Raw genomic sequence first — 72,089 nt, 5'->3', positions numbered from 1 at the left:
GAACGAACGTCTCTCCACTTGCTCAGTTCTGAGAGATAAGTGTGTGTGAAAGCCGTCCTTCACCAAGCTTGTTGGGAACACAAAGTTTCTTTTCAGTTGCAAACTCCATTCCATACATATATACGGGGAGGTAGAAGCCCCAACTCGGTTTTTCAGTGAAAACTGCAGGAACTTCAAAACGGCACTTAATAAACAGACTGAGAAAGCAGAGAAAAAGTATCTCCTGCAACCCGTTCCCTTGGTGCTAGATGAACGAACGTCTCTCCACTTGCTCAGTTCTGAGAGATAAGTGTGTGTGAAAGCCGTCCTTCACCTAGCTTGTTGGGAACACAAAGTTTCTTTTCAGTTGCAAACTCCATTCCTTACATATATATTGGGAGGTACTAGCTCCAACTCGGTTTTACAGTGAAAACTGCAGGAACTTCAAACCGGCACTAGGAAACAGACTGAGAATGCAGAGAAATAGTTTCCCCTACAACCCGTTCCCTTGGTCCTAGATGAACGAACGTCTCTCCACTTGCTCAGTTCTGAGAGATAAGTGTGTGTGAAAGCCGTCCTTCACCTAGCTTGTTGGTGACACAAAGTTTCTTTTCAGTTGCAAACTCCATTCCACACATATATATGGGGAGGTACTAGCTCCAACTCGGTTTTACAGTGAAAACTGCAGGAACTTCAAACCGGCACTAGGAAACAGACTGAGAAAGCAGAGAAAAAGTGTCTCCTGCAACCCGTTCCCTTGGTGCTAGATGAACGAAAGTTTCTCCAATTGCTTAGTTCTGAGAGATAAGTGTGTGTGAAAGCCGTCCTTCACCTAGCTTGTTGGGAACACAAAGTTTCTTTTCAGTTGCAAACTCCATTCCATACATATATATGGGGAGGTAGAAGTTCCAACTCGGTTTTACAGTGAAAACTGCAGGAACTTCATACCGGCACTAGGAAACAGACTGAGAAAGCAGAGAAAAATGTCTCCTGCAACCCGTTCCTTTGGTGCTAGATGAACGAACGTCTCTCCACTTGCTCAGTTCTGAGAGATAAGTGTGTGTGAAAGCCGTACTTCACCTAGCTTGTTGGGAACACAAAGTTTCTTTCCAGTTGCAAACTCCATTCCTTACATATATATGGGGAGGTACTAGCTCCAACTCGGTTTTATAGTGAAAACTGCAGGAACTTCAAACCGGCACTAGGAAACAGACTGAGAAAGCAGAGAAAAAGTATCTCCTGCAACCCGTTCCCTTGGTGCTAGATGAACGAACGTCTCTCCATTTGCTCAGTTCTGAGAGATAAGTGTGTGTTAAAGCCGTCCTTCACCTAGCTTGTTGGGAACACAAAGTTTCTTTTCAGTTGCAAACTCCATCCCATACATATATATGGGGAGGTACTAGCTCCAACTCGGTTTTACAGTGAAAACTGCAGGAACTTCAAACCGGCACTAGGAAACAGACTGAGAAAGCAGAGAAAAAGTGTCTCCTGCAACCCGTTCCCTTGGTGCTAGATGAACGAACGTCTATCCACTTGCTCAGTTCTGAGAGATAAGTGTGTGTGAAAGCCGTCCTTCACCTAGCTTGTTGGGAACACAAAGTTTCTTTTCAGTTGCAAACTCCATTCCATACATATATATGGGGAGATACTAGCTCCAACTCGGTTTTACAGTGAAAACTGCAGGAATTTCAAACCGGCACTAGGAAACAGACTGAGAAAGCAGAGAAAAAGTATCTCCTGCAACCCGTTTCCTTGGTGCTAGATGAACGAACGTCTCTCCATTTGCTCAGTTCTGAGAGATAAGTGTGTGTGAAAGCCGTCCTTCAACTAGCTTGTTGGGAACACAAAGTTTCTTTTCAGTTGCAAACTCCATTCCTTACATATATATTGGGAGGTACTAGCTCCAACTCGGTTTTACAGTGAAAACGGCAGGAACTTCAAACCGGCACTAGGAAACAGACTGTGAATGCAGAGAAAAAGTGTCTCCTACAACCCGTTCCATTGGTGCTAGATGAACGAACGTCTCTCCACTTGCTCAGTTCTGAGAGATAAGTGTGTGTGAAAGCCGTCCTTCACCTAGCTTGTTGGGAACACAAAGTTTCTTTTCAGTTGCAAACTCCATTCCATACATATATATGGGGAGGTACTAGCTCCAACTCGGTTTTACAGTGAAAACTGCAGGAACTTCAAACCGGCACTAGGAAACAGACTGAGAAAGCAGAGAAAAAGTGTCTCCTGCAACCCGTTCCTTTGGTTCTAGATGAACGAACGTCTCTCCACTTGCTCAGTTCAGAGAGATAAGTGTGTGTGAAAGCCATCCTTCACCTAGCTTGTTGGGAACACAAAGTTTCTTTTCAGTTGCAAACTCCATTCCATACATATATATGGGGAGATACTAGCTCCAACTCGGTTTTACAGTGAAAACTGCAGGAACTTAAAACCGGCACTAGGAAACAGACTGAGAAAGCAGAGAAAAAGTGTCTCCTGCAACCCGTTCCCTTGGTGCTAGATGAACGAACGTCTCTCCACTTGCTCAGTTCTGAGAGATAAGTGTGTGTGAAAGCCGTCCTTCACCTAGCTTGTGGGGAACACAAAGTTTCTTTTCAGTTGCAAACTCCATCCCATACATATATATGGGGAGGTACTAGCTCCAACTCGGTTTTACAGTGAAAACTGCAGGAACTTCAAACCGGCACTAGGAAACAGACTGACAAAGCAGAGAAAAAGTGTCTCCTGCAACCCGTTCCCTTGGTGCTAGATGAACGAACGTCTCTCCACTTGCTCAGTTCTGAGAGATAAGTGTGTGTGAAAGCCGTCCTTCACCTAGCTTGTTGGGAACACAAAGTTTCTTTTAAGTTGCAAACTCCATTCCTTACATATATATGGGGAGGTACTAGCTCCAACTCGGTTTTATAGTGAAAACTGCAGGAACTTCAAACCGGCACTAGGAAACAGACTGAGAAAGCAGAGAAAAAGTATCTCCTGCAACCCGTTCCCTTGGTGCTAGAAGAACGAACGTCTCTCCATTTGCTCAGTTCTGAGAGATAAGTGTGTGTGAAAGCCGTCCTTCACCTAGCTTGTTGGGAACACAAAGTTTCTTTTCAGTTGCAAACTCCATCCCATACATATATATGGGGAGGTACTAGCTCCAACTCGGTTTTACAGTGAAAACTGCAGGAACATCAAACCGGCACTAGGAAACAGACTGAGAAAGCAGAGAAAAAGTGTCTCCTGCAACCCGTTCCTTTGGTGCTAGATGAACGAACGTCTCTCCACTTGCTCAGTTCTGAGAGATAAGTGTGTGTGAAAGCCGTCCTTCACCTAGCTTGTTGGGAACACAAAGTTTATTTTTAGTTGCAAACTCCATTCCTTACATATATATTGGGAGGTACTAGCTCCAACTAGGTTTTACAGTGAAAACTGCAGGAACTTCAAACCGGCACGAGGAAACAGACTGAGAATGCAGAGAAATAGTGTCCTCTACAACCCGTTCCCTTGGTCCTAGATGAACGAACGTCTCTCCACTTGCTCAGTTCTGAGAGATAAGTGTGTGTGAAAGCCGTCTTTCACCTAGCTTGTTGGGAACACAAAGTTTCTTTTCAGTTGCAAACTCCATTCAATACATATATATGGGGAGATACTAGCTCCAACTCGGTTTTACAGTGAAAACTGCAGGAACTTCAAACCGGCACTAGGAAACAGACTGAGAAAGCAGAGAAAAAGTGTCTCCTGCAACCCGTTCCCTTGGTGCTAGATGAACGAACGTCTCTCCACTTGCTCAGTTCTGAGAGATAAGTGTGTGTGAAAGCCGTCCTTCACCTAGCTTGTTGGGAATACAAAGTTTCTTTTCAGTTGCAAACTCCATTCCATACATATATATGGGGAGATACTAGCTCCAACTCGGTTTTACAGTGAAAACTGCAGGAACTTCAATCCGGCACTAGGAAACAGACTGAGAAAGCAGAGAAAAAGTGTCTCCTGCAACCCGTTCCCTTGGTGCTAGATGAACGAACGTCTCTCCACTTGCTCAGTTCTGAGAGATAAGTGTGTGTGAAAGCCGTCCTTCACCTAGCTTGTTGGGAACACAAAGTTTCTTTTCAGTTGCAAACTCCATTCCATACATATATATGGGGAGGTACTAGCTCCAACTCGGTTTTACAGTGAAAACTGCAGGAACTTCAAACCGGCACTAGGAAACAGACTGAGAAAGCAGAGAAAAAGTGTCTCCTGCAACCCGTTCTTTGGTTCTAGATGAACGAACGTCTCTCCACTTGCTCAGTTCTGAGAGATAAGTGTGTGTGAAAGCCGTCCTTCACCTAGCTTGTGGGGAACACAAAGTTTCTTTTCAGTTGCAAACTCTATCCCATACATATATATGGGGAGGTACTAGCTTCAACTCGGTTTTACAGTGAAAACTGCAGGAACTTCAAACCGGCACTAGGAAACAGACTGACAAAGCAGAGAAAAAGTGTCTCCTGCAACCCGTTCCCTTGGTGCTAGATGAACGAACGTCTCTCCACTTGCTCAGTTCTGAGAGATAAGTGTGTGTGAAAGCCGTCCTTCACCTAGCTTGTTGGGAACACAAAGTTTCTTTTCAGTTGCAAACTCCATTCCTTACATATATATGGGGAGGTACTAGCTCCAACTCTGTTTTATAGTGAAAACTGCAGGAACTTCAAACCGGCACTAGGAAATAGACTGAGAAAGCAGAGAAAAAGTGTCTCCTGCAACCCGTTCCCTTGGTGCTAGATGAACGAAAGTTTCTCCAATTGCTTAGTTCTGAGAGATAAGTGTGTGTGAAAGCCGTCCTTCACCTAGCTTGTTGGGAACACAAAGTTTTTTTTCAGTTGCAAACTCCATTCCATACATATATATGGGGAGGTAGAAGCTCCAAATCGGTTTTACAGTGAAAACTGCAGGAACTTCCAACCGGCACTAGGAAACAGACTGAGAAAGCAGAGAAAAATGTCTCCTGCAACCCGTTCCTTTGGTGCTAGATGAACGAACGTCTCTCCAATTGCTCAGTTCTGAGAGATAAGTGTGTGTGAAAGCCGTCCTTCACCTAGCTTGTAGGGAACACAAAGTTTCTTTTCAGTTGCAAACTCCATTCCTTACATATATATGGGGAGGTACTAGCACCAACTCGGTTTTATAGTGAAAACTGCAGGAACTTCAAACCGGCACTAAGAAACAGACTGACTAAGCAGAGAAAAAGTATCTCCTGCATCCCGTTCCCTTGGTGCTAGATGAACGAACGTCTCTCCATTTGCTCAGTTCTGAGAGATAAGTGTGTGTGAAAGCCGTCCTTCACCTAGCTTGTTGGGAACACAAAGATTCTTTTCAGTTGCAAACTCCATCCCATACATATATATGGGGAGTTACTAGCTCCAACTCGGTTTTACAGTGAAAACTGCAGGAACTTCAACCCGGCACTAGGAAACAGACTGAGAAAGCAGAGAAAAAGTGTCTCCTGCAACCCGTTCCCTTGGTGCTAGATGAACGAACGTCTATCCACTTGCTCAGTTCTGAGAGATAAGTGTGTGTGAAAGCCGTCCTTCACCTAGCTTGTTGGGAACACAAAGTTTCTTTTCAGTTGCAAACTCCTTTTCATACATATATATGGGGAGATACTAGCTCCAACTCGGTTTTACAGTGAAAACTGCAGGAACTTCAAACCGGCACTAGGAAACAGACTGAGAAAGCAGAGAAAAAGTGTCTCCTGCAACCCGTTCCTTTGGTGCTAGATGAACGAAAGTCTCTCCACTTGCTCAGTTCTGAGAGATAAGTGTGTGTGAAAGCCGTTCTTCACCTAGCTTGTTGGGAACACAAAGTTTCTTTTCAGTTGCAAACTCCATTCCTTACATATATATGGGGAGGTACAAGCTCCAACTCGGTTTTATAGTGAAAACTGCAGGAACTTCAAACCGGCACTAGGAAACAGACTGAGACAACAGAGAAAAAGTATCTCCTGCAACCCGTTCCCTTGGTGCTAGATGAACGAACGTCTCTCCATTTGCTCAGTTCTGAGAGATAAGTGTGTGTGAAAGCCATCCTTCACCTAGCTTGTTGGGAACACAAAGTTTCTTTTCAGTTGCAAACTCCATTCCATACATATATATTCGGAGGTACTAGCTCCAACTCGGTTTTACAGTGAAAACGGCAGGAACTTCAAACCGGCACTAGGAAACAGACTGAGAATGCAGAGAAAAAGTGTCTCCTACAACCCGTTCCCTTGGTGCTAGATGAACGAACGTCTCTCCACTTGCTCAGTTCTGAGAGATAAGTGTGTGTGAAAGCCGTCCTTCACCTAGCTTGTTGGGAGCACAAAGTTTCTTTTCAGTTGCAAACTCCATTCCATACATATATATGGGGCGGTACTAGCTCCAACTCGGTTTTACAGTGAAAACTGCAGGAACTTCAAACCGGCACTAGGAAACAGACTGAGAAATCAGAGAAAAAGTGTCTCCTGCAACCCGTTCCTTTGGTGCTAGATGAACGAACGTCTCTCCACTTGCTCAGTTCTGAGAGATAAGTGTGTGTGAAAGCCGTCCTTCACCTAGCTTGTTGGGAACACAAAGTTTCTTTTCAGTTGCAAACTCCATCCCATACATATATATGGGGAGGTACTAGCTCCAACTCGGTTTTACAGTGAAAACTGCAGGAACTTCAATCCGGCACTAGGAAACAGACTGAGAAAGCAGAGAAAAAGTGTCTCCTGCAACCCGTTCCCTTGGTGCTAGATGAACGAACGTCTTTCCACTTGCTCAGTTCTGCGAGATAAGTGTGTGTGAAAGCCGTCTTTCACCTAGCTTGTTGGGAACACAAAGTTTCTTTTCAGTTGCAAACTCCATTCCATACATATATATGGGGAGATACTAGCTCCAACTCGGTTTGACAGTGAAAACTGCAGGAACTTCAAACCGGTACTAGGAAACAGACTGAGAAAACAGAGAAAAAGTGTCTCCTGCAACCCGTTCCTTTGGTGCTAGATGAACGAACGTCTCTTCACTTGCTCAGTTCTGAGAGATAAGTGTGTGTGAAAGCCGTCCTTCACCTAGCTTGTTGGGAACACAAAGTTTCTTTTCAGTTGCAAACTCCATTCCTTACATATATATGGGGAGGTACTAGCTCCAACTCGGTTTTATAGTGAAAACTGCAGGAACTTCAAACCGGCACTAGGAAACAGACTAAGAAAGCAGAGAAAAAGTATCTCCTGCAACCCGTTCCCTTGGTGCTAGAAGAACGAACGTCTCTCCATTTGCTCAGTTCTGAGAGATAAGTGTGTGTGAAAGCCGTCCTTCACCTAGCTTGTTGGGAACACAAAGTTTCTTTTCAGTTGCAAACTCCATTCCATACATATATATGGGGAGATACTAGATCCAACTCGGTTTTACAGTGAAAACTGCAGGAACTTCAAACCGGCACTAGGAAACAGACTGAGAAAGCAGAGAAAAAGTGTCTCCTGCAACCCGTTCCTTTGGTGCTAGATGAACGGACGTCTCTCCACTTGCTCAGTTCTGAGAGATAAGTGTGTGTGAAAGCCGTCCTTCACCTAGCTTGTTGGGAACACAAAGTTTCTTTTCAGTTGCAAACTCCATTCCTTACATATATATGGGGAGGTACTAGCTCCAACTCGGTTTTATAGTGAAAACTGCAGGAACATCAAAACGGCACTAGGAAACAGACTGAGAAAGCAGAGAAAAAGTATCTCCTGCAACCCGTTCCCTTGGTGCTAGAAGAACGAACGTCTCTCCATTTGCTCAGTTCTAGAGATAAGTGTGTGTGAAAGCCGTCCTTCACTTAGCTTGTTGGGAACACAAAGTTTCTTTTCAGTTGCAAACTCCATTCCTTACATATATATTGGGAGTTACTAGCTCCAACTCGGTTTTACAGTGAAAACGGCAGGAAATTCAAACCGGCACTAGGAAACAGACTGAGAAAGTAGAGAAAAAGTGTCTCCTACAACCCGTTCCCTTGGTGCTAGATGAACGAAAGTCTCTCCACTTGCTCAGTTCTGAGAGATAAGTGTGTGTGAAAGCCGTCCTTCACCTAGCTTGTTGGGAACACAAAGTTTCTTTTCAGTTGCAAACTCCATTCCATACATATATATGGGGAGGTACTAGCTCCAACTCGGTTTTACAGTGAAAACTGCAGGAACTTCAAACCGGCAGTAGGAAACATAGTGAGAAAGCAGAGAAAATGTGTCTCCTGCAACCCGTTCCCTTGGTGCTAAATGAACGAACGTTTATCCACTTGCTCAGTTCTGAGAGATAAGTGCGTGTGAAAGCCGTCCTTCACCTAGCTTTTTGGGAACACAAAGTTTTTTTTCAGTTGCAAACTCCATTCCATACATATATATTGGGAGGTACTAGCTCCTACTCGGTTTTACAGTGAAAACTGCAGGAACTTCAAACCGGCACTAGGAAACAGACTGAGAATGCAGAGAAATAGTGTCCCCTACAACCCGTTCCCTTGGTCCTAGATGAACGAACGTATCTCCACTTGCTCAGTTCTGAGAGATAAGTGTGTGTGAAAGCCGTCCTTCACCTAGCTTGTGGGGAACACAAAGTTTCTTTTCAGTTGCAAACTCTATCCCATACATATATATGGGGAGGTACTAGCTTCAACTCGGTTTTACAGTGAAAACTGCAGGAACTTCAAACCGGCACTAGGAAACAGACTGACAAAGCAGAGAAAAAGTGTCTCCTGCAACCCGTTCCCTTGGTGCTAGATGAACGAACGTCTCTCCACTTGCTCAGTTCTGAGAGATAAGTGTGTGTGAAAGCCGTCCTTCACCTAGCTTGTTGGGAACACAAAGTTTCTTTTCAGTTGCAAACTCCATTCCTTACATATATATGGGGAGGTACTAGCTCCAACTCGGTTTTATAGTGAAAACTGCAGGAACTTCAAACCGGCACTAGGAAACAGACTGAGAAAGCAGAGAAAATGTATCTCCTGCAATCCGTTCCCTTGGTGCTAGAAGAACGAACGTCTCTCCATTTGCTCAGTTCTGAGAGATAAGTGTGTGTGAAAGCCGTCCTTCACCTAGCTTGTTGGGAACACAAAGTTTCTTTTCAGTTGCAAACTCCATCCCATACATATATATGGGGAGGTACTAGCCCCAACTCGGTTTTACAGTGAAAACTGCAGGAACATCAAACCGGCACTAGGAAACAGACTGAGAAAGCAGAGAAAAAGTGTCTCCTGCAACCCGTTCCCTTGGTGCTAGGTGAACGAACGTCTATCCACTTGCTCAGTTCTGCGAGATAAGTGTGTGTGAAAGCCGTCCTTCACCTAGCTTGTTGGGAACACAAAGTTTCTTTTCAGTTGCAAACTCCATTCCATACATATATATGGGGAGATACTAGCTCCAACTCGGTTTTACAGTGAAAACTGCAGGAACTTCAAACCGGCACTAGGAAACAGACTGAGAAAGCAGAGAAATAGTGTCTCCTGCAACCCGTTCTTTGGTGCTAGATGAACGAACGTCTCTCCACTTGCTCAGTTCTGAGAGATAAGTGTGTGTGAAAGCCGTCCTTCACCTAGCTTGTTGGGAACACAAAGTTTATTTTCAGTTGCAAACTCCATTCCTTACATATATATTGGGAGGTACTAGCTCCAACTAGGTTTTACAGTGAAAACTGCAGGAACTTCAAACCGGCACTAGGAAACAGACTGAGAATGCAGAGAAATAGTGTCCTCTACAACCCGTACCCTTGGTCCTAGATGAACGAACGTCTCTCCACTTGCTCAGTTCTGAGAGATAAGTGTGTGTGAAAGCCGTCTTTCACCTAGCTTGTTGGGAACACAAAGTTTCTTTTCAGTTGCAAACTCCATTCAATACATATATATGGGGAGATACAAGCTCCAACTCGGTTTTACAGTGAAAACTGCAGGAACTTCAAACCGGCACTAGGAAAAAGACTGAGAAAGCAGAGAAAAAGTGTCTCCTGCAACCCGTTCCTTTGGTCCTAGATGAACGAACGTCTCTCCACTTGCTCAGTTCTGAGAGATAAGTGTGTGTGAAAGCCGTCTTTCACCTAGCTTGTTGGGAACACAAAGTTTCTTTTCAGTTGCAAACTCCATTCCATACATATATATGGGGAGGTACTAGCTCCAACTCGGTTTTACAGTGAAAACTGCAGGAACTTCAAACCGGCACTAGGAAACAGACTGAGAAAGCAGAGAAAAGTGTCTCCTGCAACCCGTTCCTTTGGTGCTAGATGAACGAACGTCTCTCTACTTGCTCAGTTCTGAGAGATAAGTGTGTGTGAAAGCCGTTCTTCACCTAGCTTGTTGGGAACACAAAGTTTCTTTTCAGTTGCAAACTCCATTCCTTACATATATATGGGGAGGTACTAGCTCCAACTCTGTTTTATAGTGAAAACTGCAGGAACTTCAAACCGGCACTAGGAAACAGACTGAGAAAGCAGAGAAAAAGTATCTCCTGCATCCCGTTCCCTTGGTGCTAGAAGAACGAACGTCTCTCCATTTGCTCAGTTCTGAGAGATAAGTGTGTGTGAAAGCCGTCCTTCACCTAGCTTGTTGGGAACACAAAGTTTCTTTTCAGTTGCAAACTCCATCCCATACATATATATGGGGAGGTACTAGCTCCAACTCGGTTTTACAGTGAAAACTGCAGGAACATCAAACCGGCACTAGGAAACAGACTGAGAAAGCAGAGAAAAAGTGTCTCCTGCAACCCGTTCCTTTGGTGCTAGATGAACGAACGTCTCTCCACTTGCTCAGTTCTGAGAGATAAGTGTGTGTGAAAGCCGTCCTTCACCTAGCTTGTTGGGAACACAAAGTTTATTTTTAGTTGCAAACTCCATTCCTTACATATATATTGGGAGGTACTAGCTCCAACTAGGTTTTACAGTGAAAACTGCAGGAACTTCAAACCGGCACGAGGAAACAGACTGAGAATGCAGAGAAATAGTGTCCTCTACAACCCGTTCCCTTGGTCCTAGATGAACGAACGTCTCTCCACTTGCTCAGTTCTGAGAGATAAGTGTGTGTGAAAGCCGTCTTTCACCTAGCTTGTTGGGAACACAAAGTTTCTTTTCAGTTGCAAACTCCATTCAATACATATATATGGGGAGATACTAGCTCCAACTCGGTTTTACAGTGAAAACTGCAGGAACTTCAAACCGGCACTAGGAAACAGACTGAGAAAGCAGAGAAAAAGTGTCTCCTGCAACCCGTTCCTTTGGTGCTAGATGAACGAACGTCTCTCCACTTGCTCAGTTCTGAGAGATAAGTGTGTGTGAAAGCCGTCCTTCACCTAGCTTGTTGGGAATACAAAGTTTCTTTTCAGTTGCAAACTCCATTCCATACATATATATGGGGAGATACTAGCTCCAACTCGGTTTTACAGTGAAAACTGCAGGAACTTCAATCCGGCACTAGGAAACAGACTGAGAAAGCAGAGAAAAAGTGTCTCCTGCAACCCGTTCCCTTGGTGCTAGATGAACGAACGTCTCTCCACTTGCTCAGTTCTGAGAGATAAGTGTGTGTGAAAGCCGTCCTTCACCTAGCTTGTTGGGAACACAAAGTTTCTTTTCAGTTGCAAACTCCATTCCATACATATATATGGGGAGGTACTAGCTCCAACTCGGTTTTACAGTGAAAACTGCAGGAACTTCAAACCGGCACTAGGAAACAGACTGAGAAAGCAGAGAAAAAGTGTCTCCTGCAACCCGTTCTTTGGTTCTAGATGAACGAACGTCTCTCCACTTGCTCAGTTCTGAGAGATAAGTGTGTGTGAAAGCCGACCTTCACCTAGCTTGTGGGGAACACAAAGTTTCTTTTCAGTTGCAAACTCTATCCCATACATATATATGGGGAGGTACTAGCTTCAACTCGGTTTTACAGTGAAAACTGCAGGAACTTCAAACCGGCACTAGGAAACAGACTGACAAAGCAGAGAAAAAGTGTCTCCTGCAACCCGTTCCCTTGGTGCTAGATGAACGAACGTCTCTCCACTTGCTCAGTTCTGAGAGTTAAGTGTGTGTGAAAGCCGTCCTTCACCTAGCTTGTTGGGAACACAAAGTTTCTTTTCAGTTGCAAACTCCATTCCTTACATATATATGGGGAGGTACTAGCTCCAACTCGGTTTTATAGTGAAAACTGCAGGAACTTCAAACCGGCACTAGGAAACAGACTGAGAAAGCAGAGAAAATGTATCTCCTGCAATCCGTTCCCTTGGTGCTAGAAGAACGAACGTCTCTCCATTTGCTCAGTTCTGAGAGATAAGTGTGTGTGAAAGCCGTCCTTCACCTAGCTTGTTGGGAACACAAAGTTTCTTTTCAGTTGCAAACTCCATCCCATACATATATATGGGGAGGTACTAGCTCCAACTCGGTTTTACAGTGAAAACTGCAGGAACATCAAACCGGCACTAGGAAACAGACTGAGAAAGCAGAGAAAAAGTGTCTCCTGCAACCCGTTCCCTTGGTGCTAGGTGAACGAACGTCTATCCACTTGCTCAGTTCTGCGAGATAAGTGTGTGTGAAAGCCGTCCTTCACCTAGCTTGTTGGGAACACAAAGTTTCTTTTCAGTTGCAAACTCCATCCCATACATATATATGGGGAGGTACTAGCTCCAACTCGGTTTTACAGTGAAAACTGCAGGAACATCAAACCGGCACTAGGAAACAGACTGAGAAAGCAGAGAAAAAGTGTCTCCTGCAACCCGTTCCCTTGGTGCTAGGTGAACGAACGTCTATCCACTTGCTCAGTTCTGCGAGATAAGTGTGTGTGAAAGCCGTCCTTCACCTAGCTTGTTGGGAACACAAAGTTTCTTTTCAGTTGCAAACTCCATTCCATACATATATATGGGGAGATACTAGCTCCAACTCGGTTTTACAGTGAAAACTGCAGGAACTTCAAACCGGCACTAGGAAACAGACTGAGAAAGCAGAGAAATAGTGTCTCCTGCAACCCGTTCTTTGGTGCTAGATGAACGAACGTCTCTCCACTTGCTCAGTTCTGAGAGATAAGTGTGTGTGAAAGCCGTCCTTCACCTAGGTTGTTGGGAACACAAAGTTTATTTTCAGTTGCAAACTCCATTCCTTACATATATATTGGGAGGTACTAGCTCCAACTAGGTTTTACAGTGAAAACTGCAGGAACTTCAAACCGGCACTAGGAAACAGACTGAGAATGCAGAGAAATAGTGTCCTCTACAACCCGTTCCCTTGGTCCTAGATGAACGAACGTCTCTCTACTTGCTCAGTTCTGAGAGATAAGTGTGTGTGAAAGCCGTCTTTCACCTAGCTTGTTGGGAATACAAAGTTTCTTTTCAGTTGCAAACTCCATTCCATACATATATATGGGGAGATACTAGCTCCAACTCGGTTTTACAGTGAAAACTGCAGGAACTTCAATCCGGCACTAGGAAACAGACTGAGAAAGCAGAGAAAAAGTGTCTCCTGCAACCCGTTCCCTTGGTGCTAGATGAACGAACGTCTCTCCACTTGCTCAGTTCTGAGACATAAGTGTGTGTGAAAGCCGTCCTTCACCTAGCTTGTTGGGAACACAAAGTTTCTTTTCAGTTGCAAACTCCATTCCATACATATATATGGGGAGGTACTAGCTCCAACTCGGTTTTACAGTGAAAACTGCAGGAACTTCAAACCGGCACTAGGAAACAGACTGAGAAAGCAGAGAAAAAGTGTCTCCTGCAACCCGTTCTTTGGTTCTAGATGAACGAACGTCTCTCCACTTGCTCAGTTCTGAGAGATAAGTGTGTGTGAAAGCCGTCCTTCACCTAGCTTGTGGGGAACACAAAGTTTCTTTTCAGTTGCAAACTCTATCCCATACATATATATGGGGAGGTACTTGCTTCAACTCGGTTTTACAGTGAAAACTGCAGGAACTTCAAACCGGCACTAGGAAACAGACTGACAAAGCAGAGAAAAAGTGTCTCCTGCAACCCGTTCCCTTGGTGCTAGATGAACGAACGTCTCTCCACTTGCTCAGTTCTGAGAGATAAGTGTGTGTGAAAGCCGTCCTTCACCTAGCTTGTTGGGAACACAAAGTTTCTTTTCAGTTGCAAACTCCATTCCTTACATATATATGGGGAGGTACTAGCTCCAACTCGGTTTTATAGTGAAAACTGCAGGAACTTCAAACCGGCACTAGGAAACAGACTGAGAAAGCAGAGAAAATGTATCTCCTGCAATCCGTTCCCTTGGTGCTAGAAGAACGAACGTCTCTCCATTTGCTCAGTTCTGAGAGATAAGTGTGTGTGAAAGCCGTCCTTCACCTAGCTTGTTGGGAACACAAAGTTTCTTTTCAGTTGCAAACTCCATCCCATACATATATATGGGGAGGTACTTGCTCCAACTCGGTTTTACAGTGAAAACTGCAGGAACATCAAACCGGCACTAGGAAACAGACTGAGAAAGCAGAGAAAAAGTGTCTCCTGCAACCCGTTCCCTTGGTGCTAGGTGAACGAACGTCTATCCACTTGCTCAGTTCTGCGAGATAAGTGTGTGTGAAAGCCGTCCTTCACCTAGCTTGTTGGGAACACAAAGTTTCTTTTCAGTTGCAAAGTCCATTCCATACATATATATGGGGAGATACTAGCTCCAACTCGGTTTTACAGTGAAAACTGCAGGAACTTCAAACCGGCACTAGGAAACAGACTGAGAAAGCAGAGAAATAGTGTCTCCTGCAACCCGTTCTTTGGTGCTAGATGAACGAACGTCTCTCCACTTGCTCAGTTCTGAGAGATAAGTGTGTGTGAAAGCCGTCCTTCACCTAGGTTGTTGGGAACACAAAGTTTATTTTCAGTTGCAAACTCCATTCCTTACATATATATTGGGAGGTACTAGCTCCAACTAGATTTTACAGTGAAAACTGCAGGAACTTCAAACCGGCACTAGGAAACAGACTGAGAATGCAGAGAAATAGTGTCCTCTACAACCCGTTCCCTTGGTCCTAGATGAACGAACGTCTCTCCACTTGCTCAGTTCTGAGAGATAAGTGTGTGTGAAAGCCGTCTTTCACCTAGCTTGTTGGGAACACAAAGTTTCTTTTCAGTTGCAAACTCCATTCAATACATATATATGGGGAGATACAAGCTCCAACTCGGTTTTACAGTGAAAACTGCAGGAACTTCAAACCGGCACTAGGAAAAAGACTGAGAAAGCAGAGAAAAAGTGTCTCCTGCAACCCGTTCCTTTGGTCCTAGATGAACGAACGTCTCTCCACTTGCTCAGTTCTGAGAGATAAGTGTGTGTGAAAGCCGTCTTTCACCTAGCTTGTTGGGAACACAAAGTTTCTTTTCAGTTGCAAACTCCATTCCATACATATATATGGGGAGATACTAGCTCCAACTCGGTTTTACAGTGAAAACTGCAGGAACTTCAAACCGGCACTAGGAAACAGACTGAGAAAGCAGAGAAAAGTGTCTCCTGCAACCCGTTCCTTTGGTGCTAGATGAACGAACGTCTCTCTACTTGCTCAGTTCTGAGAGATAAGTGTGTGTGAAAGCCGTTCTTCACCTAGCTTGTTGGGAACACAAAGTTTCTTTTCAGTTGCAAACTCCATTCCTTACATATATATGGGGAGGTACTAGCTCCAACTCTGTTTTATAGTGAAAACTGCAGGAACTTCAAACCGGCACTAGGAAACAGACTGAGAAAGCAGAGAAAAAGTATCTCCTGCATCCCGTTCCCTTGGTGCTAGATGAACGAACGTCTATCCACTTGCTCAGTTCTGCGAGATAAGTGTGTGTGAAAGCCGTCCTTCACCTAGCTTGTTGGGAACACAAAGTTTCTTTTCAGTTGCAAACTCCATTCCATACATATATATGGGGAGATACTAGCTCCAACTCGGTTTTACAGTGAAAACTGCAGGAACTTCAAACCGTCACTAGGAAACAGACTGAGAAAGCAGAGAAAAAGTGTCTCCTGCAACCCGTTCCTTTGGTGCTAGATGAACGAACGTCTCTCCACTTGCTCAGTTCTGAGAGATAAGTGTGTGTGAAAGCCGTCCTTCACCTAGCTTGTTGGGAACACAAAGTTTCTTTTCAGTTGCAAACTCCATTCCATACATATATATGGGGAGGTACTAGCTCCAACTCGGTTTTACAGTGAAAACTGCAGGAACTTCAAACCGGCACTAGGAAATAGACTGAGAAAGCAGAGAAAAAGTGTCTCCTGCAACCCGTTCCCTTGGTGCTAGATGAACGAAAGTTTCTCCAATTGCTTAGTTCTGAGAGATAAGTGTGTGTGAAAGCCGTCCTTCACCTAGCTTGTTGGGAACACAAAGTTTTTTTTCAGTTGCAAACTCCATTCCATACATATATATGGGGAGGTAGAAGCTCCAACTCGGTTTTACAGTGAAAACTGCAGGAACTTCCAACCGGCACTAGGAAACAGACTGAGAAAGCAGAGAAAAATGTCTCCTGCAACCCGTTCCTTTGGTGCTAGATGAACGAACGTCTCTCCAATTGCTCAGTTCTGAGAGATAAGTGTGTGTGAAAGCCGTCCTTCACCTAGCTTGTAGGGAACACAAAGTTTCTTTTCAGTTGCAAACTCCATTCCTTACATATATATGGGGAGGTACTAGCACCAACTCGGTTTTATAGTGAAAACTGCAGGAACTTCAAACCGGCACTAAGAAACAGACTGACTAAGCAGAGAAAAAGTATCTCCTGCATCCCGTTCCCTTGGTGCTAGATGAACGAACGTCTCTCCATTTGCTCAGTTCTGAGAGATAAGTGTGTGTGAAAGCCGTCCTTCACCTAGCTTGTTGGGAACACAAAGATTCTTTTCAGTTGCAAACTCCATCCCATACACATATATGGGGAGTTACTAGCTCCAACTCGGTTTTACAGTGAAAACTGCAGGAACTTCAACCCGGCACTAGGAAACAGACTGAGAAAGCAGAGAAAAAGTGTCTCCTGCAACCCGTTCCCTTGGTGCTAGATGAACGAACGTCTATCCACTTGCTCAGTTCTGAGAGATAAGTGTGTGTGAAAGCCGTCCTTCACCTAGCTTGTTGGGAACACAAAGTTTCTTTTCAGTTGCAAACTCCTTTTCATACATATATATGGGGAGATACTAGCTCCAACTCGGTTTTACAGTGAAAACTGCAGGAACTTCAAACCGGCACTAGGAAACAGACTGAGAAAGCAGAGAAAAAGTGTCTCCTGCAACCCGTTCCTTTGGTGCTAGATGAACGAAAGTCTCTCCACTTGCTCAGTTCTGAGAGATAAGTGTGTGTGAAAGCCGTCCTTCACCTAGCTTGTTGGGAACACAAAGTTTCTTTTCAGTTGCAAACTCCATTCCTTACATATATATGGGGAGGTACAAGCTCCAACTCGGTTTTATAGTGAAAACTGCAGGAACTTCAAACCGGCACTAGGAAACAGACTGAGACAACAGAGAAAAAGTATCTCCTGCAACCCGTTCCCTTGGTGCTAGATGAACGAATGTCTCTCCATTTGCTCAGTTCTGAGAGATAAGTGTGTGTGAAAGCCATCCTTCACCTAGCTTGTTGGGAACACAAAGTTTCTTTTCAGTTGCAAACTCCATTCCATACATATATATTCGGAGTTACTAGCTCCAACTCGGTTTTACAGTGAAAACGGCAGGAACTTCAAACCGGCACTAGGAAACAGACTGAGAATGCAGAGAAAAAGTGTCTCCTACAACCCGTTCCCTTGGTGCTAGATGAACGAACGTCTCTCCACTTGCTCAGTTCTGAGAGATAAGTGTGTGTGAAAGCCGTACTTCACCTAGCTTGTTGGGAGCACAAAGTTTCTTTTCAGTTGCAAACTCCATTCCATACATATATATGGGGCGGTACTAGCTCCAACTCGGTTTTACAGTGAAAACTGCAGGAACTTCAAACCGGCACTAGGAAACAGACTGAGAAATCAGAGAAAAAGTGTCTCCTGCAACCCGTTCCTTTGGTGCTAGATGAACGAACGTCTCTCCACTTGCTCAGTTCTGAGAGATAAGTGTGTGTGAAAGCCGTCCTTCACCTAGCTTGTTGGGAACACAAAGTTTCTTTTCAGTTGCAAACTCCATCCCATACATATATATGGGGAGGTACTAGCTCCAACTCGGTTTTACAGTGAAAACTGCAGGAACTTCAAACCGGCACTAGGAAACAGACTGAGAAAGCAGAGAAAAAGTGTCTCCTGCAACCCGTTCCCTTGGTGCTAGATGAACGAACGTCTTTCCACTTGCTCAGTTCTGCGAGATAAGTGTGTGTGAAAGCCGTCTTTCACCTAGCTTGTTGGGAACACAAAGTTTCTTTTCAGTTGCAAACTCCATTCCATACATATATATGGGGAGATACTAGCTCCAACTCGGTTTGACAGTGAAAACTGCAGGAACTTCAAACCGGCACTAGGAAACAGACTGAGAAAACAGAGAAAAAGTGTCTCCTGCAACCCGTTCCTTTGGTGCTAGATGAACGAACGTCTCTTCACTTGCTCAGTTCTGAGAGATAAGTGTGTGTGAAAGCCGTCCTTCACCTAGCTTGTTGGGAACACAAAGTTTCTTTTCAGTTGCAAACTCCATTCCTTACATATATATGGGGAGGTACTAGCTCCAACTCGGTTTTATAGTGAAAACTGCAGGAACTTCAAACCGGCACTAGGAAACAGACTAAGAAAGCAGAGAAAAAGTATCTCCTGCAACCCGTTCCCTTGGTGCTAGAAGAACGAACGTCTCTCCATTTGCTCAGTTCTGAGAGATAAGTGTGTGTGAAAGCCGTCCTTCACTTAGCTTGTTGGGAACACAAAGTTTCTTTTCAGTTGCAAACTCCATTCCATACATATATATGGGGAGATACTAGCTCCAACTCGGTTTTACAGTGAAAACTGCAGGAACTTCAAACCGGCACTAGGAAACAGACTGAGAAAGCAGAGAAAAAGTGTCTCCTGCAACCCGTTCCTTTGGTGCTAGATGAACGGACGTCTCTCCACTTGCTCAGTTCTGAGAGATAAGTGTGTGTGAAAGCCGTCCTTCACCTAGCTTGTTGGGAACACAAAGTTTCTTTTCAGTTGCAAACTCCATTCCTTACATATATATGGGGAGGTACTAGCTCCAACTCGGTTTTATAGTGAAAACTGCAGGAACTTCAAACCGGCACTAAGAAACAGACTGACTAAGCAGAGAAAAAGTATCTCCTGCATCCCGTTCCCTTGGTGCTAGATGAACGAACGTCTCTCCATTTGCTCAGTTCTGAGAGATAAGTGTGTGTGAAAGCCGTCCTTCACCTAGCTTGTTGGGAACACAAAGATTCTTTTCAGTTGCAAACTCCATCCCATACATATATATGGGGAGTTACTAGCTCCAACTCGGTTTTACAGTGAAAACTGCAGGAACTTCAACCCGGCACTAGGAAACAGACTGAGAAAGCAGAGAAAAAGTGTCTCCTGCAACCCGTTCCCTTGGTGCTAGATGAACGAACGTCTATCCACTTGCTCAGTTCTGAGAGATAAGTGTGTGTGAAAGCCGTCCTTCACCTAGCTTGTTGGGAACACAAAGTTTCTTTTCAGTTGCAAACTCCTTTTCATACATATATATGGGGAGATACTAGCTCCAACTCGGTTTTACAGTGAAAACTGCAGGAACTTCAAACCGGCACTAGGAAACAGACTGAGAAAGCAGAGAAAAAGTGTCTCCTGCAACCCGTTCCTTTGGTGCTAGATGAACGAAAGTCTCTCCACTTGCTCAGTTCTGAGAGATAAGTGTGTGTGAAAGCCGTCCTTCACCTAGCTTGTTGGGAACACAAAGTTTCTTTTCAGTTGCAAACTCCATTCCTTACATATATATGGGGAGGTACAAGCTCCAACTCGGTTTTATAGTGAAAACTGCAGGAACTTCAAACCGGCACTAGGAAACAGACTGAGACAACAGAGAAAAAGTATCTCCTGCAACCCGTTCCCTTGGTGCTAGATGAACGAATGTCTCTCCATTTGCTCAGTTCTGAGAGATAAGTGTGTGTGAAAGCCATCCTTCACCTAGCTTGTTGGGAACACAAAGTTTCTTTTCAGTTGCAAACTCCATTCCATACATATATATTCGGAGGTACTAGCTCCAACTCGGTTTTACAGTGAAAACGGCAGGAACTTCAAACCGGCACTAGGAAACAGACTGAGAATGCAGAGAAAAAGTGTCTCCTACAACCCGTTCCCTTGGTGCTAGATGAACGAACGTCTCTCCACTTGCTCAGTTCTGAGAGATAAGTGTGTGTGAAAGCCGTACTTCACCTAGCTTGTTGGGAGCACAAAGTTTCTTTTCAGTTGCAAACTCCATTCCATACATATATATGGGGCGGTACTAGCTCCAACTCGGTTTTACAGTGAAAACTGCAGGAACTTCAAACCGGCACTAGGAAACAGACTGAGAAATCAGAGAAAAAGTGTCTCCTGCAACCCGTTCCTTTGGTGCTAGATGAACGAACGTCTCTCCACTTGCTCAGTTCTGAGAGATAAGTGTGTGTGAAAGCCGTCCTTCACCTAGCTTGTTGGGAACACAAAGTTTCTTTTCAGTTGCAAACTCCATCCCATACATATATATGGGGAGGTACTAGCTCCAACTCGGTTTTACAGTGAAAACTGCAGGAACTTCAAACCGGCACTAGGAAACAGACTGAGAAAGCAGAGAAAAAGTGTCTCCTGCAACCCGTTCCCTTGGTGCTAGATGAACGAACGTCTTTCCACTTGCTCAGTTCTGCGAGATAAGTGTGTGTGAAAGCCGTCTTTCACCTAGCTTGTTGGGAACACAAAGTTTCTTTTCAGTTGCAAACTCCATTCCATACATATATATGGGGAGATACTAGCTCCAACTCGGTTTGACAGTGAAAACTGCAGGAACTTCAAACCGGCACTAGGAAACAGACTGAGAAAACAGAGAAAAAGTGTCTCCTGCAACCCGTTCCTTTGGTGCTAGATGAACGAACGTCTCTTCACTTGCTCAGTTCTGAGAGATAAGTGTGTGTGAAAGCCGTCCTTCACCTAGCTTGTTGGGAACACAAAGTTTCTTTTCAGTTGCAAACTCCATTCCTTACATATATATGGGGAGGTACTAGCTCCAACTCGGTTTTATAGTGAAAACTGCAGGAACTTCAAACCGGCACTAGGAAACAGACTAAGAAAGCAGAGAAAAAGTATCTCCTGCAACCCGTTCCCTTGGTGCTAGAAGAACGAACGTCTCTCCATTTGCTCAGTTCTGAGAGATAAGTGTGTGTGAAAGCCGTCCTTCACTTAGCTTGTTGGGAACACAAAGTTTCTTTTCAGTTGCAAACTCCATTCCATACATATATATGGGGAGATACTAGCTCCAACTCGGTTTTACAGTGAAAACTGCAGGAACTTCAAACCGGCACTAGGAAACAGACTGAGAAAGCAGAGAAAAAGTGTCTCCTGCAACCCGTTCCTTTGGTGCTAGATGAACGGACGTCTCTCCACTTGCTCAGTTCTGAGAGATAAGTGTGTGTGAAAGCCGTCCTTCACCTAGCTTGTTGGGAACACAAAGTTTCTTTTCAGTTGCAAACTCCATTCCTTACATATATATGGGGAGGTACTAGCTCCAACTCGGTTTTATAGTGAAAACTGCAGGAACATCAAAACGGCACTAGGAAACAGACTGAGAAAGCAGAGAAAAAGTATCTCCTGCAACCCGTTCCCTTGGTGCTAGAAGAACGAACGTCTCTCCATTTGCTCAGTTCTAGAGATAAGTGTGTGTGAAAGCCGTCCTTCACTTAGCTTGTTGGGAACACAAAGTTTCTTTTCAGTTGCAAACTCCATTCCTTACATATATATTGGGAGTTACTAGCTCCAACTCGGTTTTACAGTGAAAACGGCAGGAAATTCAAACCGGCACTAGGAAACAGACTGAGAAAGTAGAGAAAAAGTGTCTCCTACAACCCGTTCCCTTGGTGCTAGATGAACGAAAGTCTCTCCACTTGCTCAGTTCTGAGAGATAAGTGTGTGTGAAAGCCGTCCTTCACCTAGCTTGTTGGGAACACAAAGTTTCTTTTCAGTTGCAAACTCCATTCCATACATATATATGGGGAGGTACTAGCTCCAACTCGGTTTTACAGTGAAAACTGCAGGAACTTCAAACCGGCAGTAGGAAACATAGTGAGAAAGCAGAGAAAATGTGTCTCCTGCAACCCGTTCCCTTGGTGCTAAATGAACGAACGTTTATCCACTTGCTCAGTTCTGAGAGATAAGTGCGTGTGAAAGCCGTCCTTCACCTAGTTTGTTGGGAACACAAAGTTCCTTTTCAGTTGCAAACTCCCTTCCATACATATATATTGTGAGGTACTAGCTCCTACTCGGTTTTACAGTGAAAACTGCAGGAACTTCAAACCGGCACTAGGAAACAGACTGAGAATGCAGAGAAATAGTGTCCCCTACAACCCGTTCCCTTGGTCCTAGATGAACGAACGTATCTCCACTTGCTCAGTTCTGAGAGATAAGTGTGTGTGAAAGCCGTCCTTCACCTAGCTTGTGGGGAACACAAAGTTTCTTTTCAGTTGCAAACTCTATCCCATACATATATATGGGGAGGTACTAGCTTCAACTCGGTTTTACAGTGAAAACTGCAGGAACTTCAAACCGGCACTAGGAAACAGACTGACAAAGCAGAGAAAAAGTGTCTCCTGCAACCCGTTCCCTTGGTGCTAGATGAACGAACGTCTCTCCACTTGCTCAGTTCTGAGAGATAAGTGTGTGTGAAAGCCGTCCTTCACCTAGCTTGTTGGGAACACAAAGTTTCTTTTCAGTTGCAAACTCCATTCCTTACATATATATGGGGAGGTACTAGCTCCAACTCGGTTTTATAGTGAAAACTGCAGGAACTTCAAACCGGCACTAGGAAACAGACTGAGAAAGCAGAGAAAATGTATCTCCTGCAATCCGTTCCCTTGGTGCTAGAAGAACGAACGTCTCTCCATTTGCTCAGTTCTGAGAGATAAGTGTGTGTGAAAGCCGTCCTTCACCTAGCTTGTTGGGAACACAAAGTTTCTTTTCAGTTGCAAACTCCATCCCATACATATATATGGGGAGGTACTAGCTCCAACTCGGTTTTACAGTGAAAACTGCAGGAACATCAAACCGGCACTAGGAAACAGACTGAGAAAGCAGAGAAAAAGTGTCTCCTGCAACCCGTTCCCTTGGTGCTAGGTGAACGAACGTCTATCCACTTGCTCAGTTCTGCGAGATAAGTGTGTGTGAAAGCCGTCCTTCACCTAGCTTGTTGGGAACACAAAGTTTCTTTTCAGTTGCAAACTCCATTCCATACATATATATGGGGAGACACTAGCTCCAACTCGGTTTTACAGTGAAAACTGCAGGAACTTCAAACCGGCACTTGGAAACAGACTGAGAAAGCAGAGAAATAGTGTCTCCTGCAACCCGTTCTTTGGTGCTAGATGAACGAACGTCTCTCCACTTGCTCAGTTCTGAGAGATAAGTGTGTGTGAAAGCCGTCCTTCACCTAGCTTGTTGGGAACACAAAGTTTATTTTCAGTTGCAAACTCCATTCCTTACATATATATTGGGAGGTACTAGCTCCAACTAGGTTTTACAGTGAAAACTGCAGGAACTTCAAACCGGCACTAGGAAACAGACTGAGAATGCAGAGAAATAGTGTCCTCTACAACCCGTTCCCTTGGTCCTAGATGAACGAACGTCTCTCCACTTGCTCAGTTCTGAGAGATAAGTGTGTGTGAAAGCCGTCTTTCACCTAGCTTGTTGGGAACACAAAGTTTCTTTTCAGTTGCAAACTCCATTCAATACATATATATGGGGAGATACAAGCTCCAACTCGGTTTTACAGTGAAAACTGCAGGAACTTCAAACCGGCACTAGGAAAAAGACTGAGAAAGCAGAGAAAAAGTGTCTCCTGCAACCCGTTCCTTTGGTCCTAGATGAACGAACGTCTCTCCACTTGCTCAGTTCTGAGAGATAAGTGTGTGTGAAAGCCGTCTTTCACCTAGCTTGTTGGGAACACAAAGTTTCTTTTCAGTTGCAAACTCCATTCCATACATATATATGGGGAGATACTAGCTCCAACTCGGTTTTACAGTGAAAACTGCAGGAACTTCAAACCGGCACTAGGAAACAGACTGAGAAAGCAGAGAAAAGTGTCTCCTGCAACCCGTTCCTTTGGTGCTAGATGAACGAACGTCTCTCTACTTGCTCAGTTCTGAGAGATAAGTGTGTGTGAAAGCCGTTCTTCACCTAGCTTGTTGGGAACACAAAGTTTCTTTTCAGTTGCAAACTCCATTCCTTACATATATATGGGGAGGTACTAGCTCCAACTCTGTTTTATAGTGAAAACTGCAGGAACTTCAAACCGGCACGAGGAAACAGACTGAGAATGCAGAGAAATAGTGTCCTCTACAACCCGTTCCCTTGGTCCTAGATGAACGAACGTCTCTCCACTTGCTCAGTTCTGAGAGATAAGTGTGTGTGAAAGCCGTCTTTCACCTAGCTTGTTGGGAACACAAAGTTTCTTTTCAGTTGCAAACTCCATTCCATACATATATATGGGGAGATACTAGCTCCAACTCGGTTTTACAGTGAAAACTGCAGGAACTTCAAACCGGCACTAGGAAACAGACTGAGAAAGCAGAGAAAAAGTGTCTCCTGCAACCCGTTCCTTTGGTGCTAGATGAACGAACGTCTCTCCACTTGCTCAGTTCTGAGAGATAAGTGTGTGTGAAAGCCGTCCTTCACCTAGCCTGTTGGGAATACAAAGTTTCTTTTCAGTTGCAAACTCCATTCCATACATATATATGGGGAGATACTAGCTCCAACTCGGTTTTACAGTGAAAACTGCAGGAACTTCAATCCGGCACTAGGAAACAGACTGAGAAAGCAGAGAAAAAGTGTCTCCTGCAACCCGTTCCCTTGGTGCTAGATGAACGAACGTCTCTCCACTTGCTCAGTTCTGAGAGATAAGTGTGTGTGAAAGCCGTCCTTCACCTAGCTTGTTGGGAACACAAAGTTTCTTTTCAGTTGCAAACTCCATTCCATACATATATATGGGGAGGTACTAGCTCCAACTCGGTTTTACAGTGAAAACTGCAGGAACTTCAAACCGGCACTAGGAAACAGACTGAGAAAGCAGAGAAAAAGTGTCTCCTGCAACCCGTTCTTTGGTTCTAGATGAACGAACGTCTCTCCACTTGCTCAGTTCTGAGAGATAAGTGTGTGTGAAAGCCGTCCTTCACCTAGCTTGTGGGGAACACAAAGTTTCTTTTCAGTTGCAAACTCTATCCCATACATATATATGGGGAGGTACTAGCTTCAACTCGGTTTTACAGTGAAAACTGCAGGAACTTCAAACCGGCACTAGGAAACAGACTGACAAAGCAGAGAAAAAGTGTCTCCTGCAACCCGTTCCCTTGGTGCTAGATGAACGAACGTCTCTCCACTTGCTCAGTTCTGAGAGATAAGTGTGTGTGAAAGCCGTCCTTCACCTAGCTTGTTGGGAACACAAAGTTTCTTTTCAGTTGCAAACTCCATTCCTTACATATATATGGGGAGGTACTAGCTCCAACTCGGTTTTATAGTGAAAACTGCAGGAACTTCAAACCGGCACTAGGAAACAGACTGAGAAAGCAGAGAAAATGTATCTCCTGCAATCCGTTCCCTTGGTGCTAGAAGAACGAACGTCTCTCCATTTGCTCAGTTCTGAGAGATAAGTGTGTGTGAAAGCCGTCCTTCACCTAGCTTGTTGGGAACACAAAGTTTCTTTTCAGTTGCAAACTCCATCCCATACATATATATGGGGAGGTACTAGCTCCAACTCGGTTTTACAGTGAAAACTGCAGGAACATCAAACCGGCACTAGGAAACAGACTGAGAAAGCAGAGAAAAAGTGTCTCCTGCAACCCGTTCCCTTGGTGCTAGGTGAACGAACGTCTATCCACTTGCTCAGTTCTGCGAGATAAGTGTGTGTGAAAGCCGTCCTTCACCTAGCTTGTTGGGAACACAAAGTTTCTTTTCAGTTGCAAACTCCATTCCATACATATATATGGGGAGATACTAGCTCCAACTCGGTTTTACAGTGAAAACTGCAGGAACTTCAAACCGGCACTAGGAAACAGACTGAGAAAGCAGAGAAATAGTGTCTCCTGCAACCCGTTCTTTGGTGCTAGATGAACGAACGTCTCTCCACTTGCTCAGTTCTGAGAGATAAGTGTGTGTGAAAGCCGTCCTTCACCTAGGTTGTTGGGAACACAAAGTTTATTTTCAGTTGCAAACTCCATTCCTTACATATATATTGGGAGGTACTAGCTCCAACTAGGTTTTACAGTGAAAACTGCAGGAACTTCAAACCGGCACTAGGAAACAGACTGAGAATGCAGAGAAATAGTGTCCTCTACAACCCGTTCCCTTGGTCCTAGATGAACGAACGTCTCTCTACTTGCTCAGTTCTGAGAGATAAGTGTGTGTGAAAGCCGTCTTTCACCTAGCTTGTTGGGAACACAAAGTTTCTTTTCAGTTGCAAACTCCATTCAATACATATATATGGGGAGATACAAGCTCCAACTCGGTTTTACAGTGAAAACTGCAGGAACTTCAAACCGGCACTAGGAAAAAGACTGAGAAAGCAGAGAAAAAGTGTCTCCTGCAACCCGTTCCTTTGGTCCTAGATGAACGAACGTCTCTCCACTTGCTCAGTTCTGAGAGATAAGTGTGTGTGAAAGCCGTCTTTCACCTAGCTTGTTGGGAACACAAAGTTTCTTTTCAGTTGCAAACTCCATTCCATACATATATATGGGGAGATACTAGCTCCAACTCGGTTTTACAGTGAAAACTGCAGGAACTTCAAACCGGCACTAGGAAACAGACTGAGAAAGCAGAGAAAAGTGTCTCCTGCAACCCGTTCCTTTGGTGCTAGATGAACGAACGTCTCTCTACTTGCTCAGTTCTGAGAGATAAGTGTGTGTGAAAGCCGTTCTTCACCTAGCTTGTTGGGAACACAAAGTTTCTTTTCAGTTGCAAACTCCATTCCTTACATATATAGGGGAGGTACTAGCTCCAACTCTGTTTTATAGTGAAAACTGCAGGAACTTCAAACCGGCACTAGGAAACAGACTGAGAAAGCAGAGAAAAAGTATCTCCTGCATCCCGTTCCCTTGGTGCTAGATGAACGAACGTCTATCCACTTGCTCAGTTCTGCGAGATAAGTGTGTGTGAAAGCCGTCCTTCACCTAGCTTGTTGGGAACACAAAGTTTCTTTTCAGTTGCAAACTCCATTCCATACATATATATGGGGAGATACTAGCTCCAACTCGGTTTTACAGTGAAAACTGCAGGAACTTCAAACCGGCACTAGGAAACAGACTGAGAAAGCAGAGAAAAAGTGTCTCCTGCAACCCGTTCCTTTGGTGCTAGATGAACGAACGTCTCTCCACTTGCTCAGTTCTGAGAGATAAGTGTGTGTGAAAGCCGTCCTTCACCTAGCTTGTTGGGAACACAAAGTTTCTTTTCAGTTGCAAACTCCATTCCATACATATATATGGGGAGGTACTAGCTCCAACTCGGTTTTACAGTGAAAACTGCAGGAACTTCAAACCGGCACTAGGAAATAGACTGAGAAAGCAGAGAAAAAGTGTCTCCTGCAACCCGTTCCCTTGGTGCTAGATGAACGAAAGTTTCTCCAATTGCTTAGTTCTGAGAGATAAGTGTGTGTGAAAGCCGTCCTTCACCTAGCTTGTTGGGAACACAAAGTTTTTTTTCAGTTGCAAACTCCATTCCATACATATATATGGGGAGGTAGAAGCTCCAACTCGGTTTTACAGTGAAAACTGCAGGAACTTCCAACCGGCACTAGGAAACAGACTGAGAAAGCAGAGAAAAATATCTCCTGCAACCCGTTCCTTTGGTGCTAGATGAACGAACGTCTCTCCAATTGCTCAGTTCTGAGAGATAAGTGTGTGTGAAAGCCGTCCTTCACCTAGCTTGTAGGGAACACAAAGTTTCTTTTCAGTTGCAAACTCCATTCCTTACATATATATGGGGAGGTACTAGCTCCAACTCGGTTTTATAGTGAAAACTGCAGGAACTTCAAACCGGCACTAAGAAACAGACTGACTAAGCAGAGAAAAAGTATCTCCTGCATCCCGTTCCCTTGGTGCTAGATGAACGAACGTCTCTCCATTTGCTCAGTTCTGAGAGATAAGTGTGTGTGAAAGCCGTCCTTCACCTAGCTTGTTGGGAACACAAAGATTCTTTTCAGTTGCAAACTCCATCCCATACATATATATGGGGAGTTACTAGCTCCAACTCGGTTTTACAGTGAAAACTGCAGGAACTTCAACCCGGCACTAGGAAACAGACTGAGAAAGCAGAGAAAAAGTGTCTCCTGCAACCCGTTCCCTTGGTGCTAGATGAACGAACGTCTATCCACTTGCTCAGTTCTGAGAGATAAGTGTGTGTGAAAGCCGTCCTTCACCTCGCTTGTTGGGAACACAAAGTTTCTTTTCAGTTGCAAACTCCTTTTCATACATATATATGGGGAGATACTAGCTCCAACTCGGTTTTACAGTGAAAACTGCAGGAACTTCAAACCGGCACTAGGAAACAGACTGAGAAAGCAGAGAAAAAGTGTCTCCTGCAACCCGTTCCTTTGGTGCTAGATGAACGAAAGTCTCTCCACTTGCTCAGTTCTGAGAGATAAGTGTGTGTGAAAGCCGTCCTTCACCTAGCTTGTTGGGAACACAAAGTTTCTTTTCAGTTGCAAACTCCATTCCTTACATATATATGGGGAGGTACAAGCTCCAACTCGGTTTTATAGTGAAAACTGCAGGAACTTCAAACCGGCACTAGGAAACAGACTGAGACAACAGAGAAAAAGTATCTCCTGCAACCCGTTCCCTTGGTGCTAGATGAACGAACGTCTCTCCATTTGCTCAGTTCTGAGAGATAAGTGTGTGTGAAAGCCATCCTTCACCTAGCTTGTTGGGAACACAAAGTTTCTTTTCAGTTGCAAACTCCATTCCATACATATATATTCGGAGGTACTAGCTCCAACTCGGTTTTACAGTGAAAACGGCAGGAACTTCAAACCGGCACTAGGAAACAGACTGAGAATGCAGAGAAAAAGTGTCTCCTACAACCCGTTCCCTTGGTGCTAGATGAACGAACGTCTCTCCACTTGCTCAGTTCTGAGAGATAAGTGTGTGTGAAAGCCGTCCTTCACCTAGCTTGTTGGGAGCACAAAGTTTCTTTTCAGTTGCAAACTCCATTCCATACATATATATGGGGCGGTACTAGCTCCAACTCGTTTTTACAGTGAAAACTGCAGGAACTTCAAACCGGCACTAGGAAACAGACTGAGAAATCAGAGAAAAAGTGTCTCCTGCAACCCGTTCCTTTGGTGCTAGATGAACGAACGTCTCTCCACTTGCTCAGTTCTGAGAGATAAGTGTGTGTGAAAGCCGTCCTTCACCTAGCTTGTTGGGAACACAAAGTTTCTTTTCAGTTGCAAACTCCATCCCATACATATATATGGGGAGGTACTAGCTCCAACTCGGTTTTACAGTGAAAACTGCAGGAACTTCAAACCGGCACTAGGAAACAGACTGAGAAAGCAGAGAAAAAGTGTCTCCTGCAACCCGTTCCCTTGGTGCTAGATGAACGAACGTCTTTCCACTTGCTCAGTTCTGCGAGATAAGTGTGTGTGAAAGCCGTCTTTCACCTAGCTTGTTGGGAACACAAAGTTTCTTTTCAGTTGCAAACTCCATTCCATACATATATATGGGGAGATACTAGCTCCAACTCGGTTTGACAGTGAAAACTGCAGGAACTTCAAACCGGCACTAGGAAACAGACTGAGAAAACAGAGAAAAAGTGTCTCCTGCAACCCGTTCCTTTGGTGCTAGATGAACGAAAGTCTCTTCACTTGCTCAGTTCTGAGAGATAAGTGTGTGTGAAAGCCGTCCTTCACCTAGCTTGTTGGGAACACAAAGTTTCTTTTCAGTTGCAAACTCCATTCCTTACATATATATGGGGAGGTACTAGCTCCAACTCGGTTTTATAGTGAAAACTGCAGGAACTTCAAACCGGCACTAGGAAACAGACTAAGAAAGCAGAGAAAAAGTATCTCCTGCAACCCGTTCCCTTGGTGCTAGAAGAACGAACGTCTCTCCATTTGCTCAGTTCTGAGAGATAAGTGTGTGTGAAAGCCGTCCTTCACCTAGCTTGTTGGGAACACAAAGTTTCTTTTCAGTTGCAAACTCCATTCCATACATATATATGGGGAGATACTAGCTCCAACTCGGTTTTACAGTGAAAACTGCAGGAACTTCAAACCGGCACTAGGAAACAGACTGAGAAAGCAGAGAAAAAGTGTCTCCTGCAACCCGTTCCTTTGGTGCTAGATGAACGGACGTCTCTCCACTTGCTCAGTTCTGAGAGATAAGTGTGTGTGAAAGCCGTCCTTCACCTAGCTTGTTGGGAACACAAAGTTTCTTTTCAGTTGCAAACTCCATTCCTTACATATATATGGGGAGGTACTAGCTCCAACTCGGTTTTATAGTGAAAACTGCAGGAACATCAAAACGGCACTAGGAAACAGACTGAGAAAGCAGAGAAAAAGTATCTCCTGCAACCCGTTCCCTTGGTGCTAGAAGAACGAACGTCTCTCCATTTGCTCAGTTCTAGAGATAAGTGTGTGTGAAAGCCGTCCTTCACTTAGCTTGTTGGGAACACAAAGTTTCTTTTCAGTTGCAAACTCCATTCCTTACATATATATTGGGAGTTACTAGCTCCAACTCGGTTTTACAGTGAAAACGGCAGGAAATTCAAACCGGCACTAGGAAACAGACTGAGAAAGTAGAGAAAAAGTGTCTCCTACAACCCGTTCCCTTGGTGCTAGATGAACGAAAGTCTCTCCACTTGCTCAGTTCTGAGAGATAAGTGTGTGTGAAAGCCGTCCTTCACCTAGCTTGTTGGGAACACAAAGTTTCTTTTCAGTTGCAAACTCCATTCCATACATATATATGGGGAGGTACTAGCTCCAACTCGGTTTTACAGTGAAAACTGCAGGAACTTCAAACCGGCAGTAGGAAACATAGTGAGAAAGCAGAGAAAATGTGTCTCCTGCAACCCGTTCCCTTGGTGCTAAATGAACGAACGTTTATCCACTTGCTCAGTTCTGAGAGATAAGTGCGTGTGAAAGCCGTCCTTCACCTAGCTTTTTGGGAACACAAAGTTTTTTTTCAGTTGCAAACTCCATTCCATACATATATATTGGGAGGTACTAGCTCCTACTCGGTTTTACAGTGAAAACTGCAGGAACTTCAAACCGGGACTAGGAAACAGACTGAGAATGCAGAGAAATAGTGTCCCCTACAACCCGTTCCCTTGGTCCTAGATGAACGAACGTATCTCCACTTGCTCCGTTCTGAGAGATAAGTGTGTGTGAAAGCCGTCCTTCACCTAGCTTGTGGGGAACACAAAGTTTCTTTTCAGTTGCAAACTCTATCCCATACATATATATGGGGAGGTACTAGCTTCAACTCGGTTTTACAGTGAAAACTGCAGGAACTTCAAACCGGCACTAGGAAACAGACTGACAAAGCAGAGAAAAAGTGTCTCCTGCAACCCGTTCCCTTGGTGCTAGATGAACGAACGTCTCTCCACTTGCTCAGTTCTGAGAGATAAGTGTGTGTGAAAGCCGTCCTTCACCTAGCTTGTTGGGAACACAAAGTTTCTTTTCAGTTGCAAACTCCATTCCTTACATATATATGGGGAGGTACTAGCTCCAACTCGGTTTTATAGTGAAAACTGCAGGAACTTCAAACCGGCACTAGGAAACAGACTGAGAAAGCAGAGAAAATGTATCTCCTGCAATCCGTTCCCTTGGTGCTAGAAGAACGAACGTCTCTCCATTTGCTCAGTTCTGAGAGATAAGTGTGTGTGAAAGCCGTCCTTCACCTAGCTTGTTGGGAACACAAAGTTTCTTTTCAGTTGCAAACTCCATCCCATACATATATATGGGGAGGTACTAGCTCCAACTCGGTTTTACAGTGAAAACTGCAGGAACATCAAACCGGCACTAGGAAACAGACTGAGAAAGCAGAGAAAAAGTGTCTCCTGCAACCCGTTCCCTTGGTGCTAGGTGAACGAACGTCTATCCACTTGCTCAGTTCTGCGAGATAAGTGTGTGTGAAAGCCGTCCTTCACCTAGCTTGTTGGGAACACAAAGTTTCTTTTCAGTTGCAAACTCCATTCCATACATATATATGGGGAGATACTAGCTCCAACTCGGTTTTACAGTGAAAACTGCAGGAACTTCAAACCGGCACTAGGAAACAGACTGAGAAAGCAGAGAAATAGTGTCTCCTGCAACCCGTTCTTTGGTGCTAGATGAACGAACGTCTCTCCACTTGCTCAGTTCTGAGAGATAAGTGTGTGTGAAAGCCGTCCTTCACCTAGCTTGTTGGGAACACAAAGTTTATTTTCAGTTGCAAACTCCATTCCTTACATATATATTGGGAGGTACTAGCTCCAACTCGGTTTTACAGTGAAAACTGCAGGAACTTCAAACCGGCACTAGGAAACAGACTGAGAATGCAGAGAAATAGTGTCCTCTACAACCCGTTCCCTTGGTCCTAGATGAACGAACGTCTCTCCACTTGCTCAGTTCTGAGAGATAAGTGTGTGTGAAAGCCGTCTTTCACCTAGCTTGTTGGGAACACAAAGTTTCTTTTCAGTTGCAAACTCCATTCAATACATATATATGGGGAGATACAAGCTCCAACTCGGTTTTACAGTGAAAACTGCAGGAACTTCAAACCGGCACTAGGAAAAAGACTGAGAAAGCAGAGAAAAAGTGTCTCCTGCAACCCGTTCCTTTGGTCCTAGATGAACGAACGTCTCTCCACTTGCTCAGTTCTGAGAGATAAGTGTGTGTGAAAGCCGTCTTTCACCTAGCTTGTTGGGAACACAAAGTTTCTTTTCAGTTGCAAACTCCATTCCATACATATATATGGGGAGATACTAGCTCCAACTCGGTTTTACAGTGAAAACTGCAGGAACTTCAAACCGGCACTAGGAAACAGACTGAGAAAGCAGAGAAAAGTGTCTCCTGCAACCCGTTCCTTTGGTGCTAGATGAACGAACGTCTCTCTACTTGCTCAGTTCAGAGAGATAAGTGTGTGTGAAAGCCGTTCTTCACCTAGCTTGTTGGGAACACAAAGTTTCTTTTCAGTTGCAAACTCCATTCCTTACATATATATGGGGAGGTACTAGCTCCAACTCTGTTTTATAGTGAAAACTGCAGGAACTTCAAACCGGCACTAGGAAACAGACTGAGAAAGCAGAGAAAAAGTATCTCCTGCATCCCGTTCCCTTGGTGCTAGATGAACGAACGTCTATCCACTTGCTCAGTTCTGCGAGATAAGTGTGTGTGAAAGCCGTCCTTCACCTAGCTTGTTGGGAACACAAAGTTTCTTTTCAGTTGCAAACTCCATTCCATATATATATATGGGGAGATACTAGCTCCAACTCGGTTTTACAGTGAAAACTGCAGGAACTTCAAACCGGCAGTAGGAAACATAGTGAGAAAGCAGAGAAAAAGTGTCTCCTGCAACCCGTTCCCTTGGTGCTAGATGAACGAACGTCTCTCCACTTGCTCAGTTCTGAGAGATAAGTGTGTGTGAAAGCCGTCCTTCACCTAGCTTTTTGGGAACACAAAGTTTTTTTTCAGTTGCAAACTCCATTCCATACATATATATTGGGAGGTACTAGCTCCTACTCGGTTTTACAGTGAAAACTGCAGGAACTTCAAACCGGCACTAGGAAACAGACTGAGAATGCAGAGAAATAGTGTCCCCTACAACCCGTTCCCTTGGTCCTAGATGAACGAACGTATCTCCACTTGCTCAGTTCTGAGAGATAAGTGTGTGTGAAAGCCGTCCTTCAACTAGCTTGTTGGGAACACAAAGTTTCTTTTCAGTTGCAAACTCCATCCCATACATATATATGGGGATTTACTAGCTCCAACTCGGTTTTACAGTGAAAACTGCAGGAACTTCAAACCGGCACTAGGAAACATACTGAGAAAGCAGGGAAAAAGTGTCTCCTGCAACCCGTTCCTTTGGTGCTAGATGAACGAACGTTTCTCCACTTGCTCAGTTCTGAGAGATAAGTGTGTGTGAAAGCCGTCCTTCACCTAGCTTGTTGGGAACACAAAGTTTCTTTTCAGTTGCAAACTCCATTCCTTACATATATATTGGGAGGTACTAGCTCCAACTCGGTTTTACAGTGAAAACTGCAGGAACTTCAAACCGGCACTAGGAAACAGACTGAGAATGCAGAGAAATAGTGTCCCCTACAACCCGTTCCCTTGGTCCTAGATGAACGAACGTCTCTCCACTTGCTCAGTTCTGAGAGATAAGTGTGTGTGAAAGCCGACTTTCACCTAGCTTGTTGGGAACACAAAGTTTCTTTTCAGTTGCAAACTCCATTCCATACATATATATGGGGAGATACTAGCTCCAAATCTGTTTTACAGTGAAAACTGCAGGAACTTCAAACCGGCACTAGGAAACAGACTGAGAAAGCAGAGAAAAAGTGTCTCCTGCAACCCGTTCCCTTGGTGCTAGATGAACGAACGTCTCTCCACTTGCTCAGTTCTGAGAGATAAGTGTGTGTGAAAGCCGTTCTTCACCTAGCTTGTTGGGAACACACACTGTCTTTTCAGTTGCAAACTCCATTCCTTACATATATATGGGGAGGTACTATCTCCAACTCGGTTTTATAGTGAAAACTGCAGGAACTTCAAACCGGCACTAGGAAACAGACTGAGAAAGCAGAGAATAAGTATCTCCTGCATCCCGTTCCCTTGGTGCTAGATGAACGAACGTCTCTCCATTTGCTCAGTTCTGAGAGATAAGTGTGTGTGAAAGCCGTCCTTCACCTAGCTTGTTGGGAACACAAAGTTTCTTTTCAGTTGCAAACTCCATCCCATACATATATATGGGGAGGTACTAGCTCCAACTCGGTTTTACAGTGAAAACTGCAGGAACTTCAAACCGGCACTAGGAAACAGACTGAGAAAGCAGAGAAAAAGTGTCTCCTACAACCCGTTCCCTTGGTGCTAGATGAACGAAAGTCTCTCCACTTGCTCAGTTCTGAGAGATAAGTGTGTGTGAAAGCCGTCCTTCACCTACCTTGTTGGGAACACAAAGTTTCTTTTCAGTTGCAAACTCCATTCCATGCATATATATGGGGAGGTACTAGCTCCAACTCGGTTTTACAGTGAAAACTACAGGAACTTCAAACCGGCAGTAGGAAACATAGTGAGAAAGAGGAGAAAATGTGTCTCCTGCAACCCGTTCCCTTGGTGCTAGATGAACGAACGTCTCCCACTTGCTCAGTTCTGAGAGATAAGTGCGTGTGAAAGCCGTCCTTCAACTAGCTTTTTGGGAACACAAAGTTTCTTTTCAGTTGCAAACTCCATTCCATACATATATATGGGGAGGTACTAGCTCCTACTCGGTTTTACAGTGAAAACTGCAGGAACTTCAAACTGGCACTAGGAAACAGACTGAGAAAGCTGAGAAAAAGTGTCTCCTGCAACACGTTCCCTTGGTGCTAGATGAACGAAGGTCTCTCCACTTGCTCAGTTCTGAGAGATAAGAGTGTGTGAAAGCCGTCCTTCACCAAGCTTGTTGGGAACACAAAGTTTCTTTTCAGTTGCAAACTCCATTCCATACATATATACGGGGAGGTAGAAGCCCCAACTCGGTTTTTCAGTGAAAACTGCAGGAACTTCAAACCGGCACTAGGAAACAGACTGAGAAAGCAGAGAAAAAGTATCTCCTGCAACCCGTTCCCTTGGTGCTAGATGAACGAACGTCTCTCCACTTGCTCAGTTCTGAGAGATAAGTGAGTGTGAAACCCGTACTTCACCTAGCTTGTTGGGAACACAAAGTTTCTTTTCAGTTGCAAACTCCATTCCTTACATATATATTGGTAGGTACTAGCTCCAACTCGGTTTTACAGTGAAAACTGCAGGAACTTCAAACCGGCACTAGGAAACAGACTGAGAATGCAGAGAAATAGTGTCCCCTACAACCAGTTCCCTTGGTCCTAGATGAACGAACGTCTCTCCACTTGCTCAGTTCTGATAGATAAGTGTGTGTGAAAGCCGTCCTTCACCTAGCTTGTTGGGAACACAAAGTTTCTTTTCAGTTGCAAACTCCATTCCATACATATATATGGGGAGGTACTAGCTCCAAATCGGTTTTACAGTGAAAATTGCAGGAACTTCAAACCGGCACTAGGAAACAGACTGAGAAAGCAGAGAAAAAGTGTCTCCTGCAACCCGTTCCCTTGATGCTAGATGAACGAAAGTTTCTCCAATTGCTTAGTTCTGAGAGATAAGTGTGTGTGAAAGCCGTCCTTCAACTAGCTTGTTGGGAACACAAAGTTTCTTTTCAGTTGCAAACTCCATTCCATACATATATACGGGGAGGTACAAGCTCCAACTCGGTTTTACAATGAAAACTGCAGGAACTTCATACCGGCACTAGGAAACAGACTGAGAAAGCAGAGAAAAAGTGTCTCCTGCAACCCGTTCCCTTGGTGCTAGATGAAAGAACGTATCTTCACTTGCTCAGTTCTGAGAAAAAAGTGTGTGTGAAAGCCGTCCTTCACCTAGCTTGTTGGGAACACAAAGTTTCTTTCCAGTTGCAAACTCCATTCCATACATATATATGGGGAGGTACTAGCTCCAACTCCTTTTGACAGTGAAAACTGCAGGAACTTCAAACCGGCACTAGGAAACAGATTGAGAAAGCTGACAAAAAGTGTCTCCTGCAACCCGTTCCCTTGGTGCTACATGAACGAACGTCTCTCCACTTGCTCAGTTCTGAGAGATAAGTGCGTGTGAAAGCCGTGCTTCACCTAGCTTGTTGGGAACACAAAGTTCCTTTTCAGTTGCAAACTCCATTCCATACATATATATGGGGAGGTAGAAGCTCCAACACGGTTTTACAGTGAAAACTGCAGGAAATTCAAACCGGCAGTAGGAAACATAGTCAGAAAGCAGAGAAAATGTGTCTCCTGCAACCCGTTCCCTTTGTGCTAGATGAACGAACGTCTCTCCACTTGCTCATTTCTGAGAGATAAGTGCGTGTGAAAGCCGTCCTTCACCTAGATTTTTGGGAACACAAAGTTTCTTTTCAGTTGCAAACTCCATTCCATACATATATATGGGGAGGTACAAGCTCCTACTCGGTTTTACAGTGAAAACTGCAGGAACTTCAAACCGGCACTAGGAAACAGACTGAGAATGCAGAGAAATAGTGTCCCCTACAACCCGTTCCCTTGGTCCTAGATGAACGAACGTCTCTCCACTTGCTCAGTTCTGAGAGATAAGTGTGTGTGAAAGCCGTCCTTCACCTAGATTTTTGGGAACACAAAGTTTCTTTTCAGTTGCAAACTCCATTCCATACATATATATTGGGAGGTACTAGCTCCTACTCGGTTTTACAGTGAAAACTGCAGGAACTTCAAACCGGCAGTAGGAAACATAGTGAGAAAGCAGAGAAAATGTGTCTCCTGCAACCCGTTCCCTTGGTGCTAGATGAACGAACGTCTCTCCACTTGCTCAGTTCTGAGAGATAAGTGCGTATGAAAGCCGTCCTTCACCTAGCTTTTTGGGAACACAAAGTTTCTTTTCAGTTGCAAACTCCATTCCTTACATATATATGGGGAGGTACTAGCTCCAACTCGGTTTTATAGTGAAAACTGCAGGAACTTCAAACCGGCACTAGGAAAAAGACTGAGAAAGCAGAGAATAAGTATCTCCTGCATCCCGTTCCCTTGGTGCTAGATGAACGAACGTCTCTCCATTTGCTCAGTTCTGAGAGATAAGTGTGTGTGAAAGCCGTCCTTCACCTAGCTTGTTGGGAACACAAAGTTTCTTTTCAGTTGCAAACTCCATCCCATACATATATATGGGGAGGTACTAGCTCCAACTCGGTTTTACAGTGAAAACTGCAGGAACTTCAAACCGGCACTAGGAAACAGACTGAGAAAGCAGAGAAAAAGTGTCTCCTACAGCCCGTTCCCTTGGTGCTAGATGAAAGAACGTCTCTTCACTTGCTCAGTTCTGAGAAAAAAGTGTGTGTGAAAGCCGTCCTTCACCTAGCTTGTTGGGAACACAAAGTTTCTTTCCAGTTGCAAACTCCATTCCATACATATATATGGGGAGGTACTAGCTCCAACTCCTTTTGACAGTGAAAACTGCAGGAACTTCAAACCGGCACTAGGAAACAGATTGAGAAAGCTGACAAAAAGTGTCTCCTGCAACCCGTTCCCTTGGTGCTACATGAACGAACGTCTCTCCACTTGCTCAGTTCTGAGAGATAAGTGCGTGTGAAAGCCGTGCTTCACCTAGCTTGTTGGGAACACAAAGTTCCTTTTCAGTTGCAAACTCCATTCCATACATATATATGGGGAGGTAGAAGCTCCAACACGGTTTTACAGTGAAAACTGCAGGAAATTCAAACCGGCAGTAGGAAACATAGTCAGAAAGCAGAGAAAATGTGTCTCCTGCAACCCGTTCCCTTTGTGCTAGATGAACGAACGTCTCTCCACTTGCTCATTTCTGAGAGATAAGTGCGTGTGAAAGCCGTCCTTCACCTAGATTTTTGGGAACACAAAGTTTCTTTTCAGTTGCAAACTCCATTCCATACATATATATGGGGAGGTACAAGCTCCTACTCGGTTTTACAGTGAAAACTGCAGGAACTTCAAACCGGCACTAGGAAACAGACTGAGAATGCAGAGAAATAGTGTCCCCTACAACCCGTTCCCTTGGTCCTAGATGAACGAACGTCTCTCCACTTGCTCAGTTCTGAGAGATAAGTGTGTGTGAAAGCCGTCCTTCACCTAGCTTTTTGGGAACACAAAGTTTCTTTTCAGTTGCAAACTCCATTCCATACATATATATTGGGAGGTACTAGCTCCTACTCGGTTTTACAGTGAAAACTGCAGGAACTTCAAACCGGCAGTAGGAAACATAGTGAGAAAGCAGAGAAAATGTGTCTCCTGCAACCCGTTCCCTTGGTGCTAGATGAACGAACGTCTCTCCACTTGCTCAGTTCTGAGAGATAAGTGCGTATGAAAGCCGTCCTTCACCTAGCTTTTTGGGAACACAAAGTTTCTTTTCAGTTGCAAACTCCATTCCTTACATATATATGGGGAGGTACTAGCTCCAACTCGGTTTTATAGTGAAAACTGCAGGAACTTCAAACCGGCACTAGGAAAAAGACTGAGAAAGCAGAGAATAAGTATCTCCTGCATCCCGTTCCCTTGGTGCTAGATGAACGAACGTCTCTCCATTTGCTCAGTTCTGAGAGATAAGTGTGTGTGAAAGCCGTCCTTCACCTAGCTTGTTGGGAACACAAAGTTTCTTTTCAGTTGCAAACTCCATCCCATACATATATATGGGGAGGTACTAGCTCCAACTCGGTTTTACAGTGAAAACTGCAGGAACTTCAAACCGGCACTAGGAAACAGACTGAGAAAGCAGAGAAAAAGTGTCTCCTACAGCCCGTTCCCTTGGTGCTAGATGAACGAAAGTCTCTCCACTTGCTCAGTTCTGAGAGATAAGTGCGTGTGAAAGCCGTCCTTCACCTAGTTTGTTGGGAACACAAAGTTCCTTTTCAGTTGCAAACTCCATTCCATACATATATATGGGGAGGTAGAAGCTCCAACACGGTTTTACAGTGAAAACTGCAGGAAATTCAAACCGGCAGTAGGAAACATAGTGAGAAAGCAGAGAAAATGTGTCTCCTGCAACCCGTTCCCTTGGTGCTAGATGAACGAACGTGTCTCCACTTGCTCAGTTCTGAGAGATAAGTGCGTGTGAAAGCCGTCCTTCACCTAGATTTTTGGGAACACAAAGTTTCTTTTCAGTTGCAAACTCCATTCCATACATATATACGGGGAGGTAGAAGCCCCAACTCGGTTTTACAGTGAAAACTGCAGGAACTTCAAACCGGCACTAGGAAACAGACTGAGAAAGCAGAGAAAAAGTATCTCCTGCAAACCGTTCCCTTGGTGCTAGATGAACGAACGTCTATCCACTTGCTCAGTTCTGAGAGATAAGTGTGTGTGAAAGCCGTCCTTCACCTAGCTTGTTGGGAACACAAAGTTTCTTTTCAGTTGCAAACTCCATTCCTTACATATATATTGGGAGGTACTAGCTCCAACTCGGTTTTACAGTGAAAACTGCAGGAACTTCAAACCGGCACTAGGAAAAAGACTGAGAATGCAGAGAAAAAGTGTCTCCTGCAACAAGTTCCCTTGGTCCTAGATGAACGAACGTCTCTCCACTTGCTCAGTTCTGAGAGAAATGTGTGTGTGAAAGCCGTCCTTCACCTAGCTTGTTGGGAACACAAAGTTTCTTTTCAGTTGCAAACTCCATTCCATACATATATATGGGGGGGTACTAGCTCCAACTCGGTTTTTCAGTGAAAACTGCAGGAACTTCAAACCGGCACTAGGAAACAGACTGAGAAAGCAGAGAAAAAGTGTCTCCTGCAACCCGTTCCCTTGGTGCTAGATGAACGAAAGTCTCTCCAATTGCTCAGTTCTGAGAGATAAGTGTGTGTGAAAGCCGTCCTTCACCTAGCTTTTTGGGAACACAAAGTTTTTTTTCAGTTGCAAACTCCATTCCATACATATATATTGGGAGGTACTAGCTCCTACTCGGTTTTACAGTGAAAACTGCAGGAACTTCAAACCGGCACTAGGAAACAGACTGAGAATGCAGAGAAATAGTGTCCCCTACAACCCGTTCCCTTGGTCCTAGATGAACGAACGTATCTCCACTTGCTCAGTTCTGAGAGATAAGTGTGTGTGAAAGCCGTCCTTCAACTAGCTTGTTGGGAACACAAAGTTTCTTTTCAGTTGCAAACTCCATCCCATACATATATATGGGGATTTACTAGCTCCAACTCGGTTTTACAGTGAAAACTGCAGGAACTTCAAACCGGCACTAGGAAACAGACTGAGAAAGCAGGGAAAAAGTGTCTCCTGCAACCCGTTCCTTTGGTGCTAGATGAACGAACGTTTCTCCACTTGCTCAGTTCTGAGAGATAAGTGTGTGTGAAAGCCGTCCTTCACCTAGCTTGTTGGGAACACAAAGTTTCTTTTCAGTTGCAAACTCCATTCCTTACATATATATTGGGAGGTACTAGCTCCAACTCGGTTTTACAGTGAAAACTGCAGGAACTTCAAACCGGCACTAGGAAACAGACTGAGAATGCAGAGAAATAGTGTCCCCTACAACCCGTTCCCTTGGTCCTAGATGAACGAACGTCTCTCCACTTGCTCAGTTCTGAGAGATAAGTGTGTGTGAAAGCCGACTTTCACCTAGCTTGTTGGGAACACAAAGTTTCTTTTCAGTTGCAAACTCCATTCCATACATATATATGGGGAGATACTAGCTCCAAATCTGTTTTACAGTGAAAACTGCAGGAACTTCAAACCGGCACTAGGAAACAGACTGAGAAAGCAGAGAAAAAGTGTCTCCTGCAACCCGTTCCCTTGGTGCTAGATGAACGAACGTCTCTCCACTTGCTCAGTTCTGAGAGATAAGTGTGTGTGAAAGCCGTTCTTCACCTAGCTTGTTGGGAACACACACTGTCTTTTCAGTTGCAAACTCCATTCCTTACATATATATGGGGGGGTACTATCTCCAACTCGGTTTTATAGTGAAAACTGCAGGAACTTCAAACCGGCACTAGGAAACAGACTGAGAAAGCAGAGAAAAAGTGTCTCCTACAACCCGTTCCCTTGGTGCTAGATGAACGAAAGTCTCTCCACTTGCTCAGTTCTGAGAGATAAGTGTGTGTGAAAGCCGTCCTTCACCTACCTTGTTGGGAACACAAAGTTTCTTTTCAGTTGCAAACTCCATTCCATGCATATATATGGGGAGGTACTAGCTCCAACTCGGTTTTACAGTGAAAACTACAGGAACTTCAAACCGGCAGTAGGAAACATAGTGAGAAAGAGGAGAAAATGTGTCTCCTGCAACCCGTTCCCTTGGTGCTAGATGAACGAACGTCTCCCACTTGCTCAGTTCTGAGAGATAAGTGCGTGTGAAAGCCGTCCTTCAACTAGCTTTTTGGGAACACAAAGTTTCTTTTCAGTTGCAAACTCCATTCCATACATATATATGGGGAGGTACTAGCTCCTACTCGGTTTTACAGTGAAAACTGCAGGAACTTCAAACTGGCACTAGGAAACAGACTGAGAAAGCTGAGAAAAAGTGTCTCCTGCAACACGTTCCCTTGGTGCTAGATGAACGAAGGTCTCTCCACTTGCTCAGTTCTGAGAGATAAGAGTGTGTGAAAGCCGTCCTTCACCAAGCTTGTTGGGAACACAAAGTTTCTTTTCAGTTGCAAACTCCATTCCATACATATATACGGGGAGGTAGAAGCCCCAACTCGGTTTTTCAGTGAAAACTGCAGGAACTTCAAACCGGCACTAGGAAACAGACTGAGAAAGCAGAGAAAAAGTATCTCCTGCAACCCGTTCCCTTGGTGCTAGATGAACGAACGTCTCTCCACTTGCTCACTTCTGAGAGATAAGTGAGTGTGAAACCCGTACTTCACCTAGCTTGTTGGGAACACAAAGTTTCTTTTCAGTTGCAAACTCCATTCCTTACATATATATTGGTAGGTACTAGCTCCAACTCGGTTTTACAGTGAAAACTGCAGGAACTTCAAACCGGCACTAGGAAACAGACTGAGAATGCAGAGAAATAGTGTCCCCTACAACCAGTTCCCTTGGTCCTAGATGAACGAACGTCTCTCCACTTGCTCAGTTCTGATAGATAAGTGTGTGTGAAAGCCGTCCTTCACCTAGCTTGTTGGGAACACAAAGTTCCTTTTCAGTTGCAAACTCCATTCCATACATATATATGGGGAGGTAGAAGCTCCAACACGGTTTTACAGTGAAAACTGCAGGAAATTCAAACCGGCAGTAGGAAACATAGTGAGAAAGCAGAGAAAATGTGTCTCCTGCAACCCGTTCCCTTGGTGCTAGATGAACGAACGTGTCTCCACTTGCTCAGTTCTGAGAGATAAGTGCGTGTGAAAGCCGTCCTTCACCTAGATTTTTGGGAACACAAAGTTTCTTTTCAGTTGCAAACTCCATTCCATACATATATACGGGGAGGTAGAAGCCCCAACTCGGTTTTACAGTGAAAACTGCAGGAACTTCAAACCGGCACTAGGAAACAGACTGAGAAAGCAGAGAAAAAGTATCTCCTGCAAACCGTTCCCTTGGTGCTAGATGAACGAACGTCTATCCACTTGCTCAGTTCTGAGAGATAAGTGTGTGTGAAAGCCGTCCTTCACCTAGCTTGTTGGGAACACAAAGTTTCTTTTCAGTTGCAAACTCCATTCCTTACATATATATTGGGAGGTACTAGCTCCAACTCGGTTTTACAGTGAAAACTGCAGGAACTTCAAACCGGCACTAGGAAAAAGACTGAGAATGCAGAGAAAAAGTGTCTCCTGCAACAAGTTCCCTTGGTCCTAGATGAACGAACGTCTCTCCACTTGCTCAGTTCTGAGAGAAATGTGTGTGTGAAAGCCGTCCTTCACCTAGCTTGTTGGGAACACAAAGTTTCTTTTCAGTTGCAAACTCCATTCCATACATATATATGGGGGGGTACTAGCTCCAACTCGGTTTTTCAGTGAAAACTGCAGGAACTTCAAACCGGCACTAGGAAACAGACTGAGAAAGCAGAGAAAAAGTGTCTCCTGCAACCCGTTCCCTTGGTGCTAGATGAACGAAAGTCTCTCCAATTGCTCAGTTCTGAGAGATAAGTGTGTGTGAAAGCCGTCCTTCACCTAGCTTTTTGGGAACACAAAGTTTTTTTTCAGTTGCAAACTCCATTCCATACATATATATTGGGAGGTACTAGCTCCTACTCGGTTTTACAGTGAAAACTGCAGGAACTTCAAACCGGCACTAGGAAACAGACTGAGAATGCAGAGAAATAGTGTCCCCTACAACCCGTTCCCTTGGTCCTAGATGAACGAACGTATCTCCACTTGCTCAGTTCTGAGAGATAAGTGTGTGTGAAAGCCGTCCTTCAACTAGCTTGTTGGGAACACAAAGTTTCTTTTCAGTTGCAAACTCCATCCCATACATATATATGGGGATTTACTAGCTCCAACTCGGTTTTACAGTGAAAACTGCAGGAACTTCAAACCGGCACTAGGAAACAGACTGAGAAAGCAGGGAAAAAGTGTCTCCTGCAACCCGTTCCTTTGGTGCTAGATGAACGAACGTTTCTCCACTTGCTCAGTTCTGAGAGATAAGTGTGTGTGAAAGCCGTCCTTCACCTAGCTTGTTGGGAACACAAAGTTTCTTTTCAGTTGCAAACTCCATTCCTTACATATATATTGGGAGGTACTAGCTCCAACTCGGTTTTACAGTGAAAACTGCAGGAACTTCAAACCGGCACTAGGAAACAGACTGAGAATGCAGAGAAATAGTGTCCCCTACAAACCGTTCCCTTGGTCCTAGATGAACGAACGTCTCTCCACTTGCTCAGTTCTGAGAGATAAGTGTGTGTGAAAGCCGACTTTCACCTAGCTTGTTGGGAACACAAAGTTTCTTTTCAGTTGCAAACTCCATTCCATACATATATATGGGGAGATACTAGCTCCAAATCTGTTTTACAGTGAAAACTGCAGGAACTTCAAACCGGCACTAGGAAACAGACTGAGAAAGCAGAGAAAAAGTGTCTCCTGCAACCCGTTCCCTTGGTGCTAGATGAACGAACGTCTCTCCACTTGCTCAGTTCTGAGAGATAAGTGTGTGTGAAAGCCGTTCTTCACCTAGCTTGTTGGGAACACACACTGTCTTTTCAGTTGCAAACTCCATTCCTTACATATATATGGGGAGGTACTATCTCCAACTCGGTTTTATAGTGAAAACTGCAGGAACTTCAAACCGGCACTAGGAAACAGACTGAGAAAGCAGAGAATAAGTATCTCCTGCATCCCGTTCCCTTGGTGCTAGATGAACGAACGTCTCTCCATTTGCTCAGTTCTGAGAGATAAGTGTGTGTGAAAGCCGTCCTTCACCTAGCTTGTTGGGAACACAAAGTTTCTTTTCAGTTGCAAACTCCATCCCATACATATATATGGGGAGGTACTAGCTCCAACTCGGTTTTACAGTGAAAACTGCAGGAACTTCAAACCGGCACTAGGAAACAGACTGAGAAAGCAGAGAAAAAGTGTCTCCTACAACCCGTTCCCTTGGTGCTAGATGAACGAAAGTCTCTCCACTTGCTCAGTTCTGAGAGATAAGTGTGTGTGAAAGCCGTCCTTCATATAGCTTGTTGGGAACACAAAGTTTCTTTTCAGTTGCAAACTCCATTCCATGCATATATATGGGGAGGTACTAGCTCCAACTCGGTTTTACAGTGAAAACTACAGGAACTTCAAACCGGCAGTAGGAAACATAGTGAGAAAGAGGAGAAAATGTGTCTCCTGCAACCCGTTCCCTTGGTGCTAGATGAACGAACGTCTCCCACTTGCTCAGTTCTGAGAGATAAGTGCGTGTGAAAGCCGTCCTTCAACTAGCTTTTTGGGAACACAAAGTTTCTTTTCAGTTGCAAACTCCATTCCATACATATATATGGGGAGGTACTAGCTCCTACTCGGTTTTACAGTGAAAACTGCAGGAACTTCAAACTGGCACTAGGAAACAGACTGAGAAAGCTGAGAAAAAGTGTCTCCTGCAACACGTTCCCTTGGTGCTAGATGAACGAAGGTCTCTCCACTTGCTCAGTTCTGAGAGATAAGAGTGTGTGAAAGCCGTCCTTCACCAAGCTTGTTGGGAACACAAAGTTTCTTTTCAGTTGCAAACTCCATTCCATACATATATACGGGGAGGTAGAAGCCCCAACTCGGTTTTTCAGTGAAAACTGCAGGAACTTCAAACCGGCACTAGGAAACAGACTGAGAAAGCAGAGAAAAAGTATCTCCTGCAACCCGTTCCCTTGGTGCTAGATGAACGAACGTCTCTCCACTTGCTCAGTTCTGAGAGATAAGTGAGTGTGAAACCCGTACTTCACCTAGCTTGTTGGGAACACAAAGTTTCTTTTCAGTTGCAAACTCCATTCCTTACATATATATTGGTAGGTACTAGCTCCAACTCGGTTTTACAGTGAAAACTGCAGGAACTTCAAACCGGCACTAGGAAACAGACTGAGAATGCAGAGAAATAGTGTCCCCTACAACCAGTTCCCTTGGTCCTAGATGAACGAACGTCTCTCCACTTGCTCAGTTCTGATAGATAAGTGTGTGTGAAAGCCGTCCTTCACCTAGCTTGTTGGGAACACAAAGTTTCTTTTCAGTTGCAAACTCCATTCCATACATATATATGGGGAGGTACTAGCTCCAAATCGGTTTTACAGTGAAAATTGCAGGAACTTCAAACCGGCACTAGGAAACAGACTGAGAAAGCAGAGAAAAAGTGTCTCCTGCAACCCGTTCCCTTGATGCTAGATGAACGAAAGTTTCTCCAATTGCTTAGTTCTGAGAGATAAGTGTGTGTGAAAGCCGTCCTTCAACTAGCTTGTTGGGAACACAAAGTTTCTTTTCAGTTGCAAACTCCATTCCATACATATATACGGGGAGGTACAAGCTCCAACTCGGTTTTACAATGAAAACTGCAGGAACTTCATAACGGCACTAGGAAAGAGACTGAGAAAGCAGAGAAAAAGTGTCTCCTGCAACCCGTTCCCTTGGTGCTAGATGAAAGAACGTCTCTTCACTTGCTCAGTTCTGAGAAAAAAGTGTGTGTGAAAGCCGTCCTTCACCTAGCTTGTTGGGAACACAAAGTTTCTTTCCAGTTGCAAACTCCATTCCATACATATATATGGGGAGGTACTAGCTCCAACTCCTTTTGACAGTGAAAACTGCAGGAACTTCAAACCGGCACTAGGAAACAGATTGAGAAAGCTGACAAAAAGTGTCTCCTGCAACCCGTTCCCTTGGTGCTACATGAACGAACGTCTCTCCACTTGCTCAGTTCTGAGAGATAAGTGCGTGTGAAAGCCGTGCTTCACCTAGCTTGTTGGGAACACAAAGTTCCTTTTCAGTTGCAAACTCCATTCCATACATATATATGGGGAGGTAGAAGCTCCAACACGGTTTTACAGTGAAAACTGCAGGAAATTCAAACCGGCAGTAGGAAACATAGTCAGAAAGCAGAGAAAATGTGTCTCCTGCAACCCGTTCCCTTTGTGCTAGATGAACGAACGTCTCTCCACTTGCTCATTTCTGAGAGATAAGTGCGTGTGAAAGCCGTCCTTCACCTAGATTTTTGGGAACACAAAGTTTCTTTTCAGTTGCAAACTCCATTCCATACATATATATGGGGAGGTACAAGCTCCTACTCGGTTTTACAGTGAAAACTGCAGGAACTTCAAACCGGCACTAGGAAACAGACTGAGAATGCAGAGAAATAGTGTCCCCTACAACCCGTTCCCTTGGTCCTAGATGAACGAACGTCTCTCCACTTGCTCAGTTCTGAGAGATAAGTGTGTGTGAAAGCCGTCCTTCACCTAGCTTTTTGGGAACACAAAGTTTCTTTTCAGTTGCAAACTCCATTCCATACATATATATTGGGAGGTACTAGCTCCTACTCGGTTTTACAGTGAAAACTGCAGGAACTTCAAACCGGCAGTAGGAAACATAGTGAGAAAGCAGAGAAAATGTGTCTCCTGCAACCCGTTCCCTTGGTGCTAGATGAACGAACGTCTCTCCACTTGCTCAGTTCTGAGAGATAAGTGCGTATGAAAGCCGTCCTTCACCTAGCTTTTTGGGAACACAAAGTTTCTTTTCAGTTGCAAACTCCATTCCTTACATATATATGGGGAGGTACTAGCTCCAACTCGGTTTTATAGTGAAAACTGCAGGAACTTCAAACCGGCACTAGGAAAAAGACTGAGAAAGCAGAGAATAAGTATCTCCTGCATCCCGTTCCCTTGGTGCTAGATGAACGAACGTCTCTCCATTTGCTCAGTTCTGAGAGATAAGTGTGTGTGAAAGCCGTCCTTCACCTAGCTTGTTGGGAACACAAAGTTTCTTTTCAGTTGCAAACTCCATCCCATACATATATATGGGGAGGTACTAGCTCCAACTCGGTTTTACAGTGAAAACTGCAGGAACTTCAAACCGGCACTAGGAAACAGACTGAGAAAGCAGAGAAAAAGTGTCTCCTACAGCCCGTTCCCTTGGTGCTAGATGAACGAAAGTCTCTCCACTTGCTCAGTTCTGAGAGATAAGTGCGTGTGAAAGCCGTCCTTCACCTAGTTTGTTGGGAACACAAAGTTCCTTTTCAGTTGCAAAATCCATTCCATACATATATATGGGGAGGTAGAAGCTCCAACACGGTTTTACAGTGAAAACTGCAGGAAATTCAAACCGGCAGTAGGAAACATAGTGAGAAAGCAGAGAAAATGTGTCTCCTGCAACCCGTTCCCTTGGTGCTAGATGAACGAACGTGTCTCCACTTGCTCAGTTCTGAGAGATAAGTGCGTGTGAAAGCCGTCCTTCACCTAGATTTTTGGGAACACAAAGTTTCTTTTCAGTTGCAAACTCCATTCCATACATATATACGGGGAGGTAGAAGCCCCAACTCGGTTTTACAGTGAAAACTGCAGGAACTTCAAACCGGCACTAGGAAACAGACTGAGAAAGCAGAGAAAAAGTATCTCCTGCAAACCGTTCCCTTGGTGCTAGATGAACGAACGTCTATCCACTTGCTCAGTTCTGAGAGATAAGTGTGTGTGAAAGCCGTCCTTCACCTAGCTTGTTGGGAACACAAAGTTTCTTTTCAGTTGCAAACTCCATTCCTTACATATATATTGGGAGGTACTAGCTCCAACTCGGTTTTACAGTGAAAACTGCAGGAACTTCAAACCGGCACTAGGAAAAAGACTGAGAATGCAGAGAAAAAGTGTCTCCTGCAACAAGTTCCCTTGGTCCTAGATGAACGACGTCTCTCCACTTGCTCAGTTCTGAGAGAAATGTGTGTGTGAAAGCCGTCCTTCACCTAGCTTGTTGGGAACACAAAGTTTCTTTTCAGTTGCAAACTCCATTCCATACATATATATGGGGGGGTACTAGCTCCAACTCGGTTTTTCAGTGAAAACTGCAGGAACTTCAAACCGGCACTAGGAAACAGACTGAGAAAGCAGAGAAAAAGTGTCTCCTGCAACCCGTTCCCTTGGTGCTAGATGAACGAAAGTCTCTCCAATTGCTTAGTTCTGAGAGATAAGTGTGTGTGAAAGCCGTCCTTCACCTAGCTTGTTTGGAACACAAAGTTTCTTTCCAGTTGCAAACTCCATTCCATACATATATATGGGGAGGTACTAGCTCCAACTCCGTTTGACAGTGAAAACTGCAGGAACTTCAAACCGGCACTAGGAAAAAGATTGAGAAAGCTGACAAAAGTGTCTCCTGCAACCCGTTCCCTTGGTGCTAGATGAACGAACGTCACTCCACTTGCTCAGTTCTGAAAGATATGTGCGTGTGAAAGCCGTCCTTCACCTAGCTTGTTGGGAACACAAAGTTCCTTTTCAGTTGCAAACTCCATTCCATACATATATATGGGGAGGTAGAAGCTCCAACTCGGTTTTACAGTGAAAACTGCAGGAACTTCAAACCGGCACTAGGAAACAGACTGAGAATGCAGAGAAATAGTGTCCCCTACAACCCGTTCCCTTGGTCCTAGATGAACGAACGTCTCTCCACTTGCTCAGTTCTGAGAGATAAGTGTGTGTGAAAGCCGACTTTCACCTAGCTTGTTGGGAACACAAAGTTTCTTTTCAGTTGCAAACTCCATTCCATACATATATATGGGGAGATACTAGCTCCAAATCTGTTTTACAGTGAAAACTGCAGGAACTTCAAACCGGCACTAGGAAACAGCCTGAGAAAGCAGAGAAAAAGTGTCTCCTGCAACCCGTTCCCATGGTGCTAGATGAACGAACGTCTCTCCACTTGCTCAGTTCTGAGAGATAAGTGTGTGTGAAAGCCGTTCTTCACCTAGCTTGTTGGGAACACACACTGTCTTTTCAGTTGCAAACTCCATTCCTTACATATATATGGGGAGGTACTATCTCCAACTCGGTTTTATAGTGAAAACTGCAGGAACTTCAAACCGGCACTAGGAAACAGACTGAGAAAGCAGAGAATAAGTATCTCCTGCATCCCGTTCCCTTGGTGCTAGATGAACGAACGTCTCTCCATTTGCTCAGTTCTGAGAGATAAGTGTGTGTGAAAGCCGTCCTTCACTTAGCTTGTTGGGAACACAAAGTTTCTTTTCAGTTGCAAACTCCATCCCATACATATATATGGGGAGGTACTAGCTCCAACTCGGTTTTATAGTGAAAACTGCAGGAACTTCAAACCGGCACTAGGAAAAAGACTGAGAAAGCAGAGAATAAGTATCTCCTGCATCCCGTTCCCTTGGTGCTAGATGAACGAACGTCTCTCCATTTGCTCAGTTCTGAGAGATAAGTGTGTGTGAAAGCCGTCCTTCACCTAGCTTGTTGGGAACACAAAGTTTCTTTTCAGTTGCAAACTCCATCCCATACATATATATGGGGAGGTACTAGCTCCAACTCGGTTTTACAGTGAAAACTGCAGGAACTTCAAACCGGCACTAGGAAACAGACTGAGAAAGCAGAGAAAAAGTGTCTCCTACAGCCCGTTCCCTTGGTGCTAGATGAACGAAAGTCTCTCCACTTGCTCAGTTCTGAGAGATAAGTGCGTGTGAAAGCCGTCCTTCACCTAGTTTGTTGGGAACACAAAGTTCCTTTTCAGTTGCAAACTCCATTCCATACATATATATGGGGAGGTAGAAGCTCCAACACGGTTTTACAGTGAAAACTGCAGGAAATTCAAACCGGCAGTAGGAAACATAGTGAGAAAGCAGAGAAAATGTGTCTCCTGCAACCCGTTCCCTTGGTGCTAGATGAACGAACGTGTCTCCACTTGCTCAGTTCTGAGAGATAAGTGCGTGTGAAAGCCGTCCTTCACCTAGATTTTTGGGAACACAAAGTTTCTTTTCAGTTGCAAACTCCATTCCATACATATATACGGGGAGGTAGAAGCCCCAACTCGGTTTTACAGTGAAAACTGCAGGAACTTCAAACCGGCACTAGGAAACAGACTGAGAAAGCAGAGAAAAAGTATCTCCTGCAAACCGTTCCCTTGGTGCTAGATGAACGAACGTCTATCCACTTGCTCAGTTCTGAGAGATAAGTGTGTGTGAAAGCCGTCCTTCACCTAGCTTGTTGGGAACACAAAGTTTCTTTTCAGTTGCAAACTCCATTCCTTACATATATATTGGGGGTTACTAGCTCCAACTCGGTTTTACAGTGAAAACTGCAGGAACTTCAAACCGGCACTAGGAAAAAGACTGAGAATGCAGAGAAAAAGTGTCTCCTGCAACAAGTTCCCTTGGTCCTAGATGAACGAACGTCTCTCCACTTGCTCAGTTCTGAGAGAAATGTGTGTGTGAAAGCCGTCCTTCACCTAGCTTGTTGGGAACACAAAGTTTCTTTTCAGTTGCAAACTCCATTCCATACATATATATGGGGGGGTACTAGCTCCAACTCGGTTTTTCAGTGAAAACTGCAGGAACTTCAAACCGGCACTAGGAAACAGACTGAGAAAGCAGAGAAAAAGTGTCTCCTGCAACCCGTTCCCTTGGTGCTAGATGAACGAAAGTCTCTCCAATTGCTTAGTTCTGAGAGATAAGTGTGTGTGAAAGCCGTCCTTCACCTAGCTTGTTTGGAACACAAAGTTTCTTTCCAGTTGCAAACTCCATTCCATACATATATATGGGGAGGTACTAGCTCCAACTCCGTTTGACAGTGAAAACTGCAGGAACTTCAAACCGGCACTAGGAAAAAGATTGAGAAAGCTGACAAAAGTGTCTCCTGCAACCCGTTCCCTTGGTGCTAGATGAACGAACGTCACTCCACTTGCTCAGTTCTGAAAGATATGTGCGTGTGAAAGCCGTCCTTCACCTAGCTTGTTGGGAACACAAAGTTCCTTTTCAGTTGCAAACTCCATTCCATACATATATATGGGGAGGTAGAAGCTCCAACTCGGTTTTACAGTGAAAACTGCAGGAACTTCAAACCGGCACTAGGAAACAGACTGAGAATGCAGAGAAATAGTGTCCCCTACAACCCGTTCCCTTGGTCCTAGATGAACGAACGTCTCTCCACTTGCTCAGTTCTGAGAGATAAGTGTGTGTGAAAGCCGACTTTCACCTAGCTTGTTGGGAACACAAAGTTTCTTTTCAGTTGCAAACTCCATTCCATACATATATATGGGGAGATACTAGCTCCAAATCTGTTTTACAGTGAAAACTGCAGGAACTTCAAACCGGCACTAGGAAACAGCCTGAGAAAGCAGAGAAAAAGTGTCTCCTGCAACCCGTTCCCATGGTGCTAGATGAACGAACGTCTCTCCACTTGCTCAGTTCTGAGAGATAAGTGTGTGTGAAAGCCGTTCTTCACCTAGCTTGTTGGGAACACACACTGTCTTTTCAGTTGCAAACTCCATTCCTTACATATATATGGGGAGGTACTATCTCCAACTCGGTTTTATAGTGAAAACTGCAGGAACTTCAAACCGGCACTAGGAAACAGACTGAGAAAGCAGAGAATAAGTATCTCCTGCATCCCGTTCCCTTGGTGCTAGATGAACGAACGTCTCTCCATTTGCTCAGTTCTGAGAGATAAGTGTGTGTGAAAGCCGTCCTTCACTTAGCTTGTTGGGAACACAAAGTTTCTTTTCAGTTGCAAACTCCATCCCATACATATATATGGGGAGGTACTAGCTCCAACTCGGTTTTATAGTGAAAACTGCAGGAACTTCAAACCGGCACTAGGAAAAAGACTGAGAAAGCAGAGAATAAGTATCTCCTGCATCCCGTTCCCTTGGTGCTAGATGAACGAACGTCTCTCCATTTGCTCAGTTCTGAGAGATAAGTGTGTGTGAAAGCCGTCCTTCACCTAGCTTGTTGGGAACACAAAGTTTCTTTTCAGTTGCAAACTCCATCCCATACATATATATGGGGAGGTACTAGCTCCAACTCGGTTTTACAGTGAAAACTGCAGGAACTTCAAACCGGCACTAGGAAACAGACTGAGAAAGCAGAGAAAAAGTGTCTCCTACAGCCCGTTCCCTTGGTGCTAGATGAACGAAAGTCTCTCCACTTGCTCAGTTCTGAGAGATAAGTGCGTGTGAAAGCCGTCCTTCACCTAGTTTGTTGGGAACACAAAGTTCCTTTTCAGTTGCAAACTCCATTCCATACATATATATGGGGAGGTAGAAGCTCCAACACGGTTTTACAGTGAAAACTGCAGGAAATTCAAACCGGCAGTAGGAAACATAGTGAGAAAGCAGAGAAAATGTGTCTCCTGCAACCCGTTCCCTTGGTGCTAGATGAACGAACGTGTCTCCACTTGCTCAGTTCTGAGAGATAAGTGCGTGTGAAAGCCGTCCTTCACCTAGATTTTTGGGAACACAAAGTTTCTTTTCAGTTGCAAACTCCATTCCATACATATATACGGGGAGGTAGAAGCCCCAACTCGGTTTTACAGTGAAAACTGCAGGAACTTCAAACCGGCACTAGGAAACAGACTGAGAAAGCAGAGAAAAAGTATCTCCTGCAAACCGTTCCCTTGGTGCTAGATGAACGAACGTCTATCCACTTGCTCAGTTCTGAGAGATAAGTGTGTGTGAAAGCCGTCCTTCACCTAGCTTGTTGGGAACACAAAGTTTCTTTTCAGTTGCAAACTCCATTCCTTACATATATATTGGGGGTTACTAGCTCCAACTCGGTTTTACAGTGAAAACTGCAGGAACTTCAAACCGGCACTAGGAAAAAGACTGAGAATGCAGAGAAAAAGTGTCTCCTGCAACAAGTTCCCTTGGTCCTAGATGAACGAACGTCTCTCCACTTGCTCAGTTCTGAGAGAAATGTGTGTGTGAAAGCCGTCCTTCACCTAGCTTGTTGGGAACACAAAGTTTCTTTTCAGTTGCAAACTCCATTCCATACATATATATGGGGGGGTACTAGCTCCAACTCGGTTTTTCAGTGAAAACTGCAGGAACTTCAAACCGGCACTAGGAAACAGACTGAGAAAGCAGAGAAAAAGTGTCTCCTGCAACCCGTTCCCTTGGTGCTAGATGAACGAAAGTCTCTCCAATTGCTTAGTTCTGAGAGATAAGTGTGTGTGAAAGCCGTCCTTCACCTAGCTTGTTTGGAACACAAAGTTTCTTTCCAGTTGCAAACTCCATTCCATACATATATATGGGGAGGTACTAGCTCCAACTCCGTTTGACAGTGAAAACTGCAGGAACTTCAAACCGGCACTAGGAAAAAGATTGAGAAAGCTGACAAAAGTGTCTCCTGCAACCCGTTCCCTTGGTGCTAGATGAACGAACGTCACTCCACTTGCTCAGTTCTGAAAGATATGTGCGTGTGAAAACCGTCCTTCACCTAGCTTGTTGGGAACACAAAGTTCCTTTTCAGTTGCAAACTCCATTCCATACATATATATGGGGAGGTAGAAGCTCCAACTCGGTTTTACAGTGAAAACTGCAGGAACTTCAAACCGGCACTAGGAAACAGACTGAGAATGCAGAGAAATAGTGTCCCCTACAACCCGTTCCCTTGGTCCTAGATGAACGAACGTCTCTCCACTTGCTCAGTTCTGAGAGATAAGTGTGTGTGAAAGCCGACTTTCACCTAGCTTGTTGGGAACACAAAGTTTCTTTTCAGTTGCAAACTCCATTCCATACATATATATGGGGAGATACTAGCTCCAAATCTGTTTTACAGTGAAAACTGCAGGAACTTCAAACCGGCACTAGGAAACAGCCTGAGAAAGCAGAGAAAAAGTGTCTCCTGCAACCCGTTCCCATGGTGCTAGATGAACGAACGTCTCTCCACTTGCTCAGTTCTGAGAGATAAGTGTGTGTGAAAGCCGTTCTTCACCTAGCTTGTTGGGAACACACACTGTCTTTTCAGTTGCAAACTCCATTCCTTACATATATATGGGGAGGTACTATCTCCAACTCGGTTTTATAGTGAAAACTGCAGGAACTTCAAACCGGCACTAGGAAACAGACTGAGAAAGCAGAGAATAAGTATCTCCTGCATCCCGTTCCCTTGGTGCTAGATGAACGAACGTCTCTCCATTTGCTCAGTTCTGAGAGATAAGTGTGTGTGAAAGCCGTCCTTCACCTAGCTTGTTGGGAACACAAAGTTTCTTTTCAGTTGCAAATTCCATCCCATACATATATATGGGGAGGTACTAGCTCCAACTCGGTTTTACAGTGAAAACTGCAGGAACTTCAAACCGGCACTAGGAAACAGACTGAGAAAGCAGAGAAAAAGTGTCTCCTACAACCCGTTCCCTTGGTGCTAGATGAACGAAAGTCTCTCCACTTGCTCAGTTCTGAGAGATAAGTGTGTGTGAAAGCCGTCCTTCACCTACCTTGTTGGGAACACAAAGTTTCTTTTCAGTTGCAAACTCCATTCCATGCTTATATATGGGGAGGTACTAGCTCCTACTCGGTTTTACAGTGAAAACTACAGGAACTTCAAACCGGCAGTAGGAAACATAGTGAGAAAGAGGAGAAAATGTGTCTCCTGCAACCCGTTCCCTTGGTGCTAGATGAACGAACGTCTCCCACTTGCTCAGTTCTGAGAGATAAGTGCGTGTGAAAGCCGTCCTTCAACTAGCTTTTTGGGAACACAAAGTTTCTTTTCAGTTGCAAACTCCATTCCATACATATATATGGGGAGGTACTAGCTCCTACTCGGTTTTACAGTGAAAACTGCAGGAACTTCAAACTGGCACTAGGAAACAGACTGAGAAAGCTGAGAAAAAGTGTCTCCTGCAACCCGTTCCCTTGGTGCTAGATGAACGAAGGTCTCTCCACTTGCTCAGTTCTGAGAGATAAGAGTGTGTGAAAGCCGTCCTTCACCAAGCTTGTTGGGAACACAAAGTTTCTTTTCAGTTGCAAACTCCATTCCATACATATATACGGGGAGGTAGAAGCCCCAACTCGGTTTTTCAGTGAAAACTGCAGGAACTTCAAACCGGCACTAGGAAACAGACTGAGAAAGCAGAGAAAAAGTATCTCCTGCAACCCGTTCCCTTGGTGCTAGATGAACGAACGTCTCTCCACTTGCTCAGTTCTGAGAGATAAGTGAGTGTGAAACCCGTACTTCACCTAGCTTGTTGGGAACACAAAGTTTCTTTTCAGTTGCAAACTCCATTCCTTACATATATATTGGTAGGTACTAGCTCCAACTCGGTTTTACAGTGAAAACTGCAGGAACTTCAAACCGGCACTAGGAAACAGACTGAGAATGCAGAGAAATAGTGTCCCCTACAACCCGTTCCCTTGGTCCTAGATGAACGAACGTCTCTCCACTTGCTCAGTTCTGATAGATAAGTGTGTGTGAAAGCCGTCCTTCACCTAGCTTGTTGGGAACACAAAGTTTCTTTTCAGTTGCAAACTCCATTCCATACATATATATGGGGAGGTACTAGCTCCAACTCGGTTTTACAGTGAAAACTGCAGGAACTTCAAACCGGCACTAGGAAACAGACTGAGAAAGCAGAGAAAAAGTGTCTCCTGCAACCCGTTCCCTTGATGCTAGATGAACGAAAGTTTCTCCAATTGCTTAGTTCTGAGAGATAAGTGTGTGTGAATGCCGTCCTTCAACTAGCTTGTTGGGAACACAAAGTTTCTTTTCAGTTGCAAACTCCATTCCATACATATATACGGGGAGGTACAAGCTCCAAATCGCTTTTACAATGAAAACTGCAGGAACTTCATACCGGCACTAGGAAACAGACTGAGAAAGCAGAGAAAAAGTGTCTCCTGCAACCCGTTCCCTTGGTGCTAGATGAAAGAACGTCTCTTCACTTGCTCAGTTCTGAGAAATAAGTGTGTGTGAAAGCCGTCCTTCACCTAGCTTGTTGGGAACACAAAGTTTCTTTCCAGTTGCAAACTCCATTCCATACATATATATGGGGAGGTACTAGCTCCAACTCCTTTTGACAGTGAAAACTGCAGGAACTTCAAACCGGCACTAGGAAACAGATTGAGAAAGCTGACAAAAAGTGTCTTCTGCAACCCGTTCCCTTGGTGCTACATGAACGAACGTCTCTCCACTTGCTCAGTTCTGAGAGATAAGTGCGTGTGAAAGCCGTCCTTCACCTAGCTTGTTGGGAACACAAAGTTCCTTTTCAGTTGCAAACACCATTCCATACATATATATGGGGAGGTAGAAGCTCCAACACGGTTTTACAGTGAAAACTGCAGGAAATTCAAACCGGCAGTAGGAAACATAGTCAGAAAGCAGAGAAAATGTGTCTCCTGCAACCCGTTCCCTTTGTGCTAGATGAACGAACGTCTCTCCACTTTCTCATTTCTGAGAGATAAGTGCGTGTGAAAGCCGTCCTTCACCTAGATTTTTGGGAACACAAAGTTTCTTTTCAGTTGCAAACTCCATTCCATACATATATATGGGGAGGTACAAGCTCCTACTCGGTTTTACAGTGAAAACTGCAGGAACTTCAAACCGGCACTAGGAAACAGACTGAGAATGCAGAGAAATAGTGTCCCCTACAACCCGTTCCCTTGGTCCTAGATGAACGAACGTCTCTCCACTTGCTCAGTTCTGAGAGATAAGTGTGTGTGTAAGCCGTCCTTCACCTAGCTTTTTGGGAACACAAAGTTTCTTTTCAGTTGCAAACTCCATTCCATACATATATATTGGGAGGTACTAGCTCCTACTCGGTTTTACAGTGAAAACTGCAGGAACTTCAAACCGGCAGTAGGAAACATAGTGAGAAAGCAGAGAAAATGTGTCTCCTGCAACCCGTTCCCTTGGTGCTAGATGAACGAACGTCTCTCCACTTGCTCAGTTCTGAGAGATAAGTGCGTATGAAAGCCGTCCTTCACCTAGCTTTTTGGGAACACAAAGTTTCTTTTCAGTTGCAAACTCCATTCCTTACATATATATGGGGAGGTACTAGCTCCAACTCGGTTTTATAGTGAAAACTGCAGGAACTTCAAACCGGCACTAGGAAACAGACTGAGAAAGCAGAGAATAAGTATCTCCTGCATCCCGTTCCCTTGGTGCTAGATGAACGAACGTCTCTCCATTTGCCCAGTTCTGAGAGATAAGTGTGTGTGAAAGCCGTCCTTCACCTAGCTTGTTGGGAACACAAAGTTTCTTTTCAGTTGCAAACTCCATCCCATACATATATATGGGGAGGTACTAGCTCCAACTCGGTTTTACAGTGAAAACTGCAGGAACTTCAAACCGGCACTAGGAAACAGACTGAGAAAGCAGAGAAAAAGTGTCTCCTACAGCCCGTTCCCTTGGTGCTAGATGAACGAAAGTCTCTCCACTTGCTCAGTTCTGAGAGATAAGTGCGTGTGAAAGCCGTCCTTCACCTAGTTTGTTGGGAACACAAAGTTCCTTTTCAGTTGCAAACTCCATTCCATACATATATATGGGGAGGTAGAAGCTCCAACACGGTTTTACAGTGAAAACTGCAGGAAATTCAAACCGGCAGTAGGAAACATAGTGAGAAAGCAGAGAAAATGTGTCTCCTGCAACCCGTTCCCTTGGTGCTAGATGAACGAACGTGTCTCCACTTGCTCAGTTCTGAGAGATAAGTGCGTGTGAAAGCCGTCCTTCACCTAGATTTTTGGGAACACAAAGTTTCTTTTCAGTTGCAAACTCCATTCCATACATATTTACGGGGAGGTAGAAGCCCCAACTCGGTTTTACAGTGAAAACTGCAGGAACTTCAAACCGGCACTAGGAAACAGACTGAGAAAGCAGAGAAAAAGTATCTCCTGCAAACCGTTCCCTTGGTGCTAGATGAACGAACGTCTCTCCACTTGCTCAGTTCTGAGAGATAAGTGTGTGTGAAAGCCGTCCTTCACCTAGCTTGTTGGGAACACAAAGTTTCTTTTCAGTTGCAAACTCCATTCCTTACATATATATTGGGAGGTACTAGCTCCAACTCGGTTTTACAGTGAAAACTGCAGGAACTTCAAACCGGCACTAGGAAAAAGACTGAGAATGCAGAGAAAAAGTGTCTCCTGCAACAAGTTCCCTTGGTCCTAGATGAACGAACGTCTCTCCACTTGCTCAGTTCTGAGAGAAATGTGTGTGTGAAAGCCGTCCTTCACCTAGCTTGTTGGGAACACAAAGTTTCTTTTCAGTTGCAAACTCCATTCCATACATATATATGGGGGGGTACTAGCTCCAACTCGGTTTTTCAGTGAAAACTGCAGGAACTTCAAACCGGCACTAGGAAACAGACTGAGAAAGCAGAGAAAAAGTGTCTCCTGCAACCCGTTCCCTTGGTGCTAGATGAACGAAAGTCTCTCCAATTGCTTACTTCTGAGAGATAAGTGTGTGTGAAAGCCGTCCTTCACCTAGCTTGTTTGGAACACAAAGTTTCTTTCCAGTTGCAAACTCCATTCCATACATATATATGGGGAGATACTAGCTCCAACTCCGTTTGACAGTGAAAACTGCAGGAACTTCAAACCGGCACTAGGAAAAAGATTGAGAAAGCTGACAAAAGTGTCTCCTGCAACCCGTTCCCTTTGTGCTAGATGAACGAACGTCACTCCACTTGCTCAGTTCTGAAAGATATGTGCGTGTGAAAGCCGTCCTTCACCTAGCTTGTTGGGAACACAAAGTTCCTTTTCAGTTGCAAACTCCATTCCATACATATATATGGGGAGGTAGAAGCTCCAACTCGGTTTTACAGTGAAAACTGCAGGAACTTCAAACCGGCAGTAGGAAACATAGTGAGAAAGCAGAGAAAATGTGTCTCCTGCAACCCGTTCCCTTGCTGCTAGATGAACGAACGTCTCTCCACTTGCTCAGTTCTGAGAGATAAGTGCGTGTGAAAGCCGTCCTTCACCTAGATTTTTGGGAACACAAAGTTTCTTTTCAGTTGCAAACTCCATTCCATACATATATATAGGGAGGTACTAGCTCCTACTCGGTTTTACAGTGAAAACTGCAGGAACTTCAAACTGGCACTAGGAAACAGACTGAGAAAGCTGAGAAAAAGTGTCTCCTGAAACCCGTTCCCTTGGTGCTAGATGAACGAACATCTCTCCACTTGCTCAGTTCTGAGAGATATGAGTGTGTGAAAGCCGTCCTTCACCAAGCTTGTTGGGAACACAAAGTTTCTTTTCATTGGCAAACTCCATTCCATACATATATACGGGGAGGTAGAAGCCCCAACTCGGTTTTACAGTGAAAACTGCAGGAACTTCAAAACGGCAGTAGGAAACAGACTGAGTAGGCAGAGAAAAAGTGTCTCCTGCAACCCGTTCCCTTGGTGCTAGATGAACGAACGTCTCTCCACTTGCTCTGTTCTGAGAGATAAGTGTGTGTGAAAGCCGTCCTTCACCTAGCTTGTTGGGAACACAAAGTTTCTTTTCAGTTGCAAACTCCTTTCCATACATATATATGGGGAGGTACTAGCTCCAACTTTTTTTACAGTGAAAACTGCAGGAACTTCAAACCGGCACTAGGAAACAGACTGAGAAAGCAGAGAAAAAGTGTCTCCTGCAACCCGTTCCCTTGGTGCTAGATGAACGAACGTCTCTCCACTTGCTCAGTTCTGAGGGATAAGTGTGTGTGAAACCCGTACTTCACCTAGCTTGTTGGGAACACAAAGTTTCTTTTCAGTTGCAAACTCCATTCCTTACATATATATTGGGAGGTACTAGCTCCAACTCGATTTTACAGTGAAAACTGCAGGAACTTCAAACCGGCACTAGGAAACAGACTGAGAATGCAGAGAAATAGTGTCCCCTACAACCCGTTCCCTTGGTGCTAGATGAACGAACGTCTCTCCACTTGCTCAGTTCTGAGGGATAAGTGTGTGTGAAAGCCGTCCTTCACCTAGCTTGTTGGGAACACAAAGATTCTTTTCACTTGCAAACTCCATTCCATACATATATATTGGGAGGTACTAGCTCCAACTCGGTTTTACAGTGAAAACTGCAGGAACTTCCAACCGGCACTAGGAAACAGACTGAGAAAGCAGAGAATAAGTGTCTCATACAACCCGTTCCCTTGGTGCTAGATGAACGAAAGTCTCTCCACTTGCTCAGTTCTGAGAGGTAAGTGTGTGTGAAAGCCGTCCTTCAACTAGCTTGTTGGGAACACAAAGTTTCTTTTCAGTTGCAAACCCCTTTCCATACATATATATGGGGAGGTACTAGCTCCAACTTTTTTTACAGTGAAAACTGCAGGAACTTCAAACCGGCACTAGGAAACAGACTGAGAAAGCAGAGAAAAAGTGTCTCCTGCAACCCGTTCCCTTGGTGCTAGATGAACGAACGTCTCTCCACTTGCTCAGTTCTGAGGGATAAGTGTGTGTGAAACCCGTACTTCACCTAGCTTGTTGGGAACACAAAGTTTCTTTTCAGTTGCAAACTCCATTCCTTACATATATATTGGTAGGTACTAGCTCCAACTCGGTTTTACAGTGAAAACTGCAGGAACTTCAAACCGGCACTAGGAAACAGACTGAGAATGCAGAGAAATAGTGTCCCCTACAACCCGTTCCCTTGGTCCTAGATGAACGAACGTCTCTCCACTTGCTCAGTTCTGATAGATAAGTGTGTGTGAAAGCCGTCCTTCACCTAGCTTGTTGGGAACACAAAGTTTCTTTTCAGTTGCAAACTCCATTCCATACATATATATGGGGAGGTACTAGCTCCAACTCGGTTTTACAGTGAAAACTGCAGGAACTTCAAACCGGCACTAGGAAACAGACTGAGAAAGCAGAGAAAAAGTGTCTCCTGCAACCCGTTCCCTTGATGCTAGATGAACGAAAGTTTCTCCAATTGCTTAGTTCTGAGAGATAAGTGTGTTTGAAAGCCGTCCTTAAACTAGCTTGTTGGGAACACAAAGTTTCTTTTCAGTTGCAAACTCCATTCCATACATATATACGGGGAGGTACAAGCTCCAACTCGGTTTTACAATGAAAACTGCAGGAACTTCATACCGGCACTAGGAAACAGACTGAGAAAGCAGAGAAAAAGTGTCTCCTGCAACCCGTTCCCTTGGTGCTAGATGAAAGAACGTCTCTTCACTTGCTCAGTTCTGAGAAATAAGTGTGTGTGAAAGCCGTCCTTCACCTAGCTTGTTTGGAACACAAAGTTTCTTTCCAGTTGAAAACTCCATTCCATACATATATATGGGGAGGTACTAGCTCCAACTCCTTTTGACAGTGAAAACTGCAGGAAATTCAAACCGGCAGTAGGAAACATAGTCAGAAAGCAGAGAAAATGTGTCTCCTGCAACCCGTTCCCTTTGTGCTAGATGAACGAACGTCTCTCCACTTGCTCATTTCTGAGAGATAAGTTCGTGTGAAAGCCGTCCTTCACCTAGATTTTTGGGAACACAAAGTTTCTTTTCAGTTGCAAACTCCATTCCATACATATATATGGGGAGGTACAAGCTCCTACTCGGTTTTACAGTGAAAACTGCAGGAACTTCAAACCGGCACTAGGAAACAGACTGAGAATGCAGAGAAATAGTGTCCCCTACAACCCGTTCCCTTGGTCCTAGATGAACGAACGTCTCTCCACTTGCTCAGTTCTGAGAGATAAGTGTGTGTGTAAGCCGTCCTTCACCTAGCTTTTTGGGAACACAAAGTTTCTTTTCAGTTGCAAACTCCATTCCATACATATATATTGGGAGGTACTAGCTCCTACTCGGTTTTACAGTGAAAACTGCAGGAACTTCAAACCGGCAGTAGGAAACATAGTGAGAAAGCAGAGAAAATGTGTCTCCTGCAACCCTTTCCCTTGGTGCTAGATGAACGAACGTCTCTCCACTTGCTCAGTTCTGAGAGATAAGTGCGTATGAAAGCCGTCCTTCACCTAGCTTTTTGGGAACACAAAGTTTCTTTTCAGTTGCAAACTCCATTCCTTACATATATATGGGGAGGTACTAGCTCCAACTCGGTTTTATAGTGAAAACTGCAGGAAATTCAAACCGGCACTAGGAAACAGACTGAGAAAGCAGAGAATAAGTATCTCCTGCATCCCGTTCCCTTGGTGCTAGATGAACGAACGTCTCTCCATTTGCTCAGTTCTGAGAGATAAGTGTGTGTGAAAGCCGTCCTTCACCTAGCTTGTTGGGAACACAAAGTTTCTTTTCAGTTGCAAACTCCATCCCATACATATATATGGGGAGGTACTAGCTCCAACTCGGTTTTACAGTGAAAACTGCAGGAACTTCAAACCGGCACTAGGAAACAGACTGAGAAAGCAGAGAAAAAGTGTCTCCTACAGCCCGTTCCCTTGGTGCTAGATGAACGAAAGTCTCTCCACTTGCTCAGTTCTGAGAGATAAGTGCGTGTGAAAGCCGTCCTTCACCTAGTTTGTTGGGAACACAAAGTTCCTTTTCAGTTGCAAACTCCATTCCATACATATATATGGGGAGGTAGAAGCTCCAACACGGTTTTACAGTGAAAACTGCAGGAAATTCAAACCGGCAGTAGGAAACATAGTGAGAAAGCAGAGAAAATGTGTCTCCTGCAACCCGTTCCCTTGGTGCTAGATGAACGAACGTGTCTCCACTTGCTCAGTTCTGAGAGATAAGTGCGTGTGAAAGCCGTCCTTCACCTAGATTTTTGGGAACACAAAGTTTCTTTTCAGTTGCAAACTCCATTCCATACATATATACGGGGAGGTAGAAGCCCCAACTCGGTTTTACAGTGAAAACTGCAGGAACTTCAAACTGGCACTAGGAAACAGACTGAGAAAGCTGAGAAAAAGTGTCTCCTGAAACCCGTTCCCTTGGTGCTAGATGAACGAACATCTCTCCACTTGCTCAGTTCTGAGAGATATGAGTGTGTGAAAGCCGTCCTTCACCAAGCTTGTTGGGAACACAAAGTTTCTTTTCATTGGCAAACTCCATTCCATACATATATACGGGAGGTAGAAGCCCCAACTCGGTTTTACAGTGAAAACTGCAGGAACTTCAAACCGGCAGTAGGAAACAGACTGAGTAGGCAGAGAAAAAGTGTCTCCTGCAACCCGTTCCCTTGGTGCTAGATGAACGAACGTCTCTCCACTTGCACAGTTCTGAGAGATAAGTGCGTGTGAAAGCTGTCCTTCACCTAGCTTGTTGGGAACACAAAGTTCCTTTTCAGTTGCAAACCCCATTCCATACATATATATGGGGAGGTAGAAGCTCCAACTCGGTTTTACAGTGAAAACTGCAGGAACTTCAAACCGGCACTAGGAAACAGACTGAGAAAGCAGAGAAAAAGTTTCTCCTGCAACCCGTTCCCTTGGTGCTAGATGAACGAACGTCTCTCCACTTGCTCTGTTCTGAGAGATAAGTGTGTGTGAAAGCCGTCCTTCACATAGCTTGTTGGGAACACAAAGTTTCTTTTCAGATGCAAACTCCATTCCTTACGTATATATGGGGAGGTACTAGCTCCAACTCTTTTTGACAGTGAAAACTGCAGGAACTTCAAACCGGCACTAGGACACAGACTGAGGAAGCAGAGAAAAAGTGTCTCCTGCAACCCGTTCCCTTGGTGCTATATGAACGAACGTCTCTCCACTTGCTCAGTTCTGAGAGATAATTGTGTGTGAAAGCCGTCCTTCACCTAGATTGTTGGGAACACAAAGTTTCTTTTCAGTTGCAAACTCCATTCCATACATATATATGGGGAGGTACTAGCTCCAACTCGGTTTGACAGTGAAAACTGCAGGAACTTCAAACCGGCACTAGGAAACAGACTGAGAAAGCAGAGAAAAAGTGTCTCCTGCAACCCGTTCCCTTGGTGCTAGATGAACGAACGTCTCTCCACTTGCTCAGTTCTGCGAGATAAGTGTGTGTGAAAGCCGTCCTTCACCTAGCTTGTTGGGAACACAAAGTTTCTTTTCAGTTGCAAACTCCATTCCATACATATATATGGGGAGGTACTAGCTCCAACTCGGTTTGACAGTGAAAACTGCAGGAACTTCAAACCGGCACTAGGAAACAGACTGAGAAAGCAGAGAAAAAGTGTCTCCTGCAACCTGTTCCCTTGGTGCTAGATGAACGAAAGTCTCTCCACTTGCTCAGTTCTGAGAGGTAAGTGTGTGTGAAAGCCGTCCTTCACCTAGCTTGTTGGGAACACAAAGTTTCTTTTCAGTTGCAAACTCCTTTCCATACATATATATGGGGAGGTACTAGCTCCTACTTTTTTACAGTGAAAACTGCAGGAACTTCAAACCGGCACTAGGAAACAGACTGAGAAAGCAGAGAAAAAGTGTCTCCTGCAACCCGTTCCCTTGGTGCTAGATGAACGAACGTCTCTCCACTTGCTCAGTTCTGAGGGATAAGTGTGTGTGAAAGCCGTCCTTCACCTAGCTTGTTGGGAACACAAAGATTCTTTTCACTTGCAAACTCCATTCCATACATATATATTGGGAGGTACTAGCTCCAACTCGGTTTTACAGTGAAAACTGCAGGAACTTCCAACCGGCACTAGGAAACAGACTGAGAAAGCAGAGAATAAGTGTCTCATACAACCCGTTCCCTTGGTGCTAGATGAACGAAAGTCTCTCCACTTGCTCAGTTCTGAGAGGTAAGTGTGTGTGAAAGCCGTCCTTCACCTAGCTTGTTGGGAACACAAAGTTTCTTTTCAGTTGCTAACTCCTTTCCATACATATATATGGGGAGGTACTAGCTCCAACTTTTTTTACAGTGAAAACTGCAGGAACTTCAAACCGGCACTAGGAAACAGACTGAGAAAGCAGAGAAAAAGTGTCTCCTGCAACCCGTTCCCTTGGTGCTAGATGAACGAACGTCTCTCCACTTGCTCAGTTCTGAGGGATAAGTGTGTGTGAAAGCCGTACTTCACCTAGCTTGTTGGGAACACAAAGATTCTTTTCACTTGCAAACTCCATTCCATACATATATATGGGGAGGTAGAAGCTCCAACACGGTTTTACAGTGAAAACTGCAGGAAATTCAAACCGGCAGTAAGAAACATAGTCAGAAAGCAGAGAAAATGTGTCTCCTGCAACCCGTTCCCTTGGTGCTAGATGAACGAACGTCTCTCCACTTGCTCAGTTCTGAGAGATAAGTGCGTGTGAAAGCCGTCCTTCACCTAGATTTTTGGGAACACAAAGTTTCTTTTCAGTTGCAAACTCCATTCCATACATATATATGGGGAGGTACTAGCTCCTACTCGGTTTTACAGTGAAAACTGCAGGAACTTCAAACCGGCACTAGGAAACAGACTGAGAATGCAGAGAAATAGTGTCCCCTACAACCCGTTCCCTTGGTCCTAGATGAACGAACGTCTCTCCACTTGCTCAGTTCTGAGAGATAAGTGTGTGTGAAAGCCGTCCTTCACCTAGCTTTTTGGGAACACAAAGTTTCTTTTCAGTTGCAAACTCCATTCCATACATATATATTGGGAGGTACTAGCTCCTACTCGGTTTTACAGTGAAAACTGCAGGAACTTCAAACCGGCAGTAGGAAACATAGTGAGAAAGCAGAGAAAATATGTCTCCTGCCACCCGTTCCCTTGGTGCTAGATGAACGAACGTCTCTCCACTTGCTCAGTTCTGATAGATAAGTGCGTATGAAAGCCGTCCTTCACCTAGCTTTTTGGGAACACAAAGTTTCTTTTCAGTTGCAAACTCCATTCCTTACATATATATGGGGAGGTACTAGCTCCAACTCGGTTTTATAGTGAAAACTGCAGGAACTTCAAACCGGCACTAGGAAACAGACTGAGAAAGCAGAGAATAAGTATCTCCTGCATCCCGTTCCCTTGGTGCTAGATGAACGAACGTCTCTCCATTTGCTCAGTTCTGAGAGATAAGTGTGTGTGAAAGCCGTCCTTCACCTAGCTTGTTGGGAACACAAAGTTTCTTTTCAGTTGCAAACTCCATCCCATACATATATATGGGGAGGTACTAGCTCCAACTCGGTTTTACAGTGAAAACTGCAGGAACTTCAAACCGGCACTAGGAAACAGACTGAGAAAGCAGAGAAAAAGTGTCTCCTACAACCCGTTCCCTTGGTGCTAGATGAACGAAAGTCTCTCCACTTGCTCAGTTCTGAGAGATAAGTGTGTGTGAAAGCCGTACTTCACATACCTTGTTGGGAACACAAAGTTTCTTTTCAGTTGCAAACTCCATTCCATACATATATATGGGGAGGTACTAGCTCCAACTCGTTTTTACAGTGAAAACTACAGGAACTTCAAACCGGCAGTAGGAAACATAGTGAGAAAGCAGAGAAAATGTGTCTCCTGCAACCCGTTCCCTTGGTGCTAGATGAACGAACGTCTCCCACTTGCTCAGTTCTGAGAGATAAGTGCGTGTGAAAGCCGTCCTTCACCTAGCTTGTTGGGAAAACAAAGTTTCTTTTCAGTTGCAAACTCCATTCCTTACATATATATTGGGAGGTACTAGCTCCAACTCGGTTTTACAGTGAAAACTGCAGGAACTTCAAACGGGCACTAGGAAACAGACTGAGAATGCAGAGAAATAGTGTCCCCTACAACCCGTTCCCTTGGTCCTAGATGAACGAACGTCTCTCCACTTGCTCTGTTCTGATAGATAAGTGTGTGTGAAAGCCGTCCTTCACCTAGCTTGTTGGGAACACAAAGTTTCTTTTCAGTTGCAAACTCCATTCCATACATATATATGGGGAGGTACTAGCTCCAACTCGGTTTTACAGTGAAAACTGCAGGAACATCAAACCGGCACTAGGAAACAGACTGAGAAAGCAGAGAAAAAGTGACTCCTGCAACCCGTTCCCTTGGTGCTAGATGAACGAAAGTTTCTCCAATTGCTTAGTTCTGAGAGATAAGTGTGTGTGAAAGCCACCCTTCACCTAGCTTGTTGGAAACACAAAGTTTCTTTTCAGTTGCAAACTCCATTCCATACATATATATGGGGAGGTACAAGCTCCAACTCGGTTTTACAATGAAAACTGCAGGAACTTCATACCGGCACTAGGAAACAGAATGAGAATGCAGAGAAAAAGTGTCTCCTGCAACCCGTTCCCTTGGTGCTAGATGAAAGAACGTCTCTTCACTTGCTCAGTTCTGAGAAATAAATGTGTGTGAAAGCCGTCCTTCACCTAGCATGTTGGGAACACAAAGTTTCTTTCCAGTTGCAAACTCCATTCCATACATATATATGGGGAGGTACTAGCTCCAACTCCGTTTGACAGTGAAAACTGCAGGAACTTCAAACCGGCACTAGGAAACAGATTGAGAAAGCTGACAAAAAGTGTCTCCTGCAACCCGTTCCCTTGGTGCTACATGAACGAACGTCTCTCCACTTGCTCAGTTCTGAGAGATAAGTGCGTGTGAAAGCCGTCCTTCACCTAGCTTGTTGGGAACACAAAGTTCCTTTTCAGTTGCAAACCCCATTCCATACATATATATGGGGAGGTAGAAGCTCCAACTCGGTTTTACAGTGAAAACTGCAGGAACTTCAAACCGGCACTAGGAAACAGACTGAGAAAGCAGAGAAAAAGTTTCTCCTGCAACCCGTTCCCTTGGTGCTAGATGAACGAACGTCTCTCCACTTGCTCTGTTCTGAGAGATAAGTGTGTGTGAAAGCCGTCCTTCACATAGCTTGTTGGGAACACAAAGTTTCTTTTCAGATGCAAACTCCATTCCATACATATATATGGGGAGGTACTAGCTCCAACTCTTTTTGACAGTGAAAACTGCAGGAACTTCAAACCGGCACTAGGACACAGAATGAGGAAGCAGAGAAAAAGTGTCTCCTGCAACCCGTTCCCTTGGTGCTATATGAACGAACGTCTCTCCACTTGCTCAGTTCTGAGAGATAATTGTGTGTGAAAGCCGTCCTTCACCTAGATTGTTGGGAACACAAAGTTTCTTTTCAGTTGCAAACTCCATTCCATACATATATATGGGGAGGTACTAGCTCCAAATCGGTTTGACAGTGAAAACTGCAGGAACTTCAAACCGGCACTAGGAAACAGACTGAGAAAGCAGAGAAAAAGTGTCTCCTGCAACCCGTTCCCTTGGTGCTAGATGAACGAACGTCTCTCCACTTGCTCAGTTCTGCGAGATAAGTGTGTGTGAAAGCCGTCCTTCACCTAGCTTGTTGGGAACACAAAGTTTCTTTTCAGTTGCAAACTCCATTCCATACATATATATGGGGAGGTTCTAGCTCCAACTCGGTTTGACAGTGAAAACTGCAGGAACTTCAAACCGGCACTAGGAAACAGACTGAGAAAGCAGAGAAAAAGTGTCTTCTGCAACCTGTTCACTTGGTGCTAGATGAACGAAAGTCTCTCCACTTGCTCAGTTCTGAGAGGTAAGTGTGTGTGAAAGCCGTCCTTCACCTAGCTTGTTGGGAACACAAAGTTTCTTTTCAGTTGCAAACTCCTTTCCATACATATATATGGGGAGGTACTAGCTCCAACTTTTTTACAGTGAAAACTGCAGGAACTTCAAACCGGCACTAGGAAACAGACTGAGAAAGCAGAGAAAAAGTGTCTCCTGCAACCCGTTCCCTTGGTGCTAGATGAACGAACGTCTCTCCACTTGCTCAGTTCTGAGGGATAAGTGTGTGTGAAAGCCGTCCTTCACCTAGCTTGTTGGGAACACAAAGATTCTTTTCACTTGCAAACTCCATTCCATACATATATATTGGGAGGTACTAGCTCCAACTCGGTTTTACAGTGAAAACTGCAGGAACTTCCAACCGGCACTAGGAAACAGACTGAGAAAGCAGAGAATAAGTGTCTCATACAACCCGTTCCCTTGGTGCTAGATGAACGAAAGTCTCTCCACTTGCTCAGTTCTGAGAGGTAAGTGTGTGTGAAAGCCGTCCTTCACCTAGCTTGTTGGGAACACAAAGTTTCTTTTCAGTTGCAAACTCCATTCCATACATATATATTGGGAGGTACTAGCTCCTACTCGGTTTTACAGTGAAAACTGCAGGAACTTCAAACCGGCAGTAGGAAACATAGTGAGAAAGCAGAGAAAATGTGTCTCCTGCAACCCTTTCCCTTGGTGCTAGATGAACGAACGTCTCTCCACTTGCTCAGTTCTGAGAGATAAGTGCGTATGAAAGCCGTCCTTCACCTAGCTTTTTGGGAACACAAAGTTTCTTTTCAGTTGCAAACTCCATTCCTTACATATATATGGGGAGGTACTAGCTCCAACTCGGTTTTATAGTGAAAACTGCAGGAACTTCAAACCGGCACTAGGAAACAGACTGAGAAAGCAGAGAATAAGTATCTCCTGCATCCCGTTCCCTTGGTGCTAGATGAACGAACGTCTCTCCATTTGCTCAGTTCTGAGAGATAAGTGTGTGTGAAAGCCGTCCTTCACCTAGCTTGTTGGGAACACAAAGTTTCTTTTCAGTTGCAAACTCCATCCCTTACATATATATGGGGAGGTACTAGCTCCAACTCGGTTTTACAGTGAAAACTGCAGGAACTTCAAACCGGCACTAGGAAACAGACTGAGAAAGCAGAGAAAAAGTGTCTCCTACAGCCCGTTCCCTTGGTGCTAGATGAACGAAAGTCTCTCCACTTGCTCAGTTCTGAGAGATAAGTGCGTGTGAAAGCCGTCCTTCACCTAGTTTGTTGGGAACACAAAGTTCCTTTTCAGTTGCAAACTCCATTCCATACATATATATGGGGAGGTAGAAGCTCCAACACGGTTTTACAGTGAAAACTGCAGGAAATTCAAACCGGCAGTAGGAAACATAGTGAGAAAGCAGAGAACATGTGTCTCCTGCAACCCGTTCCCTTGGTGCTAGATGAACGAACGTGTCTCCACTTGCTCAGTTCTGAGAGATAAGTGCGTGTGAAAGCCGTCCTTCACCTAGATTTTTGGGAACACAAAGTTTCTTTTCAGTTGCAAACTCCATTCCATACATATATACGGGGAGGTAGAAGCCCCAACTCGGTTTTACAGTGAAAACTGCAGGAACTTCAAACTGGCACTAGGAAACAGACTGAGAAAGCTGAGAAAAAGTGTCTCCTGAAACCCGTTCCCTTGGTGCTAGATGAACGAACATCTCTCCACTTGCTCAGTTCTGAGAGATATGAGTGTGTGAAAGCCGTCCTTCACCAAGCTTGTTGGGAACACAAAGTTTCTTTTCATTGGCAAACTCCATTCCATACATATATACGGGAGGTAGAAGCCCCAACTCGGTTTTACAGTGAAAACTGCAGGAACTTCAAACCGGCAGTAGGAAACAGACTGAGTAGGCAGAGAAAAAGTGTCTCCTGCAACCCGTTCCCTTGGTGCTAGATGAACGAACGTCTCTCCACTTGCTCTGTTCTGAGAGATAAGTGTGTGTGAAAGCCGTCCTTCACATAGCTTGTTGGGAACACAAAGTTTCTTTTCAGATGCAAACTCCATTCCTTACATATATATGGGGAGGTACTAGCTCCAACTCTTTTTGACAGTGAAAACTGCAGGAACTTCAAACCGGCACTAGGACACAGACTGAGGAAGCAGAGAAAAAGTGTCTCCTGCAACCCGTTCCCTTGGTGCTATATGAACGAACGTCTCTCCACTTGCTCAGTTCTGAGAGATAATTGTGTGTGAAAGCCGTCCTTCACCTAGATTGTTGGGAACACAAAGTTTCTTTTCAGTTGCAAACTCCATTCCATACATATATATGGGGAGGTACTAGCTCCAACTCGGTTTGACAGTGAAAACTGCAGGAACTTCAAACCGGCACTAGGAAACAGACTGAGAATGCAGAGAAAAAGTGTCTCCTGCAACCCGTTCCCTTGGTGCTAGATGAACGAACGTCTCTCCACTTGCTCAGTTCTGCGAGATAAGTGTGTGTGAAAGCCGTCCTTCACCTAGCTTGTTGGGAACACAAAGTTTCTTTTCAGTTGCAAACTCCATTCCATACATATATATGGGGAGGTACTAGCTCCAACTCGGTTTGACAGTGAAAACTGCAGG

This window comes from Camelus dromedarius, unplaced genomic scaffold (assembly GCF_036321535.1).
Source record: "Camelus dromedarius isolate mCamDro1 unplaced genomic scaffold, mCamDro1.pat HAP1_SCAFFOLD_179, whole genome shotgun sequence".
NCBI lineage: Eukaryota > Metazoa > Chordata > Mammalia > Artiodactyla > Camelidae > Camelus > Camelus dromedarius.
This window is presented reverse-complemented; position numbering follows the sequence as displayed.